At 45.2% G+C, this 72,089-nt stretch overlaps 1 long non-coding RNA gene across 1 annotated transcript; it reads left to right on the top strand.

The window, feature by feature from the left end:
• The first annotated feature begins 66,219 nt into the window (after positions 1-66,219).
• On the top strand, positions 66,220-67,882 carry LOC142295530 (uncharacterized). Its single transcript, XR_012751484.1, has 3 exons — positions 66,220-66,297; positions 67,344-67,391; positions 67,801-67,882. It is a non-coding gene; the product is annotated as an uncharacterized LOC142295530 (long non-coding RNA).
• Positions 67,883-72,089: the final 4,207 nt, after the last annotated feature.

Genomic DNA, 72,089 nt, shown 5'->3' with positions numbered 1-72,089 from the left:
GTGCTGCCAATGTGTGAAAAATGTTGGAAAATTTGTCAATTCTGATGCTTGTTTCTCCATGCTCCACTTGTTTAAGGTTCAGTACATTCTGTCACCCTTTTTAACTTTTTTTAAATACATTTTAACTAAGGATGAGTGAATTGATCCATAGAGGATCAAGTTTAAGTCAAATTTCTTGAAATCTGTGATTTCCCAAAATGTTTTTTTAAAAAAAACCACACATCATAATTTTACACATGTTGCACAGAGTGAGCAAGTTGATGTCTTCTGGTGTGGCACCACGGGCTTACTTAAACTTTCATGCACCAATCGATCATATGTTGTTGCACAGACAATTAAGGGGCTATGAAACACTAGTTTTTTTTCTTACCAGGGGAACTATGGGTGAGTGTTCAATGCAGAAAGCTTTACATTTTTACTTGGTAGATAGGCGTTCTGTCTGTGACTATTTACTACAAGTCTACATATGTATTGATATACCTCATTTGGTAAGGACCCCTTCACCCATCATGTTTTCTTAGCTTCTCAGCTGTCTCTTGTCCAAACTATGCACTTTTATTTTTTGTATGTATGTTACGTTTTGTTGATAAGAAATAAATAATTTATATTTTTCTATGAACTATTTTGCTGAATATTATGACTTCAGTTTGCTATAGGTTCACAGTTATCGTCAGAGTTTCTACCTTTTTAAGTATTGAATAGTGGTTCCTATCCTGAGAGAGATAATCAGGTGGGAGAGGAAGGAGCATAGGACATTTTACACATAAAGGAACCTGTCAGCTGAATCATCTATAAGGATGAAGATGATGATAATTTTGTGTTGGACGAAACCTGGGAATTAGACAGAGTTGATGAAGCATTAAGGTTATCATAGGAAAAGAGTGCTGGCATCAGCTACACACAATGCATGCACCATGCATTACAAACATCCTATGCGGCCAAATCAGCTTTTCCTTACCTCAGCTTTACAGTAGGTAAAGCCACACGTGTTGTTGATGGAGGAGGCTCTACAAAATTGGAAAGGTCTAATCACTAGTGATGAGCTAGTATGCTTGTTACTACTCGGTACTCGCACGAGTATCACTGTACTCTGGCTACTCGGCGGGGACTGAGTAATCTCGCGATACTTGTGCTGTACTCGTGGTCTTCATCCCTGCATGTTGGCGCTCTTTTGAGAGCCAGTCCTCATGCAGGGATTGGCTGGCAGACCACTGGAATGCCACAGCCCTGTTAGTTGTGGAATTGCAGTGATTGGCCGGCCTGCACAGCGTGACCGAGCCTTTATACCGGCGGGCGCGCTGTGCTCTGCACACAGCCATCCAGACAGTGAGTGCAGGGAGAGTGTTGCTGCTTCAGGGAAAGGTTTGCAGCCCTTTATAGTTAGTTCCGGAGCAGGGCTGCAAACAGTGTGACCAGAAGTCCTTCTCAGGACTATTATAGTTGTATACAGGCAGGCAGGGTATAGCCAGGTCGGAGTACAGTAGCAGAGTCCTTCTCAGGACTATTGTTGCTGTATACAGGCAGGGTATAGCCAGGTCAGAATACAGGCTAGTGACCAGAAGAGTCCTTGTCAGGACTATTGTAGCAGTATACAGGCAGGCAGGCAGGGTATATAGCCATTCCTAGTGGTGACCGTATACCAGCCTTCATCATATCTGGGGCTGGTGTACACAGTCTAAAACAGTCCAGATAGTGTCAGACTTCTCAGTAATTGTCGCTCCTAAAAACCTGTTAGGTTCTTAGTGCGTCCGTGCTTGCATTTAAAAACCGCACGTGTGTGCCTGTCGGTGGCAGCGTACAGGTGCACGATTTGCACAAACTATTATATAACGCACAAGTCTAGTGTATAATACACGTCAGTCAGCAGTGTCTGATAGTGTCAGACTTCTCAGTAATTGTCGCTCCTAAAAACCTGTTAGGGTCTTAGTGCGTCCGTGCTTGCATTTAAAAACCGCACGTGTGTGCCTGTCGGTGGCAGCGTACAGGTGCACGTTTTGCACAAACTATTATATAACGCACAAGTCTAGTGAATAATACACGTCAGTCAGCAGTGTCTGATAGTGTCAGACTTCTCAGTAATTGTCGCTCCTAAAAACCTGTTAGGTTCTTAGTGCGTCCGTGCTTGCATTTAAAAACCGCACGTGTGTGCCTGTCGGTGGCAGCGTACAGGTGCACGATTTGCACAAACTATTATATAACGCACAAGTCTAGTGTATAATACACGTCAGTCAGCAGTGTCTGATAGTGTCAGACTTCTCAGTAATTGTCGCTCCTAAAAACCTGTTAGGGTCTTAGTGCGTCCGTGCTTGCATTTAAAAACCGCACGTGTGTGCCTGTCGGTGGCAGCGTACAGGTGCACGTTTTGCACAAACTATTATATAACGCACAAGTCTAGTGAATAATACACGTCAGTCAGCAGTGTCTGATAGTGTCAGACTTCTCAGTAATTGTCGCTCCTAAAAACCTGTTAGGTTCTTAGTGCGTCCGTGCTTGCATTTAAAAACCGCACATGTGTGCCTGTCGGTGGCAGCGTACAGGTGCACGATTTGCACAAACTATTATATAACGCACAAGTCTAGTGTATAATACACGTCAGTCAGCAGTGTCTGATAGTGTCAGACTTCTCAGTAATTGTCGCTCCTAAAAACCTGTTAGGATCTTAGGGCGTCCGTGCTTGCATTTAAAAACCGCACGTGTGTGCCTGTCGGTGGCAGCGTACAGGTGCACGTTTTGCACAAACTATTATATAACGCACAAGTCTAGTGAATAATACACGTCAGTCAGCAGTGTCTGATAGTGTCAGACTTCTCAGTAATTGTCGCTCCTAAAAACCTGTTAGGTTCTTAGTGCGTCCGTGCTTGCATTTAAAAACCGCACGTGTGTGCCTGTCGGTGGCAGCGTACAGGTGCACGATTTGCACAAACTATTATATAACGCACAAGTCTAGTGTATAATACACGGCAGTCAGCAGTGTCTGATAGTGTCAGACTTCTCAGTAATTGTCGCTCCTAAAAACCTGTTAGGTTCTTAGTGCGTCCGTGCTTGCATTTAAAAACCGCACGTGTGTGCCTGTCGGTGGCAGCGTACAGGTGCACGTTTTGCACAAACTATTACATAACGCACAAGTCTAGTGAATAATACACGTCAGTCAGCAGTGTCTGATAGTGTCAGACTTCTCAGTAATTGTCGCTCCTAAAAACCTGTTAGGTTCTTAGTGCGTCCGTGCTTGCATTTAAAAACCGCACGTGTGTGCCTGTCGGTGGCAGCGTACAGGTGCACGTTTTGCATAAACTATTATATAACGCACAAGTCTAGTGAATAATACACGTCAGTCAGCAGTGTCTGATAGTGTCAGACTTCTCAGTAATTGTCGCTCCTAAAAACCTGTTAGGTTCTTAGTGCGTCCGTGCTTGCATTTAAAAACCGCACGTGTGTGCCTGTCGGTGGCAGCGTCAGGCTCCATATTGTCCCTGGATAGAGACGTGCATGATGGCCTGTAAACCTGAAGTGCCCATTGTAAGGAAGTGGGTCTATTGTAGTATAGCCCTTAGGCAGGGCAGCCAAAAATTTGGAGGCTCCACATTGTCCCTGGATAGAGATGTGCATGAGGGCCTCAAAACATTGTTCCCATTGCAAAGGAGCGGGTCTCCTGTCGTTGTAATGCCCATTCTGAAAGAATGGGTGAAAAAATTTACCACTGGGGGTATACCTGAAACAAAGGCCTAACTATTGTAACGGTCATCATGATGGCGCATGAGGAGAAGGAGGAGCAGTCCAGCGATTAGCCAAAGTCCAGAAGTGTGTTACCATTGGTGAGTGAAGGTATATGGCAAATTCCCGTTACAAACTTTAAATTCCGCTGTCATTTGCTGGCGGTGTGATGAAGTCTGGCCCAATCCAACCCTTGTTCATCTTGATCAGAGTCAGCCTGTCAGCATTTTCAGTTGACAGGCGGGTGCGTTTATCTGTAATGATTCCACCTGCGGCACTAAAAACACGCTGTGACAAAACGCTAGCGGCAGGGCAGGCCAGGACTTCAAAGGCGTAGAGAGCCAATTCATGCCACGTGTCCAGCTTGGATACCCATTAATTGTAAGGCACAGAGGAATGTCGGAGTACAGTTGTTTGATCTGCAAGGTACTCCTTGAGCATCTGGGCAAACTTAGGATTTCTTGTGGCACTACCCCGCACCTCAGGGGCTGTGGTATGTGAGGGGCTGAGAAAACTGTCCCACATCTTGAAGACTGTTCCCCTACCTCTGGCGGATTGGACTTGTGCCCCTCTCGGCTGTACGCCTTGGTTGTCCACTGATTCCTGACCTATGCCGCTAGCGTTTTGTGAGGGGAATGCTTTGCCTACTTCCGTGACTATGGCCTTCTGGAACTGCTGCATTTTGCCTGACCTCTCCACCTCGGGAATAAGAGACATAAAGTTCTCCTTTTAGCGTGGGTCTAACAGTGTTACCAACCAGTAATGGTTGTCGGCCAAGATGTTCTTAACGCAAGGGTCATGAGACAGGCAGCTTACCATAAAGTCAGCCATGTGTGCCAGACTCTTAACAGCCATCACTTCAGTATCCTGACCAACACGATGACTGAACATGCTGTCCTCCTCCTCCTCCTCCTCCTCATCATCTACCCTGTCCTCTGGCCAGCCACGCTGAACCGAGGATATGACTGCATGTCATATCCTCAATTTGGCCGGAGAGTTGCTCCATGTCTTCATCCTCCTCCTCGTCATAGTCCTCCACTGCACGTTGTGATGAGACGAGGCTGGGCTGTGTGTTATCACCCACACCCACTACTGTTTTTTGCTCAAACTCATCGCGCTCCGCCTGCAATGCATCATGGTTGTTTTTTGAGCAGAGACCATTTTAGAAGGCAGAGAAGCGGTATGGTGACGCTAATAATGTCGTCATCGCCGCTCACCATCTTGGTGGAGTCCTCAAAATTTTGGCGGATGGTACATAGGTCGGACATCCATCTCCACTCCTCAGGTGTTAAGTGTGGAGTTTGACCCATTTCCCTAAGGCTTAGGTGATGCAGGTACTCAACAACTGCCCTCTTCTGCTCACATATCCTGACCAACATGTGCAGAGTTGAATTCCAACGCGTGGGGACATCACACACCAGTCTGTGAGCCGGAAGATGCAAATGGCGCTGAAAGCCGGCAAGGCCGGCTGAAGCAGTAGGTGACTTTCGAAAATGTGCAGACAGGCGGCGAACTTTTACCAGCAGATCAAACAGCTCTGGGTATGACTTTAGAAACCGCTGAACCACGAGGTTGAGCACATGGGCCACGCATGGACCATGTGTCAGCTGGCCTCGCCTCAAAGCCGCCACCAGGTTCCGGCCATTGTCACACAAAACCTTTCCTGGCTTTAGGTTCAGAGGTGTAAGCCAGTGATCTGCATGCTGTTTCAGAGCTGTCCACACCTCTTTTGCATTGTGGGGTTTGTCACCTATGCAGATTAGCTTCAGCACAGCCTGTTGCCGCTTCGCCGAGGCAGTGCTGCAGTGCTTCTGTGTCGCCCTGGACAAGCCAGGGGCCACAGAGCACAACACTTACACACCCCACACTCCCTGCAGGCACATCATAGTCAAAACACAAAATCCTTGTTGCCTTCCCCAGGGGCTGTTGTCCACACCAGGGGGTGGAGCCAGGCGGTTGGTCTCCACCCACCAAGGAGTTCACAGTCCTGGAGGAGGGAAAACACAGGCAGTGAGAGTTAAGCTAAGGAAGTGGAAGGAGGAAAGTAGTAGAGAGGAGAAAAGTGACAGCAAAGAGCCTGAAGTTGGTCTGGGTGTGCTGCCCGGACAGGACAGCAAGGTTGGCAGGATGTGGTGACCGTCTGCAGTGGAGGCCGATTGGAGTCTGCCGTAAGGACCAAGGACGGGTGGTGACCCGGCCGTACCAGACCGGTATACAAAGAGAAGCCAGCACCATTGGCAGGGGCCTTTCGGATCCCGGCAAGGCTTGGTGTCGCCGTGAATTTGCCAAATCCGTTAGTCAAGGGGACCTCCGGGTTTCCAAACAGCCAAGTCCCGATAGAAGGCAACCGTCCAACCGTGAAGGGGAGACACCGCCACCGCCAAGGGCAACCGTCTCCCAGGGCCAGCGGCTGTGGGCAAAAGGGGCTCCTCCGGCCCATATCCAGGTCGGGGAGCGGGTTACCGGTGGGAAACCATCACTACCAACACTGAACTTAGGTGCAGGGAGAGACAGTCATCACTAACCTGCAGGGAGGAACAACCGCAGCCGTCCGAGGGACCCGTCCATCCAGCCACTTGTTTTACCGTGAACTGTGTCATCATCATTGGGCTGAGTGAGTACCTCCGTGCCGTGCGGCACAGCGCTGCCCCTGCGACCCTGCACCTCATCAGGCCCCGCAACCCGCCTGTCATCCATCTCTACCCCATCACCGGGCCCCGGGACAAACAACTCCCCTACCCACGGAGGGGAGAAATAACAACAAAGCTGCTCCCTGTCACAGGCTCCTGGGATTAGAGTTGAGCGCGGTTCGCGGTTCGTGGTTCTCCAGTTCTAGGCTCGAGTGATTTTGGGGGTTGTTCGAGATCGAACTAGAACTCGAGCTTTTTGTAAAAGCTCGATAGTTCTAGATACGTTCGAGAACGGTTCTAGCAGCAAAAAGCAGGGCTTTTTACAGCTACAGTGTGCAGGAGCCATCGCTGGCAGCCTGCCAGAAGCTGGTAACCAAGATAAACATCGGGTATCCAAGCAAAGCGCTTTGGTTAGTAACCCGATGTTTATCCTAGTTACGTGCAGGAAGCCCACACTTCCCCGCTCAGCTCACTCCGCCCCCTCCTGCCCGCGGCATGTACACACGTACACACACACACACACACACACATGGTCCCGCTCAGCTTACCTGCGGTGATGAAGTCCCGCCATCCCGACCTCAGTGCTGTCACTGTCCTCCATGGCCGCCGCTTGTCACATCACCTCTCGCTTCCGACCCGAGACTGACTAGCGGTGACGTCACGGGCCTCTCGCGATACTTAGTGTGAAGACGCCGGTCATTGAACTCAGTGACAGGGGCTGTCAGTGTGCTGGAGATCAGCGCAGGTAATGTACCTCGCTGACAGCAGCACTTGTCATCCCCTGCAGTGACCTGCGCTGACCTATTGATGTTAGCTCAGGTCACTGCACTGCTCTCCCAGCCAATGGGGAACATCCTGCTCTTCATTGACTGGGACAGTGTGGATCGTCATGGCAACCCCTTGGATTTCACCAGACCTGGATTTGTTTTTCATTCTAATAAATTGGTTAAAGAGGGAATGTTTTGGGGAGTGTTTTTTCAAATAAAAATGTGTTTGTCGTCTATTTTTTTTATTACTGACTGGGTTGGTGATGTCGGGTATCTGATAGACGCCTGACCTCACCAACCCCAGGGCTTGATGCCAGGTGACATTACACATCTGGTATTAACCCCATATATTACCCCGTTTGCCACCGCACCAGGGCGCGGGATGAGCTGGGGCGAAGCACCAGGATTGGCGCATCTAATGGATGCGCCACTTCTGGGGCGGCTGCGGCCTGCTATTTTTAGGCTGGGGAGAGTCCAATAACCATGGACCTCCCTAGTCTGAGAATATCAGGCCCCAGCTGTCTGCTTTACCTTGGCTGGTGATCCAATTTTGAGGGACCCCTACGTGTTTTTTTTTTTTAATTATTTATTTAATTTAAAATAACAGCGTGGGGTGCCCTCAGTTTTGGATTACCAGCCAAGGTGAGGTTGCCAGCTGTGGTCTGCAGGCTGCAGCCGTCTGCTTTACCCTAGCTGGCTACAAAACTAGGGGGAACCCTACGTCATTTTTTTTTTCATTTTTTTGGCTAAATACAAAGCTAAGCACCCCTTAGTGCCACATGAAAGGCACCAAAGGGTGCTCCACTTTTTCTCCACTTTTTCTCCACTTTTTCTCCACTTCTTCTCCATTTTTTTCTCCACTTTTTCTCCACTTTTTCTACATTTTTTTCTCCATTTTTTCTCCATTTTTTCTCCACTTTTTCTTCACTTTTTCTCCATTTTTTCTCCACTTTTTCTCCACTTTTTCTCCACTTTTTCTCCACTTTTTCTCCATTTTTTTCTCCACTTTTTCTCCACTTTTTCTCCACTTTTTCTCCACTTTTTCTCCATTTTTTTCTCCACTTTTTCTCCACTTTTTCTCCACTTTTTCTCCATTTTTACTCAACTTTTTCTCCACTTTTTTCTCCACTTTTTCTCCACTTTTTCCACCACTTTTTCTCCACTTTTTCTCCATTTTTACTCCACTTTTTCTCCACTTTTTCTCCACTTTTTCTCCACTTTTTTCTCCACTTTTTCTCCACTTTTTCTCCACTTTTTCTCCACTTTTTCTCCATTTTTACTCAACTTTTTCTCCACTTTTTTCTCCACTTTTTCTCCACTTTTTCCACCACTTTTTCTCCACTTTTTCTCCATTTTTACTCCACTTTTTCTCCACTTTTTCTCCACTTTTTCTCCACTTTTTACTCCACTTTTTTTCCACTTTTTTCTCCACTTTTTCTCCACTTTTTCTCCACTTTTTCTCCATTTTTACTCCACTTTTTCTCCACTTTTTCTCCATTTTTACTCCACTTTTTCTCCACTTTTTCTCCATTTTTTTCTCCACTTTTTCTCCACTTTTTCTCCACTTTTTCTCCATTTTTTCTCCACTTTTTCTCCATTTTTTCTCCATTTTTTCTCCACTTTTTCTCCACTTTTTCTCCACTGTTTCTCCACTTTTTTCTCCACTTTTTCTCCATTTTTACTCCACTTTTTCTCCACTTTTTTCTCCACTTTTTCTCCACTTTTTCTCCATTTTTACTCCACTTTTTCTTCACTTTTTATCCATTTTTTCTCCACTTTTTCTCCACTTTTTCTCCACTTTTTCTCCACTTTTTTCTCCACTTTTTCTCCACTTTTTCTCCACTTTTTCTCCACTTTTTCTCCACTTTTTCTCCACTTTTTCTCCATTTTTACTCCAATTTTTCTCCACTTTTTTCTCCACTTTTTCTCCACTTTTTCTCCATTTTTACTCCACTTTTTCTCCACTTTTTCTCCACTTTTTCTCCGTTATTTTTCTATGGTCAATCTACCCATTAGCTCTGCCATGCATACTGTAGCTCTACACCTACTGCACATGTTACATTATGATTGACATCTCTTTCATACCAGAGCTGTCTAAGCCTACTCTGACCCCATATTTGTCATTACTATATTGTCCTTGTACTGTATTATGACATTTGTATCATGTGTTTCATTTCTTGCTGTGTTGCAATTTTTTTGCTGCATCCCAATTGTACCTCTACATTGTTCGAGTTTATGTTATTGTTCTCTCACTCTTATGTGATACTGATTATTGTCATTTTTCATGATTACATGCAGATAAGTCCAATCTGATGAAGGCTCAGGCCGAAACGTCATTTGTAACTTGTTTTGGAGAAAAACATATATGCTTATGGAAAAAAAATTTTTCTTAATACGGACCAAAAAAGAGTGATTTTGCATTACTATCCATTGTGACTTACTGACTTAGTCTGGGAGATTTAGAATGCCGAGGTTACTCACTAATTTTATCTATTATTACCTCTGAGCACCTATATACCAGTGAGCAGAGCTTCCTCTACAGTAGTTCTCCTGATTAGGCCTGCCCTTACCTCATGAGCAGGGCATTGCAGCTTTGGTAGCAACCATTACGACATGGACTCTGCTGCTGTGGACCCGGGGAGAGTGAGTGCAGATTCATTGCACCCACACTCCTCACATGAAGGGTCCGCACTCCTAGAAAATGGGGGATACGTTCCCTGAGTGTCTCCCCCCCCATATTCTAGACGGTCCAGAGTCGTCGTGGGACCCCTTTATTTTTTTTCTTACAATAAATTGGTAAAAGAGGAAATGTTTTGGGGACTGTTTTTTCAAATAAATTTCTTTTGTCGATTTTTTTTTTTTTGTTAGTACTGACAGTTTATGATGTTGGGTATCTAATAGACGCCATGACATCACAAACTGCTGAGCTTGATCTCAGGTGACTTTACAGCTAGTATCAACCCGATTTATCACCCCGTTTGCCACTGCACCAGGGCACGGGATGAGCTGGGGTGAAGCGCCAGGATTGGCGCATCTAGTGGATGCGCCACGTCTGGGGTGCCTGCGGCCTGCTATTTTTAGGCTGTGAAGGCCCAATAACTATGGACCTTCCCACCCTGAGAATACCAGACCACAGCTGTCCGCTTTACCTTGGCTGGTGATCCAATTTGGGGGGGACCCTACTTTTATTGTGTAATTATTAATATTTATAAAATAATTATAAAAAAGAGCCTGAGGGGACCTCCACATTGGATCCCCAACCACGGTAAAGCTGCCAGCTGTGGTTTTCAGGCTACAGCCGTATGCTTTACCCTAGCTGGCTATCAAAAATGGGGGGACCCAACGTCATTTTTTTTTTTTACTTTTTTAATTAGAAAAAATTAATGGGCTTCCCTGTATTTTGATTGCCAACCAAGGTAACGGCAGGCAGATGGGGGTGGCAACCCATAGCTGTCTGCTTTATCTGCTGAGAATCAAAAATACCGTGGAGCGCTACGTCATTTTTTTAAAGATTTATTTTTACAGCACTGTGATGTCCAGCAATCAAAATACAGGGAAGCCCATTTTATTTTTAGTTATTTAAATAAATAATTAAAAAAAATATATATGGGCTCCCGCTGCATTTTTTGTATTGCTAGCTAAGGGTAATCCAAGCAGCTACTGGCTGCTAACCCCCACTGCTTGGTGTTACCTTCACTGGCAATGGAAAATCCAGGGAAGCATTTTTGATTTTTTTTGCCAAAAAACTACAAAAAAAGGACGTGAGCTTCGCCATATTTTTGTATGCTAGCCAGGTACAGCAGGCAGGTGCTGGAAGAGTTGGATACAGCGCCAGAAGATGGCGCTTCTATGAAAGTGCCATTTTCTGAGGCGGCTGCAGACTGCGATTCGCAGCAGTGGGGCCCAGAAAGCTCAGGCCAACCTGTGCTGCGGATTCCAATCCCCAGCTGCCTAGTTGTACCTGGCTGAACACAAAAATGGGGCGAAGCCTACGTCATTTGTTTTCTAATTATTTCATGAAATTCATGAAATAATAAAAAAAGGGCTTCCCTTTATTTTTGGTTCCCAGCCGGGTACAAATAGGCAACTGGGGGTTGGGGGCAGCCGTACCTGCCTGCTGTACCTGGCTAGCATACAAAAATATGGCGAAGCCCACATAATTTTTTCAGGGGGCAAAAAACTTCTGCATACAGTCCTGGATGGAGTATGCTGAGCCTTGTAGTTCTGCAGCTGCTGTCTGTCTGTATGGAGAAGAGCAGACAGCAGCTGCAGAACTACAAGGCTCAGCATACTCCATCCAGGACTGTATGCAGAAGTTTTTTGCCCACCAAAAAAATGACGTGGGCTTTGCCATATTTTTTTAAGCTAGCCAGGTACAGCAGGCAGCCACGGGCTGCCTCCAACCCCCAGTTGCCTATTTGTACCCGGCTGGGAACCAAAAATATAGGGAAGCCCATTTTTTTTTAATTATTTCACTTATTTCATGAAATAATTAAAAAACAAATGACGTGGGCTTCGCCCCATTTTTGTGTCCAGCCGGGTACAACTAGGCAGCTGGGGATTGGAATCCGCAGCACAGGTTAGCCCGAGGTTTCTGGGCGCCTCTGCTGCGGATTTCAGTCCGCAGCCGTCCCAGAAAATGGCGCTCTCATAGAAGCGCCATCATCTGGCGCTCTATCCAACTCTTCCAACAGCCCTGGAGCCGGGTGGCTTGTTGGGTAATCATGAGTTAATACTGGCTTTGTTTTACTAGCCAGTATTAAGCCAGAGATTCTTAATGTCAGGCACGTTTGACCCGGCCATTAAGAATCTCCAATAAAGGGTTAAAAAAAAGACACCACACAGAGAAAAAATACTTTAATAGAAATAAATACACAGACACATTAGAGACTCCATCTTTATTACCCCCTGTCAGCCCTCCACGATCCTGCTCTTCTGTCTTCTTTCTTTCTAGTGTAGTAGTAGTGAGGATTGTAGAGAGGATGAGGTTCACCAGCCCATCACTTGGGGCTGGGGAACCTCATCCTCAGTACAATCCTCACTAGTGTAGTAGTAGTGACGATTGTAGTGAGGATGAGGTTCACCAGCCCATCACTTGGGGCTGGGGAACCTCATCCTCAGTACAATCCTCACTACAATCGGGAAGCAGCGTGCAGCCTTCACTCCGTGAGTGATCAGTGCTGGCTGTCAGCGGTAACAGCGGTAACGCTGACAGACGCGTTACCATAGCAACGGTGCTCTCGGAGCTGCGGTTAGCGGTGACGTCACCGCTAACTGCGTTGCTATGGCAACGGTGATCTCCGTTAATGACCGGCTGTGTCAGCCGGTCCCTAACGGAACGGGGAGTCGACCGTGTGCTAGAGCATGTCGCCGGTACACGGCGATACACATATGTGCACCGTGTACCGGAGAGATGCACTCGCAGGTCCTACATGACGCGTCATAGTCATGTGACCAGTCTGTAGCCAATGAGATAATAGCCACGTGACTGGTCACATGGCTATTTTGACGTCACGACAGGTCCTGCATCTCTGCTGGCAGTGCCGGTCACGGGAGGATTCAGCGATCATCGGATGGAATAGCGGCAGGAGACAGAGTGCAGAAGGGATCGCGAGGACCGGTAAGTGTTATGGCAATGTTTATTAACTGTTTGTGTACATTTATCATGCATTTTTATGTGTTTGTGATTGCCTCCCATTATAGCCTATAGGTTCGAGTTCGGTTCGTCGAACGTTCGACGAACTGAACTCGAACGGGACCCCCCGTTCGGCGAGCCGACCTCGAGCCGAACCGCGACCGGTTAGTTCATCTCTACCCGGGATCCCCGTTCAGAGCAGCGGTGGTGTTTACACAATCACCACAACCGTGGGTGGCGTCACGGACAATATCCCCAAAACCCAAACCACCCCTTTTCACTCACGGGCGAGGAGCGCCGCTCGAGTCCCCGGGATCTGGCCATCGCTCGAGCCACCGAGCAGCAGCAGCCGTAGAGCAGCGGCAGCCGGACCCGAGCAGTAGGAGAGCGCAGCGTCCCCTCCTCCGCCCGCGACACTTCCAGCTTGGGACTGGTGTGGAGGGTAAAGTGGATGAGGATGCGCAGGAGGAGGAGGAGGCTGAGGAGCATGACATTCCGGAGCTGTAGAGTGTGGGTGAAACCCTGACTGAGGTAGGGCCTGCAAAACTTGGTGTGGGAAGGACGTGTTCTGTCCCTCGCTCAGACTGGGTCCCAGCTTCCACAATATTAACCCAGTGTGCCGTCAACGAGATGTAGCGGCGTTGCCCACAAGCACTTGTCCACGTGTCTGTGGTTAGGTGGACTTTGGCTGAAACAGCGTTGTTCAGGGCACGTGTGATGTTTTGTGACACGTGGTTATGCAATGCGGGGACGGCACACCGGGAGAAATAGTGGCGGCTGGGGACCGAGTAACGTGGGACAGCTGCCACCATCAGGTCGCGGAATGCTTCTGTCTCCACCAGCCTAAAAGGCAACATTTCCAGCGCAAGCAGTCGCGAAATGTTATCATTTAGAAGTGTGGCATGTGGGGCGTTGGCAGTGTATTTGCGCCTGCGTTCAAAGGTTTGCTGAATGGATAACTGAACGCTGCGCTGGGACAAGGGCGTGCTTGATGATGGTGTTATTTCTGCGTCGACAACTGCAGGTGCAGGGCTGGAGGAGGCTTGTTCGCGGGCAGCATGGACAGGGGATTGGCTCGCATGCACAACAAGCGAAGACGTAGCAGTGACATCAGCAAGCACTGCTCCTCGACTCTGTTGTACATCACACAAAGTCGGGTGCTTGGCTGACATGTGCCTGATCATGCTGGTGGTGGTCAGGCTGCTAGTTTTGGTACCCCTGCTGATGCTGGCATGGCAGGTGTTGCAAATGGCCTTTTTAGAATCATCTGGAGCCAACTTAAAAAACTGCCAGACTCGGGAAGACCTAACATTTGTACAGGCACCTTGTGTCGTGTTGTTGTTCCGGGGAACGGTTGCCTGACGTCTGCCTGGGGCCACCACCCTGCTTCTTACTGCCTTTTGGAATGCTACGCCTCTTTCCAACTGTGCACTGCTGTCCTCGCTCTGCATATCCTCCTGCCAGGTTGGGTCAGTTACTGGATCATCCACCAAATCGTCTTCCTCTTCCGCATCCTGCTCCTCCTCCTGACTTCCTGACAATTGTGTCTCATCATCATCCACCCCTTGTTGAGACACGTTGCCAACTTCGTGAGAACGTGACTTCTCAAATATTTGGGCATCTGTACATACAATCTCGTCATGGCCCACTTCAACAGGAGCTGGCTAGAGGCCAGAATGTGTGAATGGAAACGGGAACAGCTCTTCCGAGTGTCCCAGTGTGGGATCAGTAATGTCCATGGACGTGTACTCGGCCTGGTGGTAGGAAGGAGGATCAGGTTCTGAAATGTGCGGTGCAGTATCACGGCTACTGACACTTGACCGTGTGGAAGACAGAGTGTTTGTGGTGGTGCCAATCTGACTGGAAGCATTATCCGCTATTCAACTAACAACCTGTTGACACTGGTCTTGGTTCAAGAGCGGTGTACTGCTGCGGTCCCCAAGAATTTGGGACAGGACGTGCGAGCGAGTAGATGTGGCCCTTTGTTGTGGCGAAATTAGAGCTTGCACACGACCTCAGTCTCTGCCTGCACCACCATCATGTCCACTTCCTTGTTCGTTGCCAACGCCCTTGCGCATTTTGCAATGCTGTGCTGACGTGTATTCACTAGACTTGTGCGTTATATCCAAGTTTTTGCAAAACGCACACAAGTGCACCTTAACGCTGCCACCAACAGGCACACACGTGCGGTTTTTAAATGCAAGCATGGAGGCACTAACAACCTAACAGGTCTCTATCCAGGGACAACGTGGAGCCTCCCAATTTTTGGCTGCCCTGCCAAAGGGCTATACTACAATAAACCCACTTCCTTACAATGGGCACTTCAGGTTTACAGGCCCTCATGCACGTCTCTATCCAGGGACAACGTGGAGCCTCCCAATTTTTGGCTGCCCTGCCAAAGGGCTATACTACAATAGACCCACTTCCTTACAATGGGCACTTCAGGTTTACAGGCCCTCATGCACGTCTCTATCCAGGGACAACGTGGAGCCTCCCAATTTTTGGCTGCCCTGCCAAAGGGCTATACTACAATACACCCACTTCCTGACAATGGACACTTCAGGTTTACAGGCCCTCATGCACGTCTCTATCCAGGGACAACGTGGAGCCTCCCAATTTTTGGCTGCCCTGCCAAAGGGCTATACTACAATAGACCCACTTCCTTATAATGGGCACTTCAGGTTTACAGGCCCTCATGCACGTCTCTATCCAGGGACAACGTGGAGCATCCCAATTTTTGGCTGCCCTGCCAAAGGGCTATACTACAATAGACCCACTTCCTTACAATGGGCACTTCAGGTTTACAGGCCCTCATGCACGTCTCTATCCAGGGACAACGTGGAGCCTCCCAATTTTTGGCTGTCCTGCCAAAGGGCTATACTACAATAGACCCACTTCCTTACAATAGGCACTTCAGGTTTACAGGCCCTCATGCACGTCTGTATGCAGGGGCATTGGTGAACCTCACAATTTTGGACTGCCCTGGCAAAGGAAAATACTACAAAGACTCACTTCCTCAAAATGGGCACATTAGACTCAAGAGGCCTTCATGTATGTCTCTTCTCAGGGACATCGGAGTGCCACACAATGTTTTACGTAAAATCTTTCATGTATTAATCTCAAAAAGTAACATACACCAGCTCTATCTCACTATTGGGTATGTGCCCTTAACATTTCTGCCATGAAAATTCAGTTTGGTGTCATTTTTGAAGGTTTTCTGGTGAGTCCGTAAAAATGGCGTAAAACGCGGACAAAATTGTTCACAGCTGTGACTTTTGAGTGATAAATGCTTCAAGGGGTCTTCCCCATGCTGTTGCCATGTCATTTGAGCACTCTTCTGAGACTTTTGTGACAATTTTAGGGTTTCTACATGCTGCCGGGGGTCATTTCATAAAAATACTCGGGTCTCCCATAGGATAACATTGGGCTCGGTGCTCGGGCCGAGTACACGAGTATCTTGGGATGCTCGGCCCGAGCCTCGAGCACCCGAGCTTTTTAGTACTCGCTCATCACTACTAATCACATGTGTGGCGAATTAAAGGTGTGGGATTGTCATTTTTGACAGTTCTTTTCTCGATGCTATTAGATGATTCTTTGGCACTCTGCAGGCTCTGCAAAAGAAAATAAGCCAATGACATACCAGGTATTATAGATTAGGAATTAGGACGATCCATAAATATATGAAATTACATAATCTGCTTAGTGAAGTTGGCCAGCATCCAGAGCAAGCCTGGAGTTGTCCTCCTACCCCCTTCTCAGCATGCCCATGTTTCTGTCAGTCAAATTTTACTGTTCTTTGTCATCCTTACCATCATCATTGCAATCCTCCTCTACTGCCTTTAGTACACCAAGTAGACTTACTCCTACTTTTCTTTCGAAGTGGCAAATGTCCATCACCGATTGAGTTTGGAGGAAGCAATCATATACTCCAAGTCATCTGCCGTTTTGCCATGTAAACCTATATCTTGTCAAGTTGCTGATGGTGCAATCACTTCTTTACCAGCTTGTGGATTCTGCTGTCTTTCGAGAAAAGATATTTTCATGTGCAGGAGAACATATGCCTCTTTTTGGTCTTGTTTTTTTATCTCCAAAATGCCCTGCACTATAGATACCTGGAGTATCAGCTATGGCCAGGAACAAAACGAGAGTTTCACAACTCACAGGGTGAATGTTTTCTGCAAAAGCGATGTACCACCGAACCTGGGACAGGTGGTTAGCCATACTTGATTGGGAGCTATGTAGCATGCTTTCACCACCAGGCAGGGATTTTCTGTTTCCTCTTATACCTCCTCTGGATTCTACTCAACTGACATGACTCGCATGAAACTAATAGCACATCATTGATCACACACAACACCCTTACTCATTTTACTCATGCAAGAGAAAATGCTGCCAGTTTTACAACAATAAAGGCCGGGGGATAAAGTCACAGAGCAGTAGAGTTGCTGCTGTGCAAATTATGTGCTAACTGGCTCCTCATGAACTGCAATTTAGAATTGTCATGAGCAACAATGCCTGGAACATTCTGGTTGCCTTACAATCAGCCTAAATAAACCCATACTCAATGCATGGCCAATGTTCTGATTTTACCAGTCTAAGATTTCTTTTGCAGGAAAAAGGTGGTTGCTATGGCCAGAAAAGTCTCAGCCCATTTCAATAGGTCTTATGTGACAAAATACATCCTCCTGGCTTTGCAAAAAAGGCCTTCCAGAACAACACTGGAATTTGCCACTGTATGTCTTACACCATTTGTACGAACAGTGGAAAGTGACAAGGGAGAATGCATGTCATGCAGCAGTCAAATTAGCATGGTTTACTTTGAAATATGATATTGACAGCTAACAAGGGATGTGTGTCATCTACTGAAGCCCTTTGAAGAGGTTATCAAATTTGTTATTATGGACACATGTGTAATCAATGATATTACCCCACTAAAATCTTACTTATAAAAATACTTACCAGCATGCAAGAGTAGATGGAGGAAGAAGACCAATTTGCACCTGTTTAGTTTCTCACTGTCTCTGTTGGGGACCCTAAAGGTCTATGTTACAGGCTGCATGATATGGAATATGAAGAGCAGGAGGAGGTGATGGAAGATGAGGAGTAGGAGCAGATGGTAAAAATATTTGGTTCAGGCAGGGTGAGGCAGACAGTCAGAGCAAAAATAATGATGACTACAATGCTGGTCATGAAAACGAACATTGAGGTTTTGATAGTGAAACTATAGGGCCCTTGGTTGTACTGACAGGCATTACAATCTAAATGTTGCAATACTTGTAGGTGGATAGTCGTATTCCTAACATGAAACAAAGTGTTCACTATAACATAGCCATGTTTTAGACCCTTGCTATAAAAGCAAAATTGGGTTATTTTTCCAGCTTCGAAAAGGGAGTCCAAATTGGCTTACTAACATAATAAGCTCTTTCAACTGCTGTTCAAAGCTTTCACTGAGCAAACACCTGCAGCCCACAGGTCTAACTGGCAGACCCTTCTGCGATTCACACAGATAAAATGTTCCGCCACTAGTGCCAGTATTAGGGCTACAACAAGTAGCCAAGGCAACAGCAACAACACTTACATGTATGTGACATGATGAGCTAGCTGTTTTTTCTAACATTGCAACAGCCTAGCGCATCTGAGCAAACACAGACATACTGAGCAGTAAAGTTTAGTGATACCTACACTGTGTTGTTTCAAAAACAAATACACTGAGCCCTGATACCATGGATTTCTTTGTCACCAAATGTAGCAAGAACTAACTCAGTTTGCTATGGAAGTACTCTCATGTCCAGCCTCTAATGTCATGTCAGTGAGGGTATTCAAAGGGGCTGGTGTATTTGTCACTATTAAGCATATCAGGTTATCTGCCACAAGTGTAGCAAATTTAACATTTCTCAAAATTAATCAGGCATGGATCAGTGCAGGCTTTCATGCACCAACTGATGCCAACGATTAAATCGGCCATACCATCTGTCGGCTTGCCTATCTACACTGTTCTGCTGCTGACAGTGCTGATGGACCACACTTTGCTGGGCACATACTAATTGTCCATCATCTTATCTATACTGTACTACTCCTGCTGTTATTGCTGGCCCTAAACTGTCAAGCATTTGCTTTCCTGCTTTGTCTTTACTCTCTACTGTGCTGTGCCTGCCACAGTCAGTGCACAGCCAATCCAGCCACACACATTCTGACTGCCCACTTTTCTTCATAGTGCTTAACTGATGCTGGGATGTCTATTGCTGACCCTAATCAATCTAGCATACCCTTGCTGTCCCATTTAGACTCTCTACCACTGCATAGTGACCCACCTCCTGGCTGCCTAGTGTGTTTCATAATGCCTGACTGTTCTACTGATGCTGGGAAACATAGTCTCATGTTTTTATACCCTGAAGAAAAAGAACTCAAAATAGGGCTACTTATATAAAAGCTTGAATGACAACAAGCCAGAACTGCTTGTTCTAAACAATGCCACTCTTTTGTCTCCAGAAATATGTGGACTATTTTTGAATGGCTTGATAAAATGCTTTTGTAATTACCTAATGATTTTATGATTAGTAAACCAAATGCAGGCCAGGAAAAGGGATATTTTTTCCCCTTTTGGTTGACAGGAAATATCTACTTCATATTCAGAGGAGTACAGTTTTGTTTTGTCTGTTTTGTCTTCCCATTGAAACATTTAGTTTTTGTTGGCATATAACAAAGCTATCACTTCTTCATTTAGCACAGAGCAAAGCTCTCAAAATTAGGGTATTTGTTGCACCTAGCCATCTGTTCCCCCAAAGGAAATAATTTTTTTGAGCATTTATACAATTTAGACAGCCTAAAAAGTCTGATATTGCAGCGTTACTATTTCTTATCAGCCAGCTAGTTTGAAGTTGTTTGGACATTAAAAAGGCTGCATTTGCATTGCAAAGCTCAAAACATGTTCCATTGACTCCAAGGGGAACTTACAGTGTGGCAATTATGAGCTTTTTAGGGGGGGGATTTAAGCAAATATATTTGTCGCAAATCACATTTTGGGGTAAATTCAGCAAAGGTTGGTGAATTAAGTTTAAAGAGAACTTTTGAAAAAGAGATACTTAGCTTATGTATTGTACAATGCACGTGAGCCCGATTACCATGGCAAGGTGTATCTCAATAAACCTCTACCAGGTAGAGGCATTTCAGTTAGGGTCCCAGTATATTGAGATACACCTTGCCTTGGTAACTGGGCTCACATGCATTGTCCAATACATAAGCTAAGTATCTTTTTTCAAATATTATCATAGCAGTAATGCAATACCAGGGTTTTCTTATTCATTGTTAGCATTTTAGAATGCAGCTGTATTTTGGAATTATATTGTGTTTTCAGCTAGCACCTATTCACACCCGATGGATGAACGGTTCAGTTTGTTTCATATATTTGTAGAGTATTTTTGTCTGGCTTAGTACTCCACCCTTTTATCAGGCTGTGTCCATTCTCCTTTATAGCTGGATCCTAGCTGCTCAGACATGTAGGTAGAGGCATTTGAGTTAGGGTCCTGGTATATAGATACCGTGGTAACCAGGCTCACATGCATTGGCAAATACATAAGCTAAACATTTATTTTTTCAAATATTCCTATAGCAGTAATAAAATAGCAGAGTTTTCTTATTCAATGTTAGTATTTTAGAGTGCAGCTGTATGTGTTTTCTAGTTATATTGTGTTTTCAGTTAGCACCTGTTCACACCTGTTGAATGTTCAGGTCAGTCTTTTCTATATATTTGAATTTAAAGAGATCTGCTCATATCTAATTTTAACCCAATTTAGTTCTATTATTTAATTTTAATTGTAAGGCATTCCCATAATTTATGGAACTATATTTATGCACGTCATGCTCTGGAATGCACGGGGCTACCACACACAAAAACATGAGAAACAAATATTCATTTTGGACTATAGTGGAAGTGGCTTTGGGAAACCAAGGGAACATGTTTTTGGACTGCAATATAAATAAGCCTTCCAACCTATCATTGAATAAATACCACATGTTATGAGTTAGCTTTTCCTTACCCCTCCAAGCCTTTATTACTAATATCTATTGCAAAGAAGTGTGAAGTTAGAACTAATTGTATATTTCTGGTAATTTAATATAGCTGACATACAGTATGTAAAAATATCAGTAATATGCACAGCCTGAAATGTCGAAGATCAGCTTTAATCTACAGGATTTTTTTAAATTTAGAAGTGACTGGGAGAAAATCCAACAAAAATTGTCAGCGTAAAGCCATAAAAATTCTGAAAAAAAAATACCACTCCGCTTTGAAAAGTCGATGTAGGAAAGAAATGAGATATCTAATGCTTTTAGTCACCAAGGCAAACAAACTCACTGGAAACCCTTGCTCCAATAAATACCCCAATAAAGAAATGTCTAACTGCACTGAAGTTTTCTTTAGTTCCTATAACGCTACTGAAATGTAAAACGGAAATCCAGAGGGAAGTAGCTTGATTCTCAATGGCATCAGTGTTTACTAAAGGCAGCAGCAAGGAGTAGAGTCATGATAATACAATGGCAAGCATTCATACCCTTCGCCAACGAGTACAGCTATGGACTTTCCCTGCCATTTCAAAGGAAAGCTATAGAAATTCTCTGGCCATTGCATGACGTCTTCTGGTATTTTGTTTTGATATTGAACTGTCACTAAAGGGATGTATCTTGGCATGGATGGTGTAAACAATTAGAAAACTGTCAAATAGTGTCATAGTAGATTAACATTTTGTTTCATTTCCATGACTTAATGTCACTCTTGGGGTAATTTTACTCTCACTTTTCTTGCACTTTGTCATGTAGGCCTACAACTTGTCACCATTACCGGCACAAATTGTATAATTGAATCTACGTGGCTGTGACTTTCTTTTTTAAGGAAATAATGACTTTTTTTTAACTTTTTTGCACAATTATTGCTCTTATAAAAGTGAGTTATACATTTAAAACGTTTCTTGTAACTTTGACTCTTTTTTTATTTAGATATGAATAGACTGTGAGCCCTCGCAGGCAGGGTCCTCTCTCCTCCTAAACCAGTCTGTTTTGTTTTGTTATTGATTATTGTACGTATACCCTCTTTCACTTGTAAAGCGCCATGAAATAAATGGCGCTATAATAATAAATAATAATAATAATAGAGAGAAAAATATTCCACTGGAGAATACAGTAAATGAACAATGCATGTAATGCTCCAAGTGCTGATGGGCACACATGATCAGTTACTCTCCACACAACCTGCATATTAAACCTGTTAAAGTGAACTTGTCAGGTGCAATCTGCACCCAGGACCACGAGAAGTTCTGGGTGCATATTAGTGATTCCTACCTAACTGTCCCTGTACACACTAGCATAGATAAAGAGATCTTTAGAAAAGGTGCTTCTAAAGATCTTTTATTATATGCTAATGAGCGCAGGATCTAGTCCCAAGAGCGTTACTTCCCTTAGTTAGTCGGCCCCCTTAGCATGTTAGTACATCTCTGTGGGCGTGCTAACATGCTAATGAATGAGCAGCGTCAGACGATAGTTGCACTCACCTCTCTGCAGCCATCACGTCCAACTCCAGGATTTCTGCTCAGTGTGCATGATCCTGGACTTTCAGTCATGCACACTATATGCGTTTGAAGCCAGAACGCGTACACCCGACAGTCATGTGCACTATGATGCCGGGTGTATGAATCCTAGCTTCAAACTCATATAGTGCGCATGACCGAAAGTTTGGGATCATGCGCACTGAGCTGAAATCCTGGACTCGGATGTAATGGCTGCAGAGAGGTGATCGTGACCATCCTCTGATGCTGCGTATTCATTAGCATGTTAGCACACCCACAGGGGCATACTAATATGCTGAGGTTGCCGACTAGCCAAGGGGAGTAACACCCTCACGACTAGTCGCTGGCCTCATTGTCATATCATATGGGTTCTTTATAAATAGTTTTTCTAAAGATCTCATTATCTATGGTACTATATGCTGGGACAGTTAGGAAGGGATTAGCAATATGCACCCAGAACTGCTCGTGGTTCTGGATGCATATTGCACCTGACAGGTTCCCTATATTATAGCGAAGGCGAAATAAATATCTTCCTGTCCTGTTTATAGTCTCACTAGCTGCTCTGCATAGCACAGAGGATTACTTTGCAGAGAACTGGCTGTACAGAGAGTGACTGAGCATGTGTGGACACCAACATTCAGTTTGCTAGAGAGACTTGAATGATGCTATACACTTCGAACACTAGGGAGCGCCACACAATTTTTGTAAAGGTATTAGTCTTTGCTGTTTTATTTTCAAGATATCGCTCTGAACTCAAATGTTGTTTATTTTTATAGTCTATGGTTGTTATATTTTTCACAGAACTTTCATTTTACCTAATTTTTACATAATATCACAATGTTGAATAATATCTTGATATCGAAAGTTGTAACTTAATCCATAGCCATTAAACAAGTCAATTAGGGTGTCAATTTACAGTTTTGTGCATCAATATATTGCTGCCTCATGACATGTGTATCATTTAGAATATTTTACCTCTCTTTATAATGGGTTTAATATATAATTTCAGACCAACCCAATTAAAGCCTTTGGACAGCTGTAAAGGCTTTTCTATACTTAAAGCAGCTATCCATTTTTTTTACGATGTACCTAAAAACTAGCAAGCATGTTGTTACGATCATAGGCATCTACCTGCCTCTTTTACATGGTATCGGCACATAGTTGTCACCGCCTGCTACAGCAGCCAATTCAGCTGCTTCATGTCATTAGAACAGCTCTTTCTTTTTTGTGCTGCTTTGTCGATGGGGCATGACTGCTGGTGTCATATGTCATACTGATTATATAAAATTGGTTTAAAGAAATCGGGTTAAATACTGCGCTAAAAACCACAGATCCAAGGTATATAGTGAATTATTTTTCTTTATTTTCACATGTCAACGCATTTCAAAGACATCTCTGTCTTCTTCATCAGGACAAACACAAAAAGGAACAGCATCATTTTTGTGTTTGTCCTGATGAAGACGATGGAGATGTCTTTGAAACGCGTCGACCTGTGAAAATAAAGAAAAGGAATTCACTATATACCTTGGATCTGTGGTTTTTAGCGCAGCATTTAACCCGATTTCTTTAAACCAATTTTATATTTACTGCTTGCATCGGGACTGCAGCTGATCACCATTTCATTTACTTTCTGCTTGTAAGGAGTTGTGCCTGTCACAACTGCAGCAGGTGAGTACCTGTCTCGTTCCCTTTATATCGGATAAAACCCTATGTGCACTTCCTTTCCACAATTTCTCAGATGTCATACTGATTGACAGCCAGCTTCCCCCAGTTAGATGGCAAAGACTGGATGTCAATCAGCATCACGTCGACAGTCACACCATGTCAACAGAGTAGAGTGGAAAAGAAGCTGCCACTCTGTCAACGTAACGTTAGTGGAAGCCACTGAAAGAGTGGCCGGAGGAGTGGTCTATGAATTTAGGGAATTAAGACTTGGAGCCAAAATAAGGACAGTCAATGGCGTAACTTGAAGCTCACAGGTCCCAATTCAAAAGCTCCAATGGGGCCCACAATTATTGCAAGTCTTTAATTCTAGCAGTCTATTGACATAGACCAAATGGACTTTTTGAGCTCCTTAGGTTCTATGGCTTGTGTGCAATTCCAACCTTTGCACTTATTGTAATTATGCCCTTGGGTACAGTGATGATAATTCCTGTTAAGTGTTGCAGAATATGAAAGCTATCAGTAAGCAAAGAATAATAAAATAATAAATAAATACCTTCTGCATCATTAATGTATCACAATAGATAGCAAGCTGTAGAATGTCATTTGCAGTGAAATTTATCAGGAACTTTGTCTGACATATTGGGTCTGTGGTGCTTATCTCTGACTTTAGTTTGGTTATAAACTAGTTGTAGACTTTATCTGTCTCACCTGACTACATCTCCTTCCCATTAGGGCTCATTCAGATGACCATTCTGTTTGTCCTGGTCAATTCCTTGCACAATTTGTTGCACAATTTTACTTTCCGTGCCGCAACCATCTCTCTCCCTTGGTTCCAGGTGCCACCCAGTGATGTGCTAAGACCAGCATGCAAATCCCACACACACACAAACCAGGGGGCAGGTCCAGTGAGGAAAGGGTCACCCACCGAAGGGTTATGCAGACTGGTGGGAGGTGTTTAGTTAGTCATTGGCTGGGGAGCAAAGAGAGCAGAAGGCTCTCAAGTAGCTCTCAGGGAGGAGAGCAGCCTGGGGAGTTGAAGCTCCCAGACAGCGTGCGTGCAGCCTCAGAGAGTGAGGGGCCTGTGGAAGTGGAGGCTCCCAGAGGGTCAGACTAGACCAAAGCACACTAGTAACATTACTGGGAACGGTCACCTGGACGTCCTCCCCCTCAGTGGCAGCGGTACTGAAGGACGTTTGGTTGAATCACTGCCTGTGTGTTCATTGACCTCACAAGTCAGCACAGCCTCATCCAGCACCATGACAACCACTGTGAGTTTCTCTGCTCCCTGTCTCCCAGGCCTACAGCCGATGACTCCCCATCCTTCCACTACCGAGCCCCGGGACACCTTCCCCCTGCCCACGGAGGGGTTAACATCACAAGCTGCCATCCCATCGCTCTCGGGCGCTTCCCCAAACGCAGCAGCGCTGGTATCCCACATTACCATGACCCATGGGTGGCGTCACGAACTTTCTAAGCCCCCTGTGCATATTCCCCATTTATTGAGGGGCCGAACGACCCCCGGATCCGGAGACCCCTCAAGCCACCGCGGTTCCGATTCCGAGCAGCCCGGCTGCTGGCACGGGGGCGGCACACCTCCATATGCAAAAATGTCCAGTTTATAATGCTAAATTTAAAGAACAGTCCCCTTTAAGTATAAAAATAACTCCCAAAAGATGTCTCTAGCCTTTTGTGTTCCTACGAGTTATTTTTTCTCTTATTTTCATGCATCTCAATATTTTACTTTGTTTTGCAAGTCAAATTTGCAAATTATCTTTGCAAGTTATAGAGAATGAATAGGATAAATTAGCAAGGAATTCCACATGGTTCTTCTAGTGAAATAAATATCTGTTGAACTGCACTCAAATTTTGTTTTTATTACAATTCAATCTTTGACTGTATAACATTACCTGCTTCACATGTTTTAAGTAGCTTAGAAAACGTGACCGTGAATATATCTCCTAATTACTGAAGGGGGAAGAAGAAATGAAGGAGAAAACTACACTGTTCCCAGCTCCATACCAACATTATCACTATAATACACTAACAGAAAATAGTCATGTAATTGTAAGGAATGATGCAGTAAATAGGAGTACATATATGAAAAAAGGAAATCAACAAGCAACTAAATACTTCTATAGATACAATGATCTTGAAAAAAATGTAGACACTGTAAATCAGTGTTTGCTAAAATAAACTGTTAAGGCCTCTGCAATTTTCAATTAAATGGTTTTGTTTTCTTTTAGAGATGAACAAATTTAGTTACATAGCCTGAAAAAAACCTAGGTCCATCTAGTTCAACCTTCCTCCACCAATTCTACATTTTGTCATTAAGTCATTCATAACCAACAATGTTTTGTGTACTGAGGAAATCATCCAGCCCTTTTTTAAAAGCTGTTATAGTATCTGCCATTACTACCTCTTGTGGTAGGGCATTCCACAGTCTGACTGCTCTAACTGTAAAGAACCCTTTCCTATTTAGCTGTCGGAATTGCTTTCCTTCCACTCACAGTGAGTGCCCCCTGGTCCTTAGTATTGTCTTTGGAAGGAATAAGTCATCTGCCAGTCCTTTATATTGACCACACTTGTATTTATATATAAATGAAATCTCTGAGACGTCTTTCTTCTAAGCTACAGAAATCTAACTTTTTCAACCTCTCATCATATGGGAGGCTTTCCATTTCTTGTAGTAGTCTAGTTACCCGCCTTGAACTGACTCTATCTTCTGAATGTACTTTTTAAAATGTGGAGCCCAAAACTGGATCCCATATTTTAGATGTGGTTTTATAAGTGATTTATAGAAGGGTAACAAAACGGTGGGATTACAGATTCTAATTACTCTTTTTATACACCCTAAAATATTGTTTACTATTGCAGCTGCTGCCTGACATTGAGTGCTGCTGCTCAGCTTATGTGCTGTTTCTATTTGTTTTAGTTAACACTGTTAGTTAATGTTTTTCATGCTTATCTCTGCTGCCATCTACTGGTCAGACCTTTCGGCTCCTCTGTTTCTTTTGTCCAGCCCATGGGAGTGTCTGATGACCCTCTTGCATCACATCCTGGTATGTTCATTCCAAACCAGAGTTTATGAGAACAACATCCCTTATTGGATTGGAGCTACTAGGAACAAAGTCTTCTGACCACGTAGTAGCTTCAGAGGCAAGCATCACTGGAGAATTTCAATGCCAAGTACTTGGACCGCTGTACTTCTGCATGTCCTAACCTTTGGAGAAAATAAACCACCATTGTTTCATCTCAGCATGTGCATGTTTCACTCTGGAGCGCTCTGGTCCTGTCTGCCCCACCTATAGGAAAAACGAAGGTAAGATTCTCACAACCTCTCACAACTACGCACCTTCCATCGCCTTTAAGTGGGGACAGAACAGTCAGAAGACTGCTTAAGAGCTCAATACCCCGGTACAGATCCGTAAGAACCCTGTAACTTCCCATGTAATCTGACTAGCAACAAGCCTTGTGCACTAGTCTGCCTGCACATTGCATGCCTGGACAAGCCTAAGGGGAAGCTCTCCCATCTGCCACGTCCTGTGTCACCTCTGCTTGCATTGTAAAGGGACAGTTTATGCACCTGCTGTTTCCCTCTAACCATACCACTTCTATAGACTTGCAGTACATTATACTTCATTACTGCACATTACTGCACTGCGAACCCCAAGTTTTGCTAAAGACACCTTGGGAATCTCATCAGGGAGTCCTTGCAGAGCTGCACAACGATTTTTGGACCCCTATTCAAAAGTCAAGTTTCTTTAAGAGACAGTACACCTTAAATCAAAATGGCCGAAAAAGACCTTGGACAGTTCCCTACTACTGAAACAGAGCAAAATACCATCTGATACTGTCCATTATGAAGCTCAGGAGGCAGAGCCCACGCTTTCAGCAGACCAAGTGGTCCGACCGAAGCGCTCTTCCAAACCCACGATAAAGGCCACTGAAAACTATCACACTATGAAAGATCAGCTATGTGAACACCTGGAGGAACAGTGGGAACGAGTCACCTATTACATGTCAAGACTTGAATCCTCATCAGGTGATGCCACATGCTTACAAGCCGCTCTGGAACGGCTGAACACAGCTCATGAAAGATACAAGAGACTGTCAACAAGGTACATTACCTTTCTAAAAGACTCTAAAATTGATGAAGGTCTTTTAGACCTAAGCAAGGCAGAAGAGGTAGACAAGGAAAGAGATGCCAAGGTGCAAGATGCCATAGACAAGGCAGAACACCGTATCTCTCACCAGCAAGAAACCAGATCACACCGATCAACATCATCAAGACGTTCCTCTCGGTCATCCGGATCATCATCCTCAAGAAGCTCAGCCCTGAGCGACAGGATACTAGAGGCCCGCATAAGAGCAGAGGAATCCAAGGTGAGACATTCCTTCACAGAAAGAGAAGTAGAGGAAGAAGCCAAAAGGACAGAAGCAGAAGCCCTTGCAAAAGCAGAAGCCGCTAAAGCAGTAGCCAAAAGGGCAGAAGCAGAAGCCCTTGCAAGAGCAGAAGCCGCTAAAGCAGAAGCCAAAAAGACAGAAGCAGAAGCCCTTGCAAAAGAAGAAGCCGCTAAAGCAGAAGCCCTTGCAAAAGAAGAAGCGGCTTAAGCAGAAGCCAAAAGGGCAGAAGTGGAGGCTCGGATAAAGATTCTTCGGTCACAGATGGAAGAGGAAGTTGCGCTAGCTAAAGTGAGACTACTTGAGCAAGCATTGATCCAAGGTCCTGATCCAGCTCACTCGCCACCACTGGAAGCAGACAATCCAGTTGATCGCACAAGAGACTATGTACTGAATCAGTTACCTGTAGCAACCCCGGTTTGCAGTACCGTCCAAGCCGACAACACCGAAACCTCCAACTTACCTCTACCAGTGCCAGTGCCACCTAAAGCACCCGAGCAAATTAATAACAGTCACCAAGAGGTGCCCTTTCAAACACAGTCACCACGGCAAGATGGCAGCCAAGTGTTTCCTGACCCACTTCCACAGCTCAAGCAGCGGTCATCAGAATCTACAGAGGCTAAACCACAGCTCAACCCTGCAGCAACGTAATTTTACCCGGGAACATCTCATCCATTCACGCCAGGCAGCCCATATGCCCCAGGGGCATCACGAGTCGTCGTGGCAACAAGTGGTGAGAAATCAGATATGTCTGAGTTTGCCAGGTTCATGGTGAGCAGAGAGCTAATCAACATTGGTCTCACGAAATTTGATGATCGTGCAGAGAGCTACAGGGCCTGGAAAGCAACTTTCAAGGCAGCCATCGCCAATCTCAACTTCCCTGCAGAACAGGAGCTCGACCTCCTGATCAAGTGGTTGGGCCCAGGCTCTACAAACCGTATCAAGAGCCTCAGAACCGTCTATGTTGGACAAGCAGAAGCAGGTCTCGCTGCTGCATGGCAGAGACTGGAACGCACCTTTGGCAGCGCCGAAGCAATAGAGAAAGCCCTATTCAAGAGACTGCAGGACATCCCAAAGATCAACCTTAAAGAAGTCCACAAGCTTCAAGACCTAAGTGATCTGCTCATGGAGCTGGAGCTCGCCAAAAGAGATCCTCGTCTGTCTGGGCTGTGCTACCTGGATACAGCCCATGGAGTGAACCCAATCGTGGTGAAGCTGTCATACAGTCTGCAGGAGAAATGGGCAACGTCAGTCTCAAGGTACAAAAGAATGCATGACATCACCTTTCCCCCATTTATTCAGTTCTGCAAGTTCATCGACGAGCAGGCCCAGATGAGGAACGACCCCAGCCTCGACTTCCTAGAGTTCAACACTTCGGCAGCTGCAACATCATCATCAAGGTATGAAGGTGCCATACACAAACGCAGAGACATTAGGAACACTGTGAGTGTTAGGAAGACTGAGCTACCATCAACTGCAGCACGCACAGATAAACAGAACACCAACTCATCACGAGATAAGTCTTTCAATCAAGAATGTCCCATCCATAAAAAACCGCATTTACTGAACAAGTGCAGAGGGTTTAGATCCAAAACCCTACAGGAGTGCAAGAAAGTCCTCACAGAGCTTGGGATCTGTTTCAAATGCTGCGCATCACTTGAGCACATGGCCAAGGACTGTAAATCCATCGTCAAGTGTGAGGAGTGTCATAGTGAAAAACACGTTTCAGCCATGCACCCAACCCAGCTAGCTAGAGACACACCGGCTGCAGTCACCCCACTCCCACTCCAAGTCATGGCGGGGAGCCCAAGAATCAGACTGACACCACCACAGCCATCTCCTGCTCATGCTCAGAGGTATGTGGAGAGGGCCAAACACAGCAATGTTGTGCCTGAATATGCCTCATCAAGGTTTATACCAAGGGACATCCAGAAAAGGCAATGAAGGTGTATGCCATCATAGACGACCAAAGCAACCGGTCCCTAGCAGGAACCAAATTCTTTGAAGCCTTCGGAATTAATGGACCATCAGAACCCTACACCTTGAACACCTGCTCGGGTCGCATAGAGACTAGCGGCAGAAGAGCCCAGGGATTCATTGCTTCTCCTATCAATGGGAAGACTGAAATACCTCTACCAACGCTCGTTGAATGTGACCAAATACCCAGCCACAGGAATGGAATTCCTACCCCAGAAGCTGCATTTCATCAACCACACCTAAGACACCTCGCTAGTGTTATCCCACCTCTGGACAATAACGCAGAGATTCTACTCCTGCTCGGCAGAGACAGTCTAAGGGTACACAAGGTGCGACAGCAGTGTAATGGGCCTGACTATGCACCATACGCCCAGAGACTGGACTTGGGATGGGTAGTCATATTAAATGTGTGCGTTGATCGATCAGAAATTGATTCCTTCAAGACTTATGTGCATGGAGATGGGCGCACAACCTGCTTAAAGCCATGTCCTCATCACTATGGAGTGAAAGAGAAGTCTCCGGACATAATACAGCTACCTGACATTGCTTCTTCTCTGCATATCGACAACTTGGGAAGATCAGTCTTTCACACAACCAAGGACGACGATAAAGTAGCCTTGTCAGTAGAGGACAGAGAATTTATCGGAATAATGGACTGTGAGTTTTCTAAAGACAAAACCAACCATTGGGTCTCTCCATTACCCTTCCGATCTACCAGGGTAAGACTCCCAAACAACCGAGCTCAAGCTCAGACCAGATTTAACTCTCTTTAGCGTTCTATGAGCAGCAAACCTGAAATGAGAGAACATATTGTTGCCTTTATGGACAAAATATTCCGCAACAACCACGCAGAACCTGCTTCATTCTTGAAGAAGAACGAAGAGTGTTGGTATCTGCCTTCATTCGGTGTATACCACCCACAAAAAACAAATCAAATCAGGGTTGTCTTCGACTCCAGCGCCAAACATGAAGGCGTATCCCTTAATGATGTTCTCCTCACAGGTCCTAACCTAACAAACAACTTGGTAGGAGTATTGCTGAGGTTCAGAAAAGAGCTTGTCGCCATCACTGCCGATATTGAACAGATGTTCCACTGTTTCCTAGTCAGAGAGGACCACCGGAACTTCCTCAGATTTCTGTGGTACAAGGATAATGACACCAATAAAGAGATGGTGGAATATCGTATGAGGGTCCACGTGTTTGGAAACAGCCCTTCACCCGCAGTTGCAACCTATGGTCTCCGGAGAACCGCATTAGAGGGAGAGTCTGAGTATGGAACAGATGCCAGAGACTTTGTTGAGAAAGACTTTTATGTAGATGATGGTCTCAAATCACTACCCACCGAGGAAGAAGCCATTGATTTGCTCAAAAGGACTCAAGGCATGCTGTCCCAGGCAAAACCCAGCTTACACAAAATTGCTTCCAATAGCCTGACCGTAATGAGAGCCTTTGAGTCGGGTGATCACGCCCCTGGGTTCAAGGACATTGACTTGGGGCTAGACAGTCCACCCGTGCAGAGGAGCCTGGGCATCAGATGGGATCTTGCAGCCGACTCCTTCGGATTTCAAGTAAGTTGCTCAGACAAGCCATTCACAAAACGTGGTGTCCTCTCTATAGTGAACAGCTTGTTCGACCCACTGGGATTTGTGGCGCCTATCACTATATAAGGCAAATCCTTGCTGAGACAATTCTCTGAAACCGTCAAGGACTGGGATACCCCACTCCCTTCCGACAAACAGCAAAAATGGGAAGCTTGGAAACAGTCGTTGTGTGGGTAGAACAACATCCACATGCCCAGATGTTATCTCAAAATCTCCCTCACCTCTAGCATAAAGAAGGAACTGCACATCTTCTCAGACGCCTCCACAGAAGCCATAGCAGCGGTTGCATACCTGAAAGTGGCACACCCCAATGGACAAAACTACGTTGGATTTGTATTTGGCAAGGCGAAGCTGGCCCCGAAGCCCGACCATACCATTCCCAGACTGGAACTCTGTGGCACCGTTTTGTCAGTGGAAATTGCCGACTTCATACGACAAGAACTGTGTGTCGAAATAGATGAGGTCCAATACTACACTGACAGTAAGGTCGTTTTAGGTTACATCTACAATCAATCAAGACGATTTTATGTGTACGTCAGTAACCGCATTGAAAGGATCAGGAGATCCTCCAAACCAGAACAATGGCGTTATGTACCATCTGAACTGAATCCAGCAGATCACGCAACTAGACCTATGTCTATAAGTTCTTTTGCTAACTCTTCTTGGCTTACAGGTCCAGAGTTCCTGCTGAGACAGTCAGAAGAGGGTGTCCAGGAAGCCTTCAGCATCCTAGATCCAGACAACGATCCGGATGTCCGAGCTGAAGTCAATACCCTGGCCACCAGTGCAGAAAAAACTTCCAACTTTGGTTGCCAACGTTTTGAACGTTTCTCACAGTGTGGAAGTAGAAAAAATATAGCACTCACCAGTTAACTTTGCTGTGCAGGATCTTGTTTATTAAACAACGGAGGTTACATGTGCGGAGAGGGCTGGTGGGGAGAGGGAGTGAACGCCGTGGCAGACGACGGCCGTTTCGCACCTGTCCGGTGCTTCAGCTGGATTATTGGCCTCTGGATTATTGGAATGAAGAGACGTGTAGCACAAATACTACACGATTGTGTGCACTGTCGTAAAGCGAGAGGAAAACAACTGTACCAGCAAATGGCTGACTTGCCTACAGACAGACTTTCTACAGAGCCACCTTTCACCTACGTGGGCCTAGACGTTTTCGGACCATGGATGGTATCCACATGCAGAACTCGCGGAGGCCAAGCAAACAGCAAGCGGTGGGCTGTGTTATTCACCTGCATGAGTGTTCGAGCTGTTCACATTGAGGTGTTAGAGTCCATGGATACCTCCAGCCTAATCAATGCCTTGAGATGGTTCCTTGCCATCAGAGGACCAGTGAAACAGCTGAGGTCTGACCGTGGAAGCAACTTCGTCGGTGCATGTAGAGAACTGAACATCGACACCAAACCTATCCAAGATCAGCTGGCAGAGAAAGGTTGCACCTGGATCTTCAATCCCTCTCACAGTTCTCACATGGGAGGCTCCTGGGAGAGGATGATCGGGATTTCACGCAACATCTTGAACTCCATGCTAATGGACGTCAATTCCTCAAGACTCACACATGAGACTCTAGTCACTCTTTTAGCTGAAGTCTCAGCCATTATCAATTCAAGACCCCTTGTGCCGGTGACCATGGATCCAGAAACACCAACCATATTGACTCCTACTATTCTTATTACCCAAAAAACTGACAACGCAGTAATGCCCAGCGGAGAGTTCACCCACTCGAACACTTATCAAAAACACTGGAAACGGGTTTAATACTTGGCTGACTACTTCTGGAACCGATGGAGGAAGGAATACCTCACCATTCTTCAAGGAAGAAAGAAGTGGCGACATCCCAAGCCGAACCTCAAGGAAGGAGACCTAGTCCTCATGAAAGATCAGACCACAGAAAGGACTGACTGGCCTATGGGACTAATTACTAGGATACTGCCTAGTCAGGACGGCAATGTTCGGAAGGTGGAGCTAAAGGTCATCAGGAAAGGTGAGACGAAGACCTTTGCAAGGCCAATCCATGAACTTGTTCTGCTTTTGCCCATAGAGAGCGTCCCTACAGGATGAACGCTACCGGACCTGAACTTTGAGCCATCCTTCTTGTTTTGGACTAGTGATGAGCGAGTACTAAAAAGCTCGGGTGCTCGAGGCTCGGGCCGAGCATCCCAAGATACTCATGTACTCGGCCCGAGCACCGAGCCCAATATTATCCTATGGGAAACCCGAGTATTTTTGTGAAATGACCTCCGGCAGCATGTAGAAACCCTAAAAATGGCACAAAAGTCTCAGAAGAGTGCTCAAATGACATGGCAACAGCATGGGGAAGACCCCTTGAAGCATTTATCACTCAAAAGTCACAGCTGTGAACAATTTTGTCCGCGTTTTATGCCATTTTTACGGACTCACCAGAAAACCTTCAAAAATGACACCAAAATGAATTTTCATGGCGGAAATGTTAAGGGCACATACCCAATAGTGAGATAGAGCTGGTGTATGTTACTTGTGGCACTCCGATGTCCCTGAGAAGAGACGTACATGAAGGCCTCTTGAGTCTAATGTGCCCATTTTGAGGAAGTGAGTCTTTGTAGTATTTTCCTTTGCAAGGGCAGTCCAAAATTGTGAGGTTCACCAATGCCCTTGCATACAGACGTGCATGATGGCCTGTAAGCCTGAAGTGCCCATTGTAAGGAAGTGGGTCTATTGTAGTATAGCCCTTTGGCAGGGCAGCCAAAAATTGGGAGGCTCCACGTTGTCCCTGGATAGAGACGTGCATGAGGGCCTCAAAACATTAAGTGTCCATTGTCAGGAAGTGGGTGTATTATAGTATAGCCCTTAGGCAGGGCAGCAAAAAATTGGGAGGCTCCACGTTGTCCCTGGATAGAGACGTGCATGAGGGCCTCAAAACATTAAGTGTCCATTGTCAGGAAGTGGGTGTATTATAGTATAGCCCTTAGGCAGGGCAGCCAAAAATTGGGAGGCTCCACGTTGTCCCTGGATAGAGACGTGCATGAGGGCCTCAAAACATTAAGTGTCCATTGTCAGGAAGTGGGTGTATTATAGTATAGCCCTTAGGCAGGGCAGCCAAAAATTGGGAGGCTCCACGTTGTCCCTGGATAGAGACGTGCATGAGGGCCTCAAAACATTAAGTGTCCATTGTCAGGAAGTGGGTGTATTATAGTATAGCTCTTAGGCAGGGCAGCCAAAAATTGGGAGGCTCCACGTTGTCCCTGGATAAAGACGTGCATGAGTGCCTCAAAACATTAAGTGTCCATTGTCAGGAAGTGGGTGTATTATAGTATAGCCCTTAGGCAGGGCAGCCAAAAATTGGGAGGCTCCACGTTGTCCCTGGATAGAGACGTGTATGAGGGCCTCAAAACATTAAGTGTCCATTGTCAGGAAGTGGGTGTATTATAGTATAGCCCTTAGGCAGGGCAGCCAAAAATTGGGAGGCTCCACGTTGTCCCTGGATAGAGACGTGCATGAGGGCCTCAAAACATTAAGTGTCCATTGTCAGGAAGTGGGTGTATTATAGTATAGCCCTTAGGCAGGGCAGCCAAAAATTGGGAGGCTCCACGTTGTTCCTGGATAGAGACGTGCATGAGGGCCTCAAAACATTAAGTGTCCATTGTCAGGAAGTGGGTGTATTATAGTATAGCCCTTAGGCAGGGCAGCCAAAAATTGGGAGGCTCCACGTTGTCCCTGGATAGAGACGTGCATGAGGGCCTCAAAACATTAAGTGTCCATTGTCAGGAAGTCGGTGTATTATAGTATAGCCCTTAGGCAGGGCAGCCAAAAATTGGGAGGCTCCATGTTGTTCCTGGATAGAGACGTGCATGAGGGCCTCAAAACATTAAGTGTCCATTGTCAGGAAGTGGGTGTATTATAGTATAGCCCTTAGGCAGGGCAGCCAAAAATTGGGAGGCTCCACGTTGTCCCTGGATAGAGACGTGCATGAGGGCCTCAAAACATTAAGTGTCCATTGTCAGGAAGTGGGTGTATTATAGTATAGCCCTTAGGCAGGGCAGCCAAAAATTGGGAGGCTCCACGTTGTCCCTGGATAGAGACGTGCATGAGGGCCTCAAAACATTAAGTGTCCATTGTCAGGAAGTGGGTGTATTATAGTATAGCCCTTAGGCAGGGCAGCCAAAAATTGGGAGGCTCCACGTTGTCCCTGGATAGAGACGTGCATGAGGGCCTTAAAACATTAAGTGTCCATTGTCAGGAAGTGGGTGTATTATAGTATAGCCCTTAGGCAGGGCAGCCAAAAATTGGGAGGCTCCACGTTGTCCCTGGATAGAGACGTGCATGAGGGCCTCAAAACATTAAGTGTCCATTGTCAGGAAGTGGGTGTAAAATAGTATAGCCCTTAGGCAGGGCAGCCAAAAATTTGGAGGCTCCACGTTGTCCCTGGATAGAGACGTGCATGAGGGCCTCAAAACATTAAGTGTCCATTGTCAGGAAGTGGGTGTATTATAGTATAGCCCTTAGGCAGGGCAGCCAAAAATTGGGAGGCTCCACGTTGTCCCTGGATAGAGACGTGTATGAGGGCCTCAAAACATTAAGTGTCCATTGTCAGGAAGTGGGTGTATTATAGTATAGCCCTTAGGCAGGGCAGCCAAAAATTGGGAGGCTCCACGTTGTCCCTGGATAGAGACGTGCATGAGGGCCTCAAAACATTAAGTGTCCATTGTCAGGAAGTGGGTGTATTATAGTATAGCCCTTAGGCAGGGCAGCCAAAAATTGGGAGGCTCCACGTTGTTCCTGGATAGAGACGTGCATGAGGGCCTCAAAACATTAAGTGTCCATTGTCAGGAAGTGGGTGTATTATAGTATAGCCCTTAGGCAGGGCAGCCAAAAATTGGGAGGCTCCACGTTGTCCCTGGATAGAGACGTGCATGAGGGCCTCAAAACATTAAGTGTCCATTGTCAGGAAGTCGGTGTATTATAGTATAGCCCTTAGGCAGGGCAGCCAAAAATTGGGAGGCTCCATGTTGTTCCTGGATAGAGACGTGCATGAGGGCCTCAAAACATTAAGTGTCCATTGTCAGGAAGTGGGTGTATTATAGTATAGCCCTTAGGCAGGGCAGCCAAAAATTGGGAGGCTCCACGTTGTCCCTGGATAGAGACGTGCATGAGGGCCTCAAAACATTAAGTGTCCATTGTCAGGAAGTGGGTGTATTATAGTATAGCCCTTAGGCAGGGCAGCCAAAAATTGGGAGGCTCCACGTTGTCCCTGGATAGAGACGTGCATGAGGGCCTCAAAACATTAAGTGTCCATTGTCAGGAAGTGGGTGTATTATAGTATAGCCCTTAGGCAGGGCAGCCAAAAATTGGGAGGCTCCACATTGTCCCTGGATAGAGACGTGCATGAGGGCCTCAAAACATTAAGTGTCCATTGTCAGGAAGTGGGTGTATTATAGTATAGCCCTTAGGCAGGGCAGCCAAAAATTGGGAGGCTCCATGTTGTTCCTGGATAGAGACGTGCATGAGGGCCTCAAAACATTAAGTGTCCATTGTCAGGAAGTCGGTGTATTATAGTATAGCCCTTAGGCAGGGCAGCCAAAAATTGGGAGGCTCCACGTTGTCCCTGGATAGAGACGTGCATGAGGGCCTCAAAACATTAAGTGTCCATTGTCAGGAAGTGGGTGTATTATAGTATAGCCCTTAGGCAGGGCAGCCAAAAATTGGGAGGCTCCACGTTGTCCCTGGATAGAGACGTGCATGAGGGCCTCAAAACATTAAGTGTCCATTGTCAGGAAGTGGGTGTATTATAGTATAGCCCTTAGGCAGGGCAGCCAAAAATTGGGAGGCTCCACATTGTCCCTGGATAGAGACGTGCATGAGGGCCTCAAAACATTAAGTGTCCATTGTCAGGAAGTGGGTGTATTATAGTATAGCCCTTAGGCAGGGCAGCCAAAAATTGGGAGGCTCCATGTTGTTCCTGGATAGAGACATGCATGAGGGCCTCAAAACATTAAGTGTCCATTGTCAGGAAGTGGGTGTATTATAGTATAGCCCTTAGGCAGGGCAGCCAAAAATTGGGAGGCTCCATGTTGTCCCTGGATAGAGACGTGCATGAGGGCCTCAAAACATTAAGTGTCCATTGTCAGGAAGTGGGTGTATTATAGTATAGCCCTTAGGCAGGGCAGCCAAAAATTGGGAGGCTCCACGTTGTCCCTGGATAGAGACGTGCATGAGGGCCTCAAAACATTAAGTGTCCATTGTCAGGAAGTGGGTGTATCATAGTATAGCCCTTAGGCAGGGCAGCCAAAAATTGAGAGGCTCCACGTTGTCCCTGGATAGAAACGTGCATGAGGGCCTTAAAACATTAAGTGTCCATTGTCAGGAAGTTGGTGTATTATAGTATAGCCCTTAGGCAGGGCAGCCAAAAATTGGGAGGCTCCACGTTGTCCCTGGATAGAGACGTGCATGAGGGCCTCAAAACATTAAGTGTCCATTGTCAGGAAGTGGGTGTAATATAGTATAGCCCTTAGGCAGGGCAGCCAAAAATTTGGAGGCTCCACGTTGTCCCTGGATAGAGACGTGCATGAGGGCCTCAAAACATTAAGTGTCCATTGTCAGGAAGTGGGTGTATTATAGTATAGCCCTTAGGCAGGGCAGCCAAAAATTGGGAGGCTCCACGTTGTCCCTGGATAGAGACGTGCATGAGGGCCTCAAAACATTAAGTGTCCATTGTCAGGAAGTGGGTGTATTATAGTATAGCCCTTAGGCAGAGCAGCCAAAAATTGGGAGGCTCCACGTTGTCCCTGGATAGAGACGTGCATGAGGGCCTCAAAACATTAAGTGTCCATTGTCAGGAAGTGGGTGTATTATAGTATAGCCCTTAGGCAGGGCAGCCAAAAATTGGGAGGCTCCACGTTGTCCCTGGATAGAGACGTGCATGAGGGCCTCAAAACATTAAGTGTCCATTGTCAGGAAGTGGGTGTATTATAGTATAGCCCTTAAGCAGGGCAGCCAAAAATTGGGAGGCTCCACGTTGTCCCTGGATAGAGACGTGCATGAGGGCCTCAAAACATTAAGTGTCCAATGTCAGGAAGTGGGTGTATTATAGTATAGCCCTTAGGCAGGGCAGCCAAAAATTGGGAGGCTCCACGTTGTCCCTGGATAGAGACGTGCATGAGGGCCTCAAAACATTAAGTGTCCATTGTCAGGAAGTGGGTGTATTATAGTATAGCCCTTAGGCAGGGCAGCCAAAAATTGGGAGGCTCCACGTTGTCCCTGGATAGAGACGTGCATGAGGGCCTCAAAACATTAAGTGTCCATTGTCAGGAAGTGGGTGTATTATAGTATAGCCCTTAGGCAGGGCAGCCAAAAATTGGGAGGCTCCACGTTGTCCCTGGATAGAGACATGCATGAGGGCCTCAAAACATTAAGTGTCCATTGTCAGGAAGTGGGTGTATTATAGTATAGCCCTTAGGCAGGGCAGCCAAAAATTGGGAGGCTCCACGTTGTTCCTGGATAGAGACGTGCATGAGGGCCTCAAAACATTAAGTGTCCATTGTCAGGAAGTGGGTGTATTATAGTATAGCCCTTAGGCAGGGCAGCCAAAAATTGGGAGGCTCCATGTTGTCCCTGGATAGAGACGTGCATGAGGGCCTCAAAACATTAAGTGTCCATTGTCAGGAAGTGGGTGTATTATAGTATAGCCCTTAGGCAGGGCAGCCAAAAATTGGGAGGCTCCACGTTGTTCCTGGATAGAGACGTGCATGAGGGCCTTAAAACATTAAGTGTCCATTGTCAGGAAGTGGGTGTATTATAGTATAGCCCTTAGGCAGGGCAGCCAAAAAATGGGAGGCTCCACGTTGTCCCTGGATAGAGACGTGCATGAGGGCCTCAAAACATTTAGTGTCCATTGTCAGGAACTGGGTGTATTATAGTATAGCCCTTAGGCAGGGCAGCCAAAAAATTGGGAGGCTCCACGTTGTCCCTGGATAGAGACGTGCATGAGGGCCTCAAAACATTAAGTGTCCATTGTCAGGAAGTGGGTGTATTATAGTATAGCGCTTAGGCAGGGCAGCCAAAAATTGGGAGGCTCCACGTTGTCCCTGGATAGAGACGTGCATGAGGGCCTCAAAACATTAAGTGTCCATTGTCAGGAACTGGGTGTATTATAGTATAGCCCTTAGGCAGGGCAGCCAAAAATTGGGAGGCTCCACGTTGTCCCTGGATAGAGACGTGCATGAGGGCCTCAAAACATTGTTCCCATTGCAAAGGAGCGGGTCTCCTGTCGTTGTAATGTCCATTCTGCAAAGAATGGGCGAAAAAATTTACCACTGGGGGTATACCTGAAACAAAGGCCTAACTATTGTAACGGTCATCATGGTGGCGCATGAGGAGAAGGAGGATTAGTCCAGCGATTATCCAAAGTCCAGAAGTGTGTACCCATGGGTGAGTGGAGGTACATGGCAAATTCCCGTTACAAACTTTAAATTCCGCTCTCATTTGCTGGTGGTGTGGTGAAGTCTGGCCCAATCCAACCCTTGTTCATCTTGATCAGAGTCAGCCTGTCAGCATTTTCAGTTGACAGGCGGGTGCGTTTATCTGTAATGATTCCACCTGCGGCACTAAAAACACGCTCTGACAAAACGCTAGCGGCAGGGCAGGCCAGGACTTCCAAGGCGTAGAGAGCCAATTCATGCCACGTGTCCACCTTGGATACCCAATAATTGTAAGGCACAGAGGAATGTCGGAGTACAGTTGTTCGATCTGCAAGGTACTCCTTGAGCATCTGGGCAAACTTAGGATTTCTTGTGGCACTACCCTGCACCTCAGGGGCTGTGGTACGTGAGGGGCTGAGAAAACTGTCCCACATCTTAAAGACTGTTCCCCTACCTCTGGCGGATTGGACTTGTGCCTCTCTCGGCTGTACGCCTTGGTTGTCCACTGATTCCTGACCTATGCCGCTAACGTTTTGTGAGGGGAATGCTTTGCCTACTTCCGTGACTATGGCCTTCCGGAACTGCTGCATTTTGGTTGACCTCTCCGCCTCGGGAATAAGAGACATAAAGTTCTCCTTGTAGCGTGGGTCTAACAGTGTTACCAACCAGTAATGATTGTCGGCCAAGATGTTCTTAACGCGAGGGTCACGAGACAGGCAGCTTACCATAAAGTCAGCCATGTGCGCCAGACTCTTAACAGCCAGGACTTCAGTAGCCTGACCAACACGATGACTGAACATGCTGTCCTCCTCCTCCTCCTCCTCCTCCTCATCTACCCTGTCCTCTGGCCAGCCACGCTGAACCGAGGATATGACTGGTGTGCATGTCATATCCTCAATTTGGCCGGAGAGTTGCTCCATGTCTTCATCCTCCTCCTTGTCATAGTCCTCCACTGCACGTTGTGATGAGACGAGGCTGGGCTGTGTGTTATCACCCACACCCACTACTGTTTCTTGCTGCAACTCATCGCGCTCCGCCTGCAATGCATCATGTTTGTTTTTGAGCAGGGACCGTTTTAGAAGGCAGAGTAGCGGTATGGTGACGCTAATAATGGCGTCATCACCACTCACCATCTTGGTGGAGTCCTCAAAGTTTTGGAGGATGGTACATAGGTCGGACATCCATCTCCACTCCTCAGGTGTTATGTGTGGAGTTTGACCCATTTACCGACGGCTTAGGTGATGCAGGTACTCAACACCTGCCCTCTTCTGCTGACATATCCTGACCAACATGTGCAGAGTTGAATTCCAACGCGTGGGGACATCACACACCAGTCTGTGAGCCGGAAGATGCAAATGGCGCTGAAAGCCGGCAAGGCCGGCTGAAGCAGTAGGTGACTTTCGAAAATGTGCAGACAGGCGGCGAACTTTTACCAGCAGATCAGACAGCTCTGGGTATGACTTTAGAAACCGCTGAAACACGAGGTTGAGCACATGGGTCACGCATGGAACATGTGTCAGCTGGCCTCGCCTCAAAGCCGCCACCAGGTTCCGGCCATTGTCACACACGACCTTTCCTGGCTTTAGGTTCAGAGGTGTGAGCCAGTGATCTGCCTGCTGTTTCAGAGCTGTCCACACCTCTTCTGCATTGTGGGGTTTGTCACCTATGCAGATTAGCTTCAGCACAGCCTATTGCCGCTTCGCCGAGGCAGTGCTGCAGTGCTTCCATCTTGGGACTGGTGTGGAGGGTAAAGTGGATGAGGATGCACAGGAGGAGGAGGAGGCTGAAGCGCATGACATTCCGGAGCTGTAGAGTGTGGGTGAAACCCTGACTGAGGTAGGGCCTACAAACCTTGGTGTGGGAAGGACGTGTTCCGTCCCTCGCTCAGACTGGGTCCCAGCTTCCACAATATTAACCCAGTGTGCCGTCAACGAGATGTAGCGGCCTTGCCCACAAGCACTTGTCCACGTGTCTGTGGTTAGGTGGACTTTGGGTGAAACAGCGTTGTTCAGGGCACGTGTGATGTTTTGTGACACGTGTTTATGCAATGCGGGGACGGCACACCGGGAGAAATAGTGGCGGCTGGGGACCGAGTAACGTGGGACAGCTGCCGCCATCAGGTCGCGAAATGCTTCTGTCTCCACCAGCCTAAAAGGCAACATTTCCAGCGCAAGCAGTCGAGAAATGTTAGCATTTAGAACTATGGCATGTGGGGCGTTGGCAGTGTATTTGCGCCTGCGTTCAAAGGTTTGCTGAATGGATAACTGAACGCTGCGCTGGGACAAGGACGTGCTTGATGATGGTGTTATTTCTGCGTAGGCAACTGCAGGTGCAGGACCGGAGGAGGCTTGTTCGCAGGCAGCATGGACAGGGGATTGGCTCGCATGCACAACCAGCGAAGACGTAGCAGTGACATCAGCAAGCACTGCTCCTCGACTCTGTTGTACTTCCCACAAAGTCGGGTGCTTGGCTGACATGTGCCTGATCATGCTGGTGGTGGTCAGGCTGCTAGTTTTGGTACCCCTGCTGATGCTGGCACGGCAGGTGTTGCAAATGGCCTTTTTAGAATCATCTGGAGCCAACTTAAAAAACTGCCAGACTCGGGAAGACCTAACATTTGTACAGGCACCTTGTGTCGTGTTGTTGTTCTGGGGAACGGTTGCCTGACTTCTGCCTGGAGCCACCACCCTGCTTCTTACTGCCTGTTGGGATGCTACGCCTCCCTCCCCCTGTGCACTGCTGTCCTCGCTCTGCATATCCTCCTGCCATGTTGGGTCAGTTACTGGATCATCCACCACGTCGTCTTCCTCTTCCGCACCCTGCTCCTCCTCCTGACTTCCTGACAATTGTGTCTCATCATCGTCCACCCCTTGTTGAGACACGTTGCCAACTTCGTGAGAACGTGGCTGCTCAAATATTTGGGCATCTGTACATACGATCTCCTCATGACCCACTTCAACATGAGCTGGCGAGAGGCCAGAATGTGCGAATGGAAACGTGAACAGCTCTTCCGAGTGTCCAAGTGTGGGATCAGTAATGTCCGAGGACGTGTACTCAGCCTTGTGGTAGGAAGGAGGATCAGGTTCTGAAATGTGCGGTGCAGTATCACGGCTACTGACACTTGACCGTGTGGAAGACAGAGTGTTTGTGGTGGTGCCAATCTGACTGGAAGCATTATCCGCTATCCAACTAACAACCTGTTGACACTGGTCTTGGTTCAAGAGCGGTGTACTGCTGCGGTCCCCAAGAATTTGGGACAGGACGTGCGAGCGACTAGATGTGGCCCTTTGTTGTGGCTAAATTAGAGCTTGCCCACGACCTCGGCCTCTGCCTGCACCACCATCACGTCCACTTCCTTGTTCCTTGCCAACGCCCTTGCGCATTTTGCAATGCTGTGCTGACGTGTATTCACTAGACTTGTGCGTTATATCCAAGTTTGTGCAAATCGGGCACCTGTACGCTGCCACCGACAGGCACACATGTGCGGTTTTTAAGTGCAAGCACAGACGCACTAAGATCCTAACAGGTTTTTAGGAGCGACAATTACTGAGAAGTCTGACACTATCAGCCACTGCTGACTGACGTGTATTATACACTACACTTGTGCGTTATATAATAGTTTGTGAAAAATGCACACAAGTGCACCTGTACGCTGCCACCGACAGGCACACACGTGCGGTTTTTAAATGCAAGCACGGACGCACTAAGAACCTAACAGGTTTTTAGGAGCGACAATTACTGAGAAGTCTGACACTATCAGCCACTACTGACTGACGTGTATTATACACTACACTTGTGCGTTATATAATAGCTTGTGAAAAACGCACACAAGTACACCTGTACGCTGCCACCGACAGGCACACACGTGCGGTTTTTAAATGCAAGCACGGACGCACTAAGAACCTAACAGGTTTTTAGGAGCGACAATTACTGAGAAGTCTGACACTATCTGGACTGTTTTAGACTGTGTACACCAGCCCCAGATATGATGAAGGCTGGTATACGGTCACCACTAGGAATGGCTATATACCCTGCCTGCCTGCCTGCCTGCCTGCCTGTATACTGCTACAATAGTCCTGACAAGGACTCTTCTGGTCACTAGCCTGTATTCCGACCTGGCTATACCCTGCCTGTATATAGCAACAATAGTCCTGAGAAGGACTTCTGGTCACACTGTTTGCAGCCCTGCTACGGAAATAACTATAACGGGCCGCAAACCTTTCCCTGAAGCAGCAACACTCTCCCTGCACTGACTGTCTGGATGGATGTGTGCAGAGCACAGCGCGCCCGCCGGTATAAAGGCTCGGTCACGCTGTGCAGGCCGGCCAATCACTGCAATTCCACAACTAACAGGGCTGTGGCATTGCAGTGGTCTGCCAGCCAATCCCTGCATGAGGGCTGGCTCTCAAAAGAGCGCCAACATGCAGGGATGAAGACCACGAGTACAGCACGAGTATCGCGAGATTACTCGGTCCCCGCCGAGTAGCCCGAATACAGTGATACTCGTGCGAGTACTGAGTAGTAACAAGCATACTCGCTCATCACTATTTTGGACTCAATTGAGCTTGTTTTTGCATTTACCATGCCTTTCCTTTCAGGTTGTATTATGGACTTAATAGTGAAATCCCCAAAGTGAATTTCAGACAGGGAGTGTGCTGTTTCTATTTGTTTTAGTTAACACTGTTATTTAATGTTTTTCATGCTTGTCTCTGCTGCCATCTACTGGTTCGACATTTTGGCTCCTCTGTTTCTTTTGTCCAGCCCATGGGAGTGTCTGATGACCCTCTTGCATCACATCCTGGTATGTTCATTCCAAACCAGAGTTTGTGAGAACAACATCCCTTATTGGATTGGAGCTACTAGGAGCAAAGTCTTCTGACCACGTAGTAGCTTCAGAGGCAAGCATCACTGGAGATTTGCAATGCCAAGTACTTGGACCGCTGTACTTCTGCATGTCCTAACCTTTGGAGAAAATAAACAGCTTATTTGTAACCAGAATACCCAAGTCCTTCTCCTGTTCTGTAGTCCCGAGTTTACTTCCATTTAATGTATACGCAGTTATAGGATACTCCGTCCTAGGTGCATTACTTTACATTTATCAGCATTAAATCTCATTTGCCAAGTATCTGCCCATTCTGACATCTTATCCAGATTGTTTTATAATATTGCACTATCAAGGTCAGTTTTTAATAACCTACATAGTTTGGTGTCATCAGCAAAGACTGACACTTTACTATCAACTCCATCCACAAGGTCATTAGTAAAGATATTAAAAATAATCAGTCCTACCACAGATCCCTGTGGTACCCCACTGCTGACTATAGCCCATTTAGAGAATGTACCATTTATGACTACTCTTTGTTTCCTATGTTTTAGCCAATTGCTTACCCAGTTGCATATAGTTTGCCCTCGTCCTTGCTTCTGGAGCTTCAGTATAAGGCTAGTATGTGGTATAGTATGAAATGCCTTTGCAAAGTCTAAATAAATCACATCAGCTGCATTACCAATATCCAGAATTTCATTTACCTCCTCATAGAACCCTTACATGTTTTTTAGACACAACTTATCTTTCATGAATCCATGCTGTCTGTCAGTTATTATATTATTTTCTACAATATATTTTTGCATGTCATCCCTTAAAATGCCCTCAAAAATGTTGCACACTACTGATGTCAGGCTTACTGTATGGTATTTGCCTGGATCCACCCTCTTACATTTCTTAAATATTGGTACCACATCAGCAATCCTCCAATCCTGAGGCACCAACCCTGTTACAAGAGAGTCTAAGAAGATGAAATACAGCGGTATGTCAATTACTGAGCTCAATTCCCTCAATATTCGTGGATTAATGCCATCTGGCCTGGGGGATTTGTCAATGTTTAATTTACTCAGACGCAGTCATACTTCTTCTTGTGTTAAATTAATTATATCAGATGGTGATTTTGACTTGACAAATATCAGGTTTGATTTTTGACTTGTTGAATGAACCCTAATACAGTTAGTTCCTTGGTGAACGTAGAAAAAAACCTGTTGAAAAAGAAGCGCAACAGGGTCTTACCCTGACAAACAGGGGATGACAGAAAGGATAATCCTACTCACCAAGGAGGGTTGTGAAAGGCACAACTCCTGTAACAGCATAAATCCAGATCAACAGCAGCAGTACCCCAGGTGGCTGATAACAGAGAGAGATTGTGGAACGGGGCTTTGTAAACCGCGTCAAAGATCACTGATGAAAAACTTGGATTAATGTAAACTTTTTATTCTTGCACAGGTCTACGCGTTTCAGGAGGCTCTGCTCCCTTCCTCAGGACCAACAGGCATAAGCTACATCAAATCTATTTAAGTGTATGAGTCCCAGACATATATATACAATGTAACGTCAAAAGACCTCCCACAGAAAGAAAAAAATCGGCGGGAAAAAGTCTGAAAACACATGGTGTGACGTGGTACAGTGAAAAAAAGGGAAAAGAAAAAAAGAAGAAAAAAATGTGTTCATGAGACCAGTGGTGAAATCATGTGGGAATAACAATGAAAATAAAAAAACCTTATGATAAAAAAAGTGTGTCATTGAGTTAAAAATGAATATATATTTATATATGTATATATATATACATAAAAAAAATGTGTGTTTAGGCAGTAAATTGTGGTGAGGAGGTATAGAACTCGCATCAACCATGGATTCCTTTACTGACTAAAGAAAAAAGGAGGAGATTAGCCCACACACCCAAAGAAGACTTAGGTGTAGAACTGTATAAAACAAATATAAATATATATCTATATCTATATCTATATCTATATATCTATATCTATATCTATATCTATGAAAAAAGAGGGGGGAAAAGAGAGAAGGAGTGTCGGGGAATAATAACTGCATGGTTAAATTTATTCAGAATGTTCCTGCAACAGTAATATGGACATGTTGCAGAGAAGAAATGGCAAGAGGTGAGATGGGTTCAAGAGCGTGGGAAAAAGGGGGAGAGCGCATGCGTCAGTCGAGGCAGTAAGCCAGTGATGTAAGAAAGCTTAGAGACGGGGTGAAATGAGTTCAGGAGCGTGAGAAAAAGACGAGAGCGCATGCGTCAGTAACAGCAGTAAGCAAGTACTGTGAGAAAGCTGAAACGCTGGGGACGGGGTGAGTTAAGTTCACCAGCGTGTGAAAAAAGAAAGGGAAAAAAAAACAAAAGTTTCTAAAAGGACAAAAAAACGTGTGTAGAAATAAAAAAAAAAAATTTACATAGTATTTATTGTGTAAAAATATATGCATATATGTGACTTATAAGGGGATGTAGGGAGATACGTATATATATAAAAAGGAAGAGTAATATGTGTACCCTTTTAGAAGTTATGTGAAAGTATACAACACTAATAAGAATGTGAAACAGATGAATGTATTGTGGAACTAAAAAAATTTTTTATATGTAAAAAATTAATTAAAAAATATATATAAATAAAAACAATATATATATATATATACAACATGAGGCAACAATCGGACCTGGCAATAAAATATAGTATAAAATTCATTTGGTAATTTGAGCAAGGAAATAAATGTAATGTCATATCAATAGCAATATACTATAGTAAATATCCAAGAATTAAAAAAAGGATATACAAATAAAAATACATACAAATAAAAACTATTTTTCTAAAAATTGTTTTTTAAAATAATAAGACCATAATTAGCTACTAATGAAAAAGATCAGTAATCTCATTTAGACCTCGAGGTTTAAGGGTATCCAGTTTGTAGATCCAAAAAGTCTCTTTTCTATTGAGGACTTCTATATGGTTAGGGATATGGGGAGGAATATATTCGATTGGAGTTACTCTTAACCTGGATTTTTTATTGTGGCACATGGTGGTATGTCTAGATAGACCATGTAACATGAAACCAATCTTTATATTATGCCTATGTGAATTAATCTGATTATGAAGAGCCTGTACTGTTCTGCCAACATATCTTTTGTCGCATTCGCACTCAATAAGGTAGATTACATGATCTGACTGGCAGGTGAGGTGGCTTTTGATGGTAAATTCAACCCCCTCTGGGCTCAAGCTAAAATTTACCTTATTATGTTGTACTAGAAGGTGGCCCGATTCTACGCATCGGGTATTCTAGAATTTACGTATTGTGTAGTTCATGTATGATTTTTGTTATATATATAGATGTTGTTGTGTGTGCTTACCAAGTGTTTGTGTAGGGCGCTGTACATGTTCTGGGTGTTGTCTGGGTGTGGCGGGGGGTGAGAGCGGTGTTGTAAGTGTGTTGCGTGTGTTGCGTTGTTTGTGGAGGGCTGTGTGTCTGTAGCGTTGTGTGTGTGTGTTGCGCTGTTTGTGTGGGTGTGGTGTGTGTGTGGCGTGTTTTGGGGGGAGGTATGTTTTGTGCAATGTGTGTGTTGTGCGATATGTGCGTATATTTATGTATGCCGCGATGTATGTGTGTTGGGTGTTGTGTGTGTGCAGCGTTGTCTGTGTGTGTGGGTGTCTGTGTAGGGTGGTGTTTGTGGTTCCCAGTGTGTGTGTGTGTTGTGCAGTGCGCGTGTGTGTGTGTGTGTTGGGGGGAGGTGTACACCTCCCATCGTGCTCCATCCCCCATGCTGCGCACCCCCCATCATGCTTCATCCCCCATGCTGCGCACTCCCCATCGTGCTCCATCCGCCATGCTGCGCACTCCCAAACGTGCTCCATCCGCCATGCTGCGCACTCCCAAACGTGGTCCATCCGCCATGCTGCGCACTCCCAAACGTGCTCCATCCGCCATACTGCGCACTCCCCATCATGCTGCATCCCCCATGCTGCGCACTCCCAAACGTGCTCCATCCGCCATGCTGCGCACTCCCAAACGTGCTCCACCCGCCATGCTGCGCACTCCCCATCGTGCTCAATCCGCCATGCTGCGCACTCCCAAACGTGCTCCATCCGCCATGCTGCGCACCACCCATCGTGCTCCATCCGCCATGCTGCGCACTCCCAAACGTGCTCCATCCGCCATGCTGCGCACTCCCAAACGTGCTCCATCCGCCATGCTGCTCACTCCCAAACGTGCTCCATCCGCCATGCTGCGCACTCCCAAACGTGCTCCATCCACCATGCTGCGCACTCCCAAACGTGCTCCATCCGCCATGCTGTGCACTCCCAAACGTGCTCCATCCGCCATGCTGCGCACTCCCAAACGTGGTCCATCCGCCATGCTGCGCACTCCCAAACGTGCTCCATCCGCCATGCTGCGCACTCCCCAACGTGCTCCATCCGCTATACTGCGCACTCCCAAACGTGCTCCACCTGCCATACTGCGCACTCCCCATCATGCACCATCCGCCATGCTGCGCACTCCTAAACATGCTCCATCCGTCATGCTGCGCACTCCCAAACGTGCTCCATCCGCCATGCTGCGCACTCCCAAACGTGCTCCATCCGCCATGCTGCGCACTCCCAAACGTGCTCCATCCGCCATGCTGCGCACTCCCAAACGTGGTCCATCCGCCATGCTGTGCACTCCCAAACGTGGTCCATCCGCTATGCTGCGCACTCACAAACGTGGTCCATCCGCCATGCTGCGCACTCCCAAACGTGCTCCATCCTCCATGCTGCGCACTCCCAAACGTGCTCCATCCGCCATGCTGCGCACTCCCAAACGTGCTCCATCCGCCATGCTGCACACTCCCAAATGTGGTCCATCCGCCATGTTGCGCACTCCCAAACGTGCTCCATCCCCCTTGCTGCGCACTCCCCATCTTGCTCCATCCCCCATGCTGCGCACCCCCCATCGTGCTCCATCCCCCATGCTGCACCAGCATCAGCCTCTCTGCCCGCAGCATCAGCCTCTCTGCCCGCAGCATCAGCTTCTCTGCCCGCAGCATCAGCCTCTCTCCTCCCAGCAGCCTCTCTCCTCCAAGCATCAGCCTCTCTCCTCCCAGCATCAGCCTCTCTCCTCCCAGCATCAGCCTCTTTTCTCTCAGCCTCCCTCTCCCAGCCTTCCCCAGGATCAGCCTCTCTCCTCCCAGCATCAGCCTCTCTCCTCCCAGCATCAGCCTTTTCTGTCCCCAGCATCAGCCTCTCTCCTCCCAGCCTACCCCAGCTTCAGCCTCCCCCAGCATCAGCCTCTCTTCTCTCAGCCTCCCCCTCCCAGCCTTCCTCAGGATCAGCCTCTCTCCTCCCAGCCTCCTCCAGCACGCCGTGCTCCTCTGCCAACACAGATCCGATCGCATACACACACACACCCGATCGCATACACTCACACACACCCGATCATATACACTCACACACACCCGATCGCATACACTCACAAACACCCGATCGCATACACTCACACACACCCGATCGCATACACTCACGCACACACACATTGACGATATTGCACATACGCGCTCACACTCACAACATCCGGAGATACCACATGCTTCTGGCCATGTGATCCTCCGGCAGGTCCTGGAAGTTCACTGCACAGTATCGCCGCCGAGAAGCAAGCAATATCCCAGGATGTTGTGAGTGTGTGGATGTGATGTGATGTGTGTGTGAGGTGTGTGTGAGGGAGTGTGTTCTGATGTGTGTGTGTGTGCGTGTGTGTGTGTATGTTCCGCCACAGCAGGACCTTGATGCGCTGGTAACTATGCTACCATGGTTACCAGCGTATCCCGTCCCCCGCTCGCACAGGAGCCCACACCAGCATACGGCGGCAACCCCAGCAATGCGAGGGTATGTGTCGGCTGGGTTGGCGGCGTATGCTGATGTGGGCTCCCGGGGGTACAGTACTCACCTGGGAGTCGTGGCTCCGTGTCGGTCGGTTCGGGGAATGCGTGCGGGGGGCGGGGCCAGAGCGAGCGTGCATTGCGCGAGGGGGGCGGGGCGTGGGCGAGTTGCCAATGCCTGCAGGGTGCCGGGGCGAGAGGCCAATCCGTTTGGGGGGAGGAGCCTAGGCGAGCGGCCGGCCAATCCGTATGGGGGCGGAGCCTGGGCGAGCGGCCAATCCGTGCGGGGGGCGGGGCCATGGCGAGCCCAGCAGCCAATCAGCTTTGTGTCACCGTAAGGACACAATTTTGGAGCAAGACAGACAGACAGACAGACAGACGGAATAAGGCAATTATATATATAGATGGAATTACAACATAGACATTTCTTAGCACCACATCTATATACTCCCAATGGTTTATTAGAGATAGGAGTAGAGACCACCTCCTTTAGTCTGATAGGGGCTAATAAGTTTTTTAGCGTAGAGGCTCTCCGGTAAATGATCCCAGGGGTTTCTGGTAGGACCCCTCTCAAAAAAGGATCATTCTGAAGAACGTTCCAATGCCTGCGGATGATGTTTTTGATCAAATCACCATCCCTACTGAAAGTAGTTAAAAAATGCGAAGAAAAATTCCTCTGATCAGTAATATTGTCTCTGGGAATAAGATCATTTTTTTGTATAGTAAGATCAGTTTGTTTGAGATCCTTACTCAACTGAGAAGACTTAGGTGTAGACTTGTATAAAACAAATATATATATATATATATATATATATATATATACATATAAATATATATACATATATATATATATATATATATATATATATATATATATATATATATATATATATACACACACATATATATATATACACATATATATATATATATACATATATACATATATATATATACAATATATATATATATATATATATACATATATATATATATATATATATATATATATATATATATACATATATATATATATATATATATATATTTGTTTTATACAAGTCTACACCTAAGTCTTCTTTGGGTGTGTGGGCTAATCTCTTCCTTTTTTCTTCAGTCACTAAAGGGATCCATGGTTGATGCGAGTTCTATACCTCCTCACCACAATTTACTGCCTAAACACACATTTTTTTATGTATATATATATATATATATATATATATATATATATATACATATATAAATATATATTCATTTTTAACTCATTAATGATTAATGACACACTTTTTTTTATCATAAGGTTTTTTTATTTTCATTGTTAATTCCCCATGATTTCACCACTGGTCTCATGAACACATTTTTTTCTTCTTTTTTTCTTTTCCTTTTTTTCACTGCACCACGTCACACCACGTGTTTTCAGACTTTTTCCCGCCAATTTTTTTCTTTCTGTGGGAGGTCTTTTGACGTTACATTGTATATATATGTCTGGGACTCATACACTTCAATAGATTTGATGTAGCTTATGCCTGTTGGTTCTGAGGAAGGGAGCAGAGCCTCCTGAAACGCGTAGACTTGTGCAAGAATAAAAAGTTTACATTAATCCAAGTTTTTCATCAGTGATCTTTGGCGCGGTTTACAAAGCCCCGTTCCACAATCTCTCTCAGTTCCTTGGTGAACACAGATGAGAAGTGACTGTTTAATATCTCAGTATTTTCTTTGTCCTCTATAATAACCTTGTTATTATATTTTAAGGGATCGATACCATCCTTTGTTTTCCTTTTGGCATCAATGTTATTTATACAAAATTTGTGAATTTATTTTAATGTCCTTGGTGACTTTTGTTTCAGTAGCTAATTTTGCTTGCTTGAATTATTTTTTACATTTCCTAGTGATATCTTTATACTCAAGAAAAGCTATTTCTAATTTAAAGGTGGAATATAATTTGAAAGGAATCAAATATCCAGGCTGTCCACTGCTCACCAGATAGGTGGGTGGTGAGGTGAGTATAAGGTTTATTTTGGATTTTTTTTCTTTTTACATCTTACAACTATTATGCTCTTGGGTCTGGGTAGATTCCAGAGGATAATGAAAGACTTTTAATTCAATGAGCATAACTTCACTGTGAGGGTTCTATGTACAAACCCAGTTAGTGCAATGCAAGAAAACATCGCATTTCAGTCGCATCAAAGACTGTGTTCATGTGCGAGTTTTTCCACAGCTGTAATCGCATTTGATCACATATCGGATGAAACTCAGCAATGCAAGTCAATGGGTGCGAGGAAAAAGATCGAACTGCACACAAACCACGTTTGTGGCGTTTGATTTTACGTACTCATCGAAAAGGAAAAAATATAACAAACTATAAATAGATGACAGAAAGATATCAGATATATAGAATAGTATAGAATAGCTTAAATTGATCGATATCCGGCAGCTACTGTATATAATAACACGAAAGGCCTGTATATTATAAAATTGAACCCTTTAGTGCCCTTACTGTGGCAATAAAAGGTGTTTAGTAGTGATGGGCAGACCCGGACTGTAAAAGTCTGGGTCTGCAAGGGTTCAAAAGTATCCGTGCACCAACCCCTTGCCCGGATTTCTCAGGGAACTCAAGGTAACATTCCGGATCAGGCAACTAGGGTAAGTAAAAAAATAAAAATAGAGAAAAAAAGGGAAAAGCATACGCATGATACTTACTGAGTCTCTTATGCAGTTGCATGCTTCCGGGCCACTCACACTAGTTCTGGGGCCACTCATTACCTCATACATATGCACCCACTGGCAGTTCCCATGTGGATGATTGGTTGAAGTTAGATTTGTCCCCACCCTGACGCTGTTTTGGTGTGGCTTTCTGCCAGTAGTTAAAAGTTAGGTGCTGAAATCTTGTGCAGAGATTTTAGCACCAAATTTGCACCTCCAGGCAGAAAACTGCTCTCATGGACACCTTTCTTTACTAATCTAGGGCTTAGTGGCAGCTGTAAGCTGACATTAACCCCTTATTAACCTGATTGCCTCCGCACCAGGGCAATTGGGAAGAGCTGGTTAAAGTGCCAGGATGTCGCATCTAATAGATGTGCAATCCTTGGTGACTGTAGGCTGCTATTTTTATGCTGGGGGCAATAACCATGGGCCTCCCCAGCCTGAGAATACCAGCCCCCAACTGTCAAGCTTTATCTTGGCTGGGCATTAAAATTGGGGGGACCACACAGCCTTTTTAAATTACTTATTTAAATACTTGAATAGCACATGTGATTCCTCTTATTTTGATACACAGGCAAGATAACGGCATTGCTGGGGGCTGAAGCCTGTAGTCGTATGCTTTATCTGTGCTGGTGTCATAATATGGGTGGACCCTACGCCAATTTATTAATTTATTTATTTCATACCAGTATAAGGATGCAGACAGGGTCTGTGATTCCACAATCACAGATATTGTATAGGGGCGGGGTCTGAATGCAGCCAATCAGAGACATGGGTGGGTGGTGAAAGCAGTGAATATGTATGAGGGATAATGGGCAGCCCCGGAAATTGTGTTACAGCCACTGGAGCAGTTACAGATGCGCTGGAAACTCTGTAAGTATGTCCTGCTTTGCTCTTTCCTTTTTATCGTTCTTTTTCAGTCTTCAACACCATTTTACAACATGTAAGTTTGGCCTCCCATTGAATTCAATGGGTACGGTATGTTCGCTGATCTGTTTGTCGAACAGTTCAGTGAACACCGGGTAGCTAGATAAATGTCGGTGAATTGAACTTTGAAAGTATTTTGTAGTCACGGCATGACAGAAATTAATTGTATTTGAAGTTTCCAGAACTCTGCATTCTGGAGAATGCAGACGTTTTGTAATTCCCTCAGTGAAAATTTAGCAAAATGGATGCCATCTTTCTGAAGAGCAGAGGACCAGCAAAAGATTCAAAAGAAAAAAAAAAAAAAACATACCTAATTGCTTTCCTCCACAGCTGGTCTTTCTGCTCCCTGCTTACTGTTCGGTCCTCCACACCTCTGTTGCATTTCATCTCCGGTGTTTATGTGACGCCCTCGCCTATCAGGTCATCACAGAGTATTGCACAATTTTCCTTTCCGTGCAGTATCCATCTCTCCCTTGGTTCCAGGTGCCACTCAATGATGTTGCTAAGACCAACATGCAAATCCCAGTCACACACACACCAGTGGGTAGGTTCAGTAGAGAAGGGGCTGCCCACTTTAGAGTCAGGCAGACTGGGGGGGTCGGTGACTGGGCAGTCGTCGGCAGGGGAGCAAAGAGAGCAGACTGGGGAGTTGGAGCTCCCAGAACAGAGCGAGAGAGCAGCCCTTAGAGTGTAAGGGGCTGATGGGTAGAAGCACCCAGAGGGTCGGAATAGACTGGAACACACCAAGCAACATCATAGGGAACGGTCACCTGGATGGGCTCTCCTCAGCGGCAGCGGTACTCCAGGTCATTCGGTTTACTTACAGTTAGTGTGTTTACTGACCTTCCAAAACAGCACAGCCTCATCCAGCACCACGACTACCAACTGTGAGTTCCCTGCTCCCTGTCTGCCAAACCTACATCCCACGGCTTCCTCTACCATCACCGAGTCCCGGGGCATTCCCCCTAACTGTGGAGGGGTTAAACACCTAGTTGCCCACTCCATAGCCACCGGGTACTCCCAGCTGCAGCGGTGGTATTTCACCCTTACCCCACACCACAGGTGGTGTCACAAACTTTAATCATACAGTACCATGTAAATACCCCCCTTATATGTTGAGTGGCCGCACAACCCCGACCCCGGGTTCGGAGACCCCTCGAGCCACTGCGGATCCGGATCCGAGCAGCCCGGCTGCTGACGCAGGGGCGGCACACCTATATTTCTGGCATCACAAACAGAATCCGAGCAGGACCCACTCACCTGGGTGATGTGCGCCTTGAAAACCGAAAAACGCGAGTCAAGATTCCTTTTCCCGCCAGTCCCGCCATCTTCTGCCATCTTTTCGCGCCAAAACGCCATCTTGCCCGCGAAATTGCGCGAAACAGAAGACCCGCCCTTCGTCCTGTGTGTGAGGCCAGAACCGGAAGTTCCCAGAGGGCCACAGTGTGCGAAGGAGTGCTGAGTGAAAACCGAGGGGGCATGCTGGAATGTAACTACAGCGGAAGACAAGCAGGGATGCAAAAACTCTGCAATAACTTTCCTGGACAATGCAGAGGCAAGATGGCGGATCGGAGCAGGTCACCAGAACGTGCTGTTCCTGGGATCGTGGCATGGATCGAGGAAGAGACAGAGCAGCTGTGCAGGAGAATGCGGATGCAGTTCCTGTTCATCTTGAATCATTGGAGGGAAGAGATGAGGAGCCTGGCGATGGCAGTGTGAGCCCGTGAGATAGAGATTCCAAGTGAAGAGAGGGTAAGCGGTTACCCAGTCCCTACTGATCTGATTGCCCAAATCCGGCAACAGCGACTGAGGGATCCGGACCGCCCCCGCTCACAGTGAACACTCCACCATCACTTACCCAGTCCTCGGTGGACGCCGAGCTACCCACTACTACCTCGGCAGTGGAACATACAGTGTCTCCATATGACACCCCAGCTGGAGAAACCCCGTTTTTTTCCCTCGTCCCAGTCACGCCAGCGGTCATCCGGACATTTGCAAGACCAGACCCGGCCGCATCACCGGGCCAGTCCTTACAGGCGGAGCACCCGTACTCTGCAACCCAGGCTGCGGAGCAGTCGGTACATCTACCCGCAAGTTCATAAAAAGTTTTAAAAGTTTTGTATGGACTGTCACCCTTGTTTAACCTTCCTGTGTTCTTTGGAGAAGACCATCAGGACCCTCAGGTAGGGGGTGACAGGAAGTTCTACTATAATTAGACTGCGCCCTGCTTGTTGAAACTTTTTCCACCCATTGTTACAGGAGAAAGACTGCCAGGGCCTTGGACGGTGCTGTGCTGGTAGATGGCACCAGGAGGGCCCGTGGGGGTCGGCACACGGGGTAACGGCTACTAGGTTGCTCAGGACTGTTACCAGAGTTGTCTGTTACAACATCCAGGATCTTAACCTGGTCATTTTATAATTTTTCTTTCTCTCAATTGAGCTGAAGTTTGGGGAGCATAAACAGACACCACAAGATGAACAAAAATAAAATCAAAGACCTAAACAATGCAATCAGTTTGTGTTTGAGTACCGTAGATAGTTGGAGAGTTAACATAAAATGTGGAACTACTTTTAAAGTCACTGACTGTAATAATATTTTAGTGATATAATCACACTGCTATTTAATGGATCATTCTTTAATATATCAGTGAGCAGTAAGATAACTATTAAATGACCTAGGAAGGGGTTGAGGTGTCCTTGCTGATAACTATCTACAATTTAGTTTATTCTGCATGAAGCATCATTTTGACATTATTACAAGCAAATGTAGAGAGAATCAATGTTTCCTTACCCTTACTATGCAATTTTCTGTGAAAGAAATACATGTTTTAAATTCTGGTTTATTCAGTCTGAGAAATGAGAATTAAGGGGTTTAAAAAAATTAAAAGGATTTTTTCACGAACAAGGTTATTATTATTCCAATATCTATTGAGTAAAATTAAGTTCCACAATTAAATGTGTTAAAAAATGTTCCTGTGCTGAGATAATCTTATATATGTGTCTCTGCTATGTACTGTGTAATGGCCGTGTCTGACCATACAGGGACATGGTCTGATCATACCACATCTCCTGGGTTGGGGATTAAGTAAAAAAATATAAAAACTGCACGGGATTGCAAATAATTCTTTCTTTGAGATAAAACTTTTTTTTTAAATAGCAGTAGAAAATTTTTACCTCAAAAAAAAGAATCAGTTATGATCCCATGCTGTGCTGTCTGTGTAATCTTTTGTGTCTTCTTCTGCCCAGGAGATGTGGCAGGATCAGACCATGTTGTTGTGTGGTCAGACATAGCCATTACACAGCACATAGCAGGGGCACATATAATGTATAAGATTATCTCAGCACAGGAACAATTTTTTTAAACACAGCAAATTGTAGAATTTATTATTATTCCAAGAACTGTTGATTAAAATTAACTTTGTTTGTGGCAAAACGCCCTTAACTTGATGAACCTCTGTATTGAGCAGCTTTATAGAAATGATCTGGTCATTCATAAATTCGTATTTAACTCTATTATAAGTTGACTAGTTGATGACGCAGAATAGGACATGTTGAAAAGGTTAGAATTTTTCCCTAATTTGTGCCGTTCATTGAACATTATCCTGAATACGTATGCCATTGTCCTTGCTGGTGCAAAATGAGAATTCAGGCTTATGACTGGTGGGAGCCGCTAATGCCACCAATCAGATACTCATAAAAGTATAAGTGAAAAGCTTGTTCTTAAACTTTTACTTCAGATATGCTGCAAAAGGTATAAACTAGAGACCAGATGCTTAACACTTCTCTCTTCTAACCCCATACACTCACCGAATAAAGGTCTCCACCAAACTGTACAGGCGATAGATGGAATCCTTAAGTGAAAAGCGTTCACCTACTCTACTGGAGAATATTGTGGAAGCTATGTAAAGGTTTTGTTATAGCAATCACCTATGCATCTGTTACACTGGGTGTTAATACTTGTCAAATATACAGGTTTTAGTGTTAGTATAAACAGGGCCAAATACAGTATAATATTTCAAGAAAGACTGGGAAATGTGCCTCTATCTAGCATTGAGTGAGTAGTTAACTATTCGTACTCGCTATGCTGTTAGCGAGTACTGTCCGTTACTCATATATTCGTTATGAGTAGCGGGTGCAATGTAAGTCAATGGGAAATACTCGCTAGGTAGTGACTAAAGGCCGCTTTACATGCTGCGACATCGCTCAAGCGATCTCGTTGGGGTCACGGAATTTGTGACGCACATCCGGTCGCTTTAGCGATGCCGTTGCGTGTGACACCTTTGAGCAATTTTGCATCGTTGCAAAAGTGTGCAAAATTGCTCATCGGTGACATGGGGGTCCCTTCTCGAATATCGTTGCTGCAGCAGTAACGATGTTGTTCCTCATTCCTGCGGCAGCACACATCGGTACGTGTGACACAGCAGGAGCGAGGAACCTCTCCTTACCTGCCTCCCGCCCACAATGCAGAAGGAAGGAGGTGGGCGGGATGTTCGTCCCGCTCATCTTCGCCCCTCCGCTTCTATTGGGCGGTGGTTCAGTGATGCAGCTGTGACGCTGAACGAACCGCCCCCTTAGAAAGGAGGCGGTTCGCCGGTCACAGTGACGTCGCAGAGCAGGTAAGTAGTGTGACGGGTCTGGGCGATGTTGTACACCACGGGCAACGATTTGCCCATGTCGCACAACCGATGGGGGCGGGTACCCACGCTAGCGATATCGGTCACGATATCGCAGCGTGTAAAGCGGCCTTAACCCAAAAGCCGTACTATTCGCTACTCACACGAAAAGTACGGCTTTCAGGTTACTCTCTACTTAGTGAGTATTCCCCATTGACTTACATTGTGCCCGCTACTCGTAATGAATATGTAGTAGCGGACAGTACTCGCTAATAGCATAGCGAGAATAAATAGTCAACTGCTCACAAACAATACCTGCATCCAACTGATATAGATGCTTTTGGAAGAGCTTTGCAAGAATACAAATGTTGCTCTGAGTAAGTATGGCTACCGGTGTTACTGCTTTCTGAGAACAAATGACTGACGAGGTTTTTGAGCAGTGAATACATGAAGACATTTAAATTGGATATTAAAATTTATTTCCCACAGCTGGATATTAGAGCTGTGGTGACTGACTCTTTTAATTTAGCAAAATCTTTTTTCTAATCGTCACTATGGAAAAATATTTGGGTCCTGTACCTTATAGAATGCCCTGTGTATTAGGGTGACAGTCAAAAATTTACAAATTTTTAGGTTTCACCCCTGGGAACAATTTCCCTTGGTGGCATTGAACATACACAAAATTGTGTAGCATTGCAGTTTACTGGTGGCTCAATAATCACAAAACTAACTATTTTTCTATTTTTTGAAGTAAATGTCTTGCAGCAAAGTAAATGTATAATTTTACAGTAGCTTCCCTTTTTTAACGAAACATACTTTTTTTAGTATGCACACACCCAGCATCAAAGAAGCTTAATGCTGAAGGGTACAAAGCTGCACTCTTGCATGGGCTTGTATTGCGCTGCTATGATTCTGCCCACAGGGGTATGATAACATGCTAAGTTTTGCCCTTGCACTAATCAGCATCTCATAAAATATTTTTAGATATACTTTTACTAAAGATTTGTTTATATCTGCTATTAGATGCAGGGACTATTAGGCGGGGATTCTAGATGCACACCCAAAACTGCTAGTGGATCTGGATGCATTGGGGACCTGACATGATCCATTTACTGTCCTTGTTTTGCCCGCACTACTTGAATTGAGTGTGCAGTGAATATCTTCTGCTGTGTTCTGGGATCCCAATCCCAATTCACTAGCACCTCATCTATACCAAGTGTGTGCACGCCGCATATCGCTATAGTCCGCAGATAAAAGGTGGTACTCCTGCTCCAGTGTAGCAGCCACTGTCTTCTGTCGTGGATGAGAAATAGGAACTGCGAAAAATGTTGCCAAAACTCTAATATTCATACTTGACACAACAGCAATATCATAGTATTGGAAAAGTAAGTGAAAATGATAGTATAATCAAACAGATAAGGTACAAATTTTACATCAAGTAATCTGCAGACATACTTACTGTAGTTTTGCAACTAAAAATAATTAGGGTCATTTTTCCATTAAGAACTGTGTCATGTGACCCTAGTCATAAGAAAACTAACTCCACTATTTTCCTCATGTACAATGCCATGCAAAAGTATTCAACATTTTGATATTTTTTGTATTTTGCTACCTCACAATCTGGAAATTCACTATGATTTTTTTGCACCTTCCTCCATACAATTGGGGAGTCTCCCACATGTCTTTTGGCAAACTAAAAATGAGACATTCAACTTTTGGACTGAAAGTAAAGGCTATTTTCTATCCACTCTTCCAAAAAAGCCAGCTCTATGGAGTGTAGGGCTTATTGTGGTCGTATGGACATATAGTCTAGTCTCTGCTTGGGAACTCTGTAGATACTTCAGGGTTACCTTTGGTCTTTGTGCTACCTCTATAATTAATGCCCTGTTTACCAGAGCCTCTCTGGGAAGGATTTCTGTGATACCATGTTCTTTCCATTTGATGTAATGGATTTGATGGTTCTCTGTGGCTCATAAGAGATTGGCATAATATTTTAGAACCCAACCCTAGCTTGTACTTCTCAACAACTTTTGCCTCTGATATGTTTGGCGATTTCCTTGGTTTTCATGATGTTTTTTGGTTAGTGGTGCTGTAATAATGCAGGTGGTTGGATGGAACAGCGCGGATGAAACAAGATGGAGTCAGGCAATGTACTTTTTTATTGCTCGCGATCTGGCGGGAACTTCAGCAATAGGGAAACAGTTAAACAGTGGGAATACACAAAACAAGGACGTACCCGGCTTCAAAGAAGCTCACTGCCCACGATCAGAAGTCTTCCGCACTTCAGGTCATGAGCACTACTCCTGTCTGAAGCTGATACACATGCGCCCAGCATCTGAGTAGTGCACAAGACCCGAAGTGCGGTAAAAATAACAAAATACAGAGCACAAGTCTTAGTTTTCAATCTAGGTAACAGCAAAATATCTTAGGGATTATACTGATTTCTCTCTAACAAGGATAATGCACCCATCGCTGGGAAATTACTGCACTTACTCCTTGACGCAGTGGCCCTAGCGGGCATCACTAGTTTTTGCGCTAGGCCGTATGTCCTCTTAACAAATCTATAAAGGAATTTTCAACTTCCTGTGTTACAGCCAACCCCCCTGCCCTGCTTGCTGTCCTAGCGACAGCCGGGCTCACTCATGTCTCCCTTCTATCACTGCAGGCCTCGTCCTGGACCTGTGAAAGAGTGGGTTGGGCTCTGGCTTCCAGGTGATGCCACCTTAACTCTACATCTTCACTGGCATGGATCAGCTCCTCAGGTCTAACTCAGGGACAGCAGAACTGTGTACCATGACCGGCATAGTCTGGGTCTGCAGGTCTCACTTAGTAGCATCAGGGTTCTGTACCTTGACCGGCACAGTCTGGGTCTAAAGGTATTACTCAGGGATGTCGTGTTTCAGTGTTCTATTGGCGTTGATCTTGGGTCACGGATCTTCCTCTCACCTAGGGTCATTGATCTTCCTTTGTGCTCAGGCCTCCTAGGGGATCTGGCCACTCTCTGGCCCCTTTGGGATGATGTGGCTATAACCCCAATTTGCTTGTCCCTGTAATTATCCATTGGAGTTCTGGCACCAACTACCCTCTTCTGGCCCTGGTCAGGCCTTTTATATTTCATCACTGCATCACAGGTGTCGCCTGACCTTGATGCATCTTCTCAATGTTTGCCACCAGGAATCACAGACACAGGTCTTTACTTCCTGGTTAATCACATTTCAGCTTTTGTTTTCAGCAAACAGAGAGAGATATTTATTTGCAGGCTTTTTTGTACCCACTTACAATGCCTTTTGCTTAATGGAAATGTTTATGGGCTTCATAGCAAAAGGGGTGACTACTAATGATGGGCGGACCCTTACTGTAAAATTCCGGACACACACTGTTTCAAAGTTACCCGAGTGTCTGAGGGAATTCTGGGCATTGATCTGGATTCTGCACTCTGGAAATATAAAGAAATATAGGAAAAATAAAGAAAAATAATAAAGCAAGCACTTTATACTTACTGAATCTCCGGCGAGGCTGTAATTGCTCCAGCGGTCACTTATTCACTTTCAAGGCGGCACCTTCCTTTCATTGCATTTGCCCACCCACCGGCATCTGTGAGTGGTTGCAGTCAGACACCCCCCCATGCTGAGTGACAGCGTGTCTGATGCTTCCAATCACAAATCCTGTCTGTAGGTCTATATTGTACAGTAAAAATAAATAAAATATTTGGTGTAAGGTCCCCATATTATGATACCCAGCACAGATAAAGCTAACAGGTACAGGCTGCAACCCCCAGCCGTGTGATTATCTTGGTTGTGTATCCCATTACTAATATGTAAATGAAAGTAAATAAACACAAACACCAAAAAATCCTTTATTTGAAATAAAGTACAACAAAGCACACTCTTTCACCACTCTATTAACCCCCAAAACACCCCTGCAGGTCTGACGAAATCCACATGAGGTCTCATGATGCAATCATGGATTATGAGCACCCGCTGTGGACTTCAAGCAGAGACTGAGCAGTGATCAGTAGTGACGTCACCCAGGTTAGCTGCAGTCACAGCTGGAGGTTCCCATGGCCCAGGTGACCTCAATTAACTCAGTGACCCTTCCTCAGATAAGGTTACTGAGCTTATTGAGGTCCGCTGAGGTGAGGTTACTTGCAGTCACAGGTGGAGGACAACGGGAACTTCCAAGCTGAGACTGCAACTTACCTGAGTGACGTCACTGATCACATGGCTCACTCATTCTCTGTCTGAAGTCCACAGCGGGTGGTCATGATCCATGATCATGTGCTGTGATTCAGATATAAGTGAGCTGGAATCATCATGGAACCTCGTGTGGATTACATTGGATCTGCAGATGTGTTTTAGGGGTTAATAAAGTGGTGAAAGAGCAATTTTTTTTTACGTTATTTCAAATAAAGTATTTTTAGGTGTTTTTTATTTATGTTCACTTACAGATTAGTAATGGGGGTCTCATATACACCTCGCATTATTCATTTAGGACTTAGTGGCAGCTTTGAGCTGCAATTTACCCCTAAATTAAACCTATTGCCACCACACCAGTGCAATCCGGAAGAGCCAGCTAAAGTTCACTGATAAAGGACAATCATCCCGAAACACCGTGTCTGCAAATTGAGGTTCTGGCATAAAAATCCTAGGTCATGCAAAAAGGCTCATTGGAGAGTCACTTTTGACTTTTAGGATTGCTACTTGCAATAGATTGCACTAGAGTTTGTTTCTTCCCTTCCTGAAGAGACAATTTGAATATCTCCGAGAGGAGCATTGTAGCTATAAGACTCCTCATCACTGACGGACAGATTGGTTTGTCAGTTTCTACAGTTTTATTAAAATCATTTACTTAAAAAATTAAAAAAAAAGCTGCACTTGCTTTCTCCAAATTTAGTTCACAGCCAAGATAAGCGCACGGCTGAGGGCTGCACCCTGTAGCTATTTGCTTTATCAGTGCTGGGTATCATAATATGGGGTATCCTATGCCAAATTTTTATATTTATTTTTACTTTATGATACACATAGCTTCTGTGATTGGAAACAGTCAGTTGACAAACTGCCACTCAGCGTGGGCTCGTGTCTGACTGCAACCATTCACAGACACCGATGGGCGGGTATAGCAGTGCAAATGGGATGAAGGTATTGAGCCACCCCAGAAGTGAATGATTAGCCTGGAAGCAATGTACAGCCATGTCGGAGCCTCGGTAAGTACAGCCCACTTGCTCCTATCCCCTTATTTTTCCTACCACCATCACCGAACTCTGGTCCCCATAAATTGAAATGAGGAATGGAGTCCGGCTAGATACCCAAGATTCCATTTTGTCTCCACTTGCCCGTACCCTGGAAAAAATACTCACACCGCTTATCCCGAAAATCCCCTCTTACCTCAAGGACACCACTCACTTTCTGGAAACCATATCCAGTATCAACCGAATCACCAATAACGATCTCCTGGTCACCATGGATGTGACCAGCTTGTACACCAGCATCGACCATCAAGGAGGTCTCCTGGCGATTGAGTGGTTTCTCAATACACATACCGACTTCGACCATCTGAAAAAGCGATTTTGCCTGGACACCCTCAGGGTGGTCTTGGAAAATAACTTCTTCCTATTTGAAGATACGTTCTACATGCAGCGGAAAGGGACCGCAATGGGTTCGAACGTAGCACCTCCATATGCAAACATATATATGGCTAAATTTGAGGAAGATTTTGTTTATCCACATCCCTCCTTTCCCATCAACATCCCCATTTGGAAACGCTATATAGATGACATATTCTTCATCTGGACCGGTGGTGAAGAAACACTCACTAGTTTCTTCAATGACATCAATACCATCTCTCCCAATATCTCTTTTACCCTCCACTACGATCACGATTCCATCAACTTCCTTGACACCCTTGTCATCCGGGACCCCAACAGTAAACTAGCCACCGACATATACTCAAAACCCACAGATAAAAACAGTCTTCTTCTCTACAGTAGTTGTCACCCGAAACATACCAAGAATTCTCTGCCCATCTCCCAACATTGTAGAGTTGAAAGGATCGTCTCCAATCCCACAACGCGCACACTTAGACATCAAGAAATGAGCAGTAAATTTCAAGCCAGGGACTATCCACACCATATTGCATCCAATACCTCCCCCAGACACAGCCCAGAACCCAACAAAAAACAACGCATACCATTTGTGAATACGTATCACCCTTTCTCCCCTTCATTCAGCCAGGTTATTAAAAAACATTGGCCTATTCTCGGCAGCGCATACCCGGACATTGAGGAATTTCAATCTCCACCTTTGATCTGTCATAAACGTCCTCGCAACATCAGAGACACTTTGGTCCGGGCTGACATAGGTTCATCCCTAAACCGGGACAGACAGAGCTTTTTGGCCACGCCACGTAAGGGCACATTCCTGTGCCTCCATTGTGTACAGTGCTCTAACGTCACCAGAGGGGAGTTTGTTACACACCCCAGAACCGGTAAACGATATCCCATCCGAGGTTTCTATACATGTGACACGAATTTTGTCGTTTACCTAATCAAATGTCCCTGCGGTCTCGGATATGTTGGAGAAACTACCCAACATATCCGAGACCGCATTAGTAAACATAAATCGACTATAAGGTGTGGCCTGACTGTACTCCCCATTCCGGCTCACTTTGCGGCCAGAGGTCACTCAGTCTCCCAATTAAGGTTTCAGATATTAGAACATGTCCCACTACCCAGAAGGGGTGGCAATAGGGTACAAATTCTCCGGGACCGTGAGGCATACTGGATACATACCTTACAAACCCTTGAGCCGTGGGGTATGAATAGAGAGTATGAAACGAATTATTAACCCTGCCTGTGTACCTGAGTAGACCATTGCCATGCATTATGTTTTATGTATTTATTTGATGCTTACATAACCGTTTTCTTAACCTTTCTCTTTTTTCTTTTAGAGATACTGATCACCTGCTCCACCGATCGGATCCCACCCATGCACCCTCTCCACAACTGGCACCTCCTCTTCACCAGGTAGCATCCTTACCCTATCACCATTCCCTCCCTTTCCAATAATTTCCCCCCCCCCCTTCCCCCTCCCCTCCAACACACAACATTATCATACATATACTACTTCTCTCCTTTACACCCAAGTAAACCATTACATTCCTTTCAACCCTCTCTGTATTATCCCACATATATACACTTCTACCACAGTACTTTTTGCCTATTCCATTCATATATCAGCACCACATATCAGCCACATCCCAGCTTTTTGTCCATTCCAGCTATATACCAGCGGTATTCGCCAATCTATATCAGCTATACACTAACAGCCTCATATTAGCAATATATAGCTGTATACTCGTCCCATTTATGTTTCCAGTCCCCCTTTATAGTCATATATAACCTTCCCTTTTACATCCTATATACTGACTCCACACCCATAGACCACACATACATTATATACACAGTCATTCATAATGTGCTTCCCCACTACACATATCCTGGTTCCATGATTCTTATGAGCCGGTACATACCAGCACAATAACCACATACAGGTACTTTAACCTCTCTATCACATCCGGCCCCCTATGTGACATCATAAACACCCATACCCCCGTTCACAGCCTGTTACTCCCCTTACCCCGCCCCCCCTGTGACGCGACGCACACAAGCGCGCCGAGTCTAGTGACCCACACTGACAGGGATCCTGTCCCTGGTTGCCGCCCCCTCCGTGACGTCCTGCACGCATGCGCACTAAGGTGCTTGCAAACAGCACCTCTCCTGCTTCCCACTGACGCCGGACGCATGCGCAGTAGTAAGCCCACGTCATCACTGACGTCACGGGCACCTGCGCTCCTGCCCCCATGAGTCACACCAGGAAGTAATGCCCTGGCTACAAATAGCTGCCGTTGCACAGACCCCCACTGCCACACGCCTGCTGCTTGCACCCCTGGGACCCTGTCCCCCTGCCCTTGTGCCCTGTAAGGTAAATACACTATCTATAATGCGCACCTCTACCTGCCTGGTTTCCACATGTATGGCTATGTATACTAATGTATCCTGTCTTTCCATAGGCACTTCCTCCATCCACCCACTCACCTTTCATGCCTCCTTGACTCTGGGTAGGTTTTTTAACCTCATACTGTCTACTGCGCTGTTATACTGTATACTGCTTATCTACAGACAATGGCTAGCATTGTTTATACATGCTACATTTAGCGTTACTCTTAGGCGCCTGCCCACTAACATAGCAAGTGTACTGTTTAATCCACTGCCTCCTCCTGGTTCTGCCCGTCCAGTAATAAGTGCTACACGTATATCTGTATTGCTAATACAGTATGTCCTGCATTGTCTACTATGTCACCCATCTCCGATGGTTCTGAACGGATTGTATTCATCTTATGATTTCACTGCCTGCTGGCATCACCATTTGATCGAGCTATGTACCAGCGCGTACTTGCCGTTACTGTACGTTCTGCTTGCCATTCTTCTCATGGTGCTTATTGTTGTTGTATCCCTCTCTCCATCCAGCAAGTTGTGCTTTGAGAGCAGAACGCCCTACCTGTGGTTTACCCATTTGACGTCTAATCCGTCTATACCCGTCACTTCTTGATACACGTATGTCTGTATATATACTCTTTGTAAATATGTAAATATGTACATTATGTTCACTCATTGGTGTGTATATAATCTTTATTATTTCTTTACAGGCAAGTCCTTGATAAAGGCCTTGTGAAGGCCGAAACGTTGGCTTGACTCTGTCTTTGCTTTTTTCGGTAGTGGCATTCTCTTTCTGCTTATAATAAAAATCACTTTTTGCATTACCCTGTTGCAATTGATTGTGTGCTTGGGATTAATTTAACTATAGATACCCAAGATCAATCCTGGGCTGTAATTGTTTTTTTTGTTTTTTTTTTAACCTGGTTAGACCCGCCAGTCACAGAAAAGCAGCATTTCTCCTGATCAGAGGGATGCAGAAGCATCCCTCTGATTAGGAGAAGCTATTGGAGACCAATTATCAATTGAACATATGAGACACTTGTCCATTTGAGCTCGTATATTATTTCTCTTTGCATTAATTCTTGTCACCAATGAGATGTACCTGTCTTGTCCAATAGAAGGAGAGGAAAGGTACGTGATTACACAATAGGGGGAGAGAGAGGGAACATGATAACAACCATATTTAGAAAGGAGTGTTTCATTTGGTACTTACATATATGTATAATACTATTATTGTGACATCCTTTCTAGAGGCCGGTCAGTTGGGAATTGATGCCTCTGGCTTTTTAAATGTTTTTAAAGTTGTCCAACTATGTGCTGCTGTCGCCCTTTGAGCCAGGATTTGTCCACTTTGTTTATACAAATAAAGTTTTTTGCCTTTTCTAATTTGTGTGGTGATCACTGTATGTTATACTTCTTTTTCTTTCTCTTCTATATTGAGAAGCGATTGGAGTGTGTAGCCAAAAGTCTAGTAATAATGTATAAAAAATGTAAAGAAAAAGTTTTTAAACGTTTAAAAGTATTAAACATTCAAATCACCCATTTGCCCCATTGAAAATAAAACAATAGTAATAAAAAAATTGCACCTAGTTGGTATCGCCACATTAAAAAATGCCTGATCTATCGAAATATTAAATCAATTAATCTGATCGGTACACGGTATAGCAAGAAAAAATTCCAACCCCTTAAATTACGTTTTTTTGGTTGCCACAACATTAAATTAAAATGCAAAAACATTTGATCAAAACAGTGCATCTACACAAAAGTTAAATAAGTAAAAATACCAGCTCATAATGCATAAAATAATCCATCACTGAGCACCAAATCCCCAAAAATTAGGGATTATGCATCACGTAAATTGGTGATATAAAAACGCAATTCTATTTTTTTTACAAACTTCAGAATTTTTTTTACCACCTTTATAAAAGTAAAACTATACATGTTTGGTATCCATGAACGTGTACTGACCTGGGGAATCAGACTGCCTGGTCAGTTTTTCAAAATAGTGAACATGGTAAATAAAAAAAAAAACAAAACTATCGTGAAATGTATCTTTTCTAGCAATTTCACCTCAGTTTAATTTTTTTTCTCGTTTTCAGGTACGATATGAAGCATAATAAATAGTGTCATTCAAAAGTACAACTCATTCCGCAAAAAAACAAGCCTTCATATGGCTATATTGACTGACAAATAAATAAGTTATGGCTCTTGGAAGAAGGGAATAAAAAAACGAAAATGAAAAATGGAAAATCACCCAAGGGTGAAGGGGTTAAAATCTTTTAACAAATACTTGAATGGTAAAATTTGTGAATTACATGCAAATACAAAATCAGAAGTTGTATAAACAGTATAATAATGTAATCTTATAATAAGCTGACAGTGGACACCGGAAAACATTCCACTCTTCTAATATCGGCTACACCAGCAACACTTCAATGCTACTTCACACAGTGTGAGCTTGGCAGGGTTTTACTCCTTCTTCTGTCCTTCAGGGTAGTAATTGTTTGCGTGCTGTAGACCTGCAGGTATGAATGGGAATATTATCATGTTGTGTAAGGCAAGTTGCAGGTTGTTAGATAAAGTATTCCCTATCCGGCTCGGATTTTGGCAGGCATTTTCTGCTGCAGTGTTGAGCAAACACTGTGTAACGCACTGTTATGGTGTTCACCGATCCACTTCACCTACAATGATCACTCGCTCACAGTGTCGGAGAAACAATAAGTCTCCTTATGGAGCTGTCAGATTCAGCTGAATGCAGGCATTGCTTTTTGTGCCTGGATAGATGCCAGTGCTACATAACACTCTGCAGTTGAGCAGGCAGGATTCCCATAACTCCAGTGTCTTAACTATTCTTCATTGATTCTGATTCTAATGGTGCACAGCACCTGTCAGATCTCTCTGTGGTAAGCCTGCTGAAATATTATTTGCAATATTTTATACTTGCAGAAATAAATGGGACTCATTACTGCTCTAAATCTAGCTTTTCATCAGATCAACTCGAAAATAATGTAATTTCTAAATGAGTTGTTTGTGTCCTTTGGAATTAGACCTCATTCAGACAGCAGGTTTTTTGATGTGTGAGAAACTGAATTTCATAAGAGGTTTTCATCAGCGCTTTCATCAGTGATGTTCAGAGATAGGTTAAAATTTAATCTGTTTTATTCCCTGTTGGAAAATAAAAATGTTTTGCCACCTTCTCTTATCCACCAATCAGTGAAAAACACATATGGATAGTTATCAAAATTTTCACGAACTTTTAGACTTTCATTACTGCGTTTGATCTAACACTCCGATCAGTATTGGACATGTCACCTCAATTTTACATGGACCACTCAGCATTCAAAAAATCACCCCATAGACTATCTCGGGAGCAAATACTGTACCTGAAAAAAAAGGATAACACTCATAGAAAATAGACATTTGGATCGGCCCTTAAGGGTGCTTTACACGAGACGACGGATCGTGCGATGCATCGTCAGGGTCACGGTTTTCGTGACGCACATCTGACATCATACACGACGTGGTCTCGTGTGAAACCTCTGAGCGACACAGTATCGCTCACAAATGGTGAGTCGTGTACTCATCGCTCAGTTTCATAATATCGTTTATTTTTACTTGTGGCGTTGTTCATCATTCCCGTGGCAGCACATGACGCTCCATGTGACACCACGGGAGCGATGAACTCTGCTTACCTGCGTCCCACGGCTCCCGCCGGCTATGCAGAAGGAAGGAGGTGGGCGGGATGTTTAAATCCCGCTCATCTCCGCCCCTCCGCTTCTATTGGCCGGCGGCTGTGTGACGTCGCTGTGACGCCGAACGTCCCTCCCCATTCAGGAAGTGGACAATCGCCGCCCACAGCGAGGTCGCTCAGCAGGTAAGTACGTGTGTCGGGGGTTTCACGACTTTGTGCGACATGGGCAGAGATTTGCCCGTGACTCACAAACGACGGGGGTGGGTACGATCGATCGTGAAATCGCACGATCGGTCGTCCCGTGTAAAGCAGGCTTTAGTCTAAGTGGTTATTGAAACAGATAACAGATGTGACCCTTGACTGAAGTCATATTACTGCTTACCATATTCACCATTTCTCATCCGAGTTCCAAATATACAGAAAGGTTGCAGTTGTCAAACTTCTCAATGCAAACTTTTCATATACGCACAATAATAAGTATGACTAGAAGAAATAGATCCCATATACTGACCAATTTTTATTCAGATTTTTCTCACTACTAAAAACCTAATTGCAGCCAATTGGAAGAAAATCGACGTCCCCAATATATCACAAATTGTTAAAACTCTCGCCCTTCATAAAAAATATAAAAAACATTATGCTATTACAAATAATTTATTTTCCCCATAATAAAAACGATGGAATCTATGGAACCAATTCCGAGAAAGGATCACGCGAACAAATATTTGTGCATCATAATATACATCATGTAGGGCTATCTTCTCACAACTCATGAATAAATATGGTCATTAAATTTGTCGTCACAGATAAGATCATATATTTGATCGCATGTAATTTGTATATGTTTTAGTTATATTTAATGAATGATTAAGCTTTGTTCTCCCTTACCATCTACCCTATTTTTTCCTTCCTCCTGTCCCTGTTTCCCCAATTAAATTATATGACTTTCCACAGCTCAACCTTCCCTACATCCTTCCCATCCCTATCTTATACCTAACCCTTCACCCCCGGCCACTAAAACACCCTAATGACCGAGCCATTTTTTGCAATTCTGACCAGTGTCATTTTGACAAGTTATAACTCTGGAACGCCTCAACGGATCCCTGCAATTCTATCTTTATTTTTTCAT

This window comes from Anomaloglossus baeobatrachus, chromosome 3 (assembly GCF_048569485.1).
Source record: "Anomaloglossus baeobatrachus isolate aAnoBae1 chromosome 3, aAnoBae1.hap1, whole genome shotgun sequence".
Classification (NCBI taxonomy): Eukaryota; Metazoa; Chordata; class Amphibia; order Anura; family Aromobatidae; genus Anomaloglossus; species Anomaloglossus baeobatrachus.
Note: the sequence above shows the minus strand (reverse complement) of the source record. Positions and strands in the feature narration are given on the sequence as shown.